At 35.7% G+C, this 72,089-nt stretch overlaps 6 protein-coding genes across 8 annotated transcripts; 2 read left to right on the plus strand and 4 right to left on the minus strand.

Moving 5' to 3' along the window:
* Positions 1-20,010: 20,010 nt before the first annotated feature.
* LOC113293361 (pentatricopeptide repeat-containing protein At5g08305-like) lies at positions 20,011-21,945 on the minus strand. The gene has a single exon (XM_026542017.1). The coding sequence runs from the start codon at positions 21,725-21,727 to the stop codon at positions 20,096-20,098; it is 1,632 nt and encodes a 543-aa protein (XP_026397802.1). The 5' UTR covers positions 21,728-21,945; the 3' UTR covers positions 20,011-20,095.
* A 1,456-nt stretch (positions 21,946-23,401) lies between these two features.
* LOC113295947 lies at positions 23,402-24,254 on the plus strand. The gene is made up of 2 exons (XM_026544278.1): positions 23,402-23,647; positions 23,730-24,254. Exons 1-2 carry the CDS (start codon positions 23,402-23,404, stop codon positions 24,252-24,254), a joined length of 771 nt encoding a protein of 256 aa, XP_026400063.1.
* Positions 24,255-26,339: 2,085 nt separating this feature from the next.
* On the plus strand, positions 26,340-27,812 carry LOC113295948 (uncharacterized mitochondrial protein AtMg00810-like). Its single transcript, XM_026544279.1, has 2 exons — positions 26,340-26,937; positions 27,532-27,812. The coding sequence occupies exons 1-2, from the start codon at positions 26,340-26,342 to the stop codon at positions 27,810-27,812; spliced, it is 879 nt and encodes a 292-aa protein (XP_026400064.1).
* An 884-nt stretch (positions 27,813-28,696) lies between these two features.
* On the minus strand, positions 28,697-30,883 carry LOC113299576 (probable serine/threonine-protein kinase WNK11). 3 transcript variants are annotated; one of them, XR_003335121.1, is made up of 4 exons: positions 30,737-30,883; positions 29,991-30,571; positions 29,467-29,876; positions 28,697-29,393 (listed from the first exon to the last, which is right to left on the minus strand). XR_003335121.1 is itself a non-coding variant. In XM_026548617.1 (4 exons), exons 2-3 carry the CDS (start codon positions 30,492-30,494, stop codon positions 29,517-29,519), a joined length of 864 nt encoding a protein of 287 aa, XP_026404402.1. In that variant the 5' UTR covers positions 30,495-30,571; positions 30,737-30,883; the 3' UTR covers positions 28,697-29,124; positions 29,486-29,516. The 3 variants fall into 3 exon arrangements, 2 of the variants coding, with proteins under 2 accessions (XP_026404402.1, XP_026404401.1); XM_026548617.1 differs by having other exon boundaries at positions 28,697-29,124; positions 29,486-29,876; XM_026548616.1 differs by having other exon boundaries at positions 29,300-29,876.
* A 15,190-nt stretch (positions 30,884-46,073) lies between these two features.
* LOC113299577 (plastid division protein CDP1, chloroplastic-like) lies at positions 46,074-52,142 on the minus strand. Its single transcript, XM_026548618.1, has 12 exons — positions 51,601-52,142; positions 50,656-50,769; positions 50,394-50,531; positions 50,028-50,132; positions 49,817-49,939; positions 49,215-49,583; positions 49,005-49,100; positions 48,803-48,922; positions 48,203-48,268; positions 47,372-48,118; positions 46,718-46,908; positions 46,074-46,462 (listed from the first exon to the last, which is right to left on the minus strand). Exons 1-12 carry the CDS (start codon positions 51,892-51,894, stop codon positions 46,378-46,380), a joined length of 2,448 nt encoding a protein of 815 aa, XP_026404403.1. The 5' UTR covers positions 51,895-52,142; the 3' UTR covers positions 46,074-46,377.
* Positions 52,143-53,080: 938 nt separating this feature from the next.
* On the minus strand, positions 53,081-54,958 carry LOC113295949 (zinc finger BED domain-containing protein RICESLEEPER 2-like). Its single transcript, XM_026544280.1, has 6 exons — positions 54,862-54,958; positions 54,417-54,588; positions 54,201-54,324; positions 53,746-54,111; positions 53,375-53,521; positions 53,081-53,131 (listed from the first exon to the last, which is right to left on the minus strand). The coding sequence occupies exons 1-6, from the start codon at positions 54,956-54,958 to the stop codon at positions 53,081-53,083; spliced, it is 957 nt and encodes a 318-aa protein (XP_026400065.1).
* Between the last annotated feature and the right edge of the window lie 17,131 nt (positions 54,959-72,089).

Below are 72,089 nucleotides of genomic sequence, written 5' to 3' on the forward strand. Positions count from 1 at the left end.
TATGGGCGCCTACACCGGCATGCATGATCGGCCAGGCCAAAAATGCGTCACATGCTTGGTTTCGACCAAGCTGAAGAGTGATGCTTGCGCACCTCTTCATGAACCCTAATTCCACTAACGGTCGCAGATGAGTGTCTCAAAGATCATCTCGTCCGTTCAAATTCACCTGCTTGGTTATACAACCCTGGTCATGAGTTAACTGGTCAATGAGGTGTCGTGGTGATTATCATCCGCCACTCTACAACACCATGTGGTCGGCCAAGTCAGGACTTGCTTGCGCAGCCTCCAAACCATCACATGAAGTAGGATGGACATGAAGCTATTTTAAGACGCTCAAACAGCGATACTTCATACATGCTGAGTATATTCGATGCATTACTTGATAGAATACACACGATACTTCACAAGTATCGACTTCCTAAATAACTTAGTTATTTAATCTAGCAACACATGCTGCTTTCTGTGGGTCCCACGATCCACACACTCGAGACATCAATCATGTCACAAACTGGGGGATACATACTGGGGTATTGGTCTGGTGGTTTACAGCGTGCAGCGCACAACGCACCATCACAAGAATGTGTCAGGAAGTCATGGACGGTTAGTGATGATGGGAGAAGTGGGCAAGACTGATCGTGTAAGACTAACACCCGCAACTCCACTACTCCATCACTACACTTTCTCCACTTCCCACGAGATACGTGAGTAAGGCTCAATGACTTGTATAAATAGGTTCTCCTCCCTATTTCAACAAGACAAGACAACATAAGCAAGTGTTGATACAACCGTATTCAAACACCGGAACTGATAGCTTACATTCTACAAGCTAGTTCATTTTTATGATACAAGTCATACATAGCCAACACCTTCACAAATCTCAACACATTATTCGCTTCCCTCCCTAAGATCAACCCCATATCCTTCACTTTGTGACCGAAGAAAATCTGGAACAGCCATTTCTTGGTTTAGGCCGGAGTTGTACAGATTGATTTCTCGAATCACAAGCACTCCCGTGCAGTGCATTTGTTTAGTGTTTAGATTCATTCCTCATCCACACACCCCAAATTGCCAAATTTGGCAGGAATAGTTTTCACCCATAAACACTAGGCTTTTCTTCGGGAATATAAGATCGGATTATCAATTGGTTCCTGTTCACCTTGATTTATCAAAGGACGGAACAAACTTCGTAGGTACTTCTGTGGGAGACAGATTTATTTATTCAAATAGACTTTTCTGTGTGAGACATATTTTTTTATCAAGTCTTCGACTTTGGGTCGTAGGAACTCTTTGTTGTGGGTGAGATCAGCTAAGGGAATCAAGTGCGTAGAGTCCTGCTGGGATTCAGAGGCGCAAGGAACGTGATTGTACCTTAATCAGTGTGAGATTGGTTAGGGATCAACTACATTCCAGTCTGAAGTTAACTTGTAGTAGGATAGAGTCTGTAGCGGCTTAATAATAAAGTGTGGTGTTCAAATCTGGACTAGGTCCCTGGGTTTTTCTGCATTTGCGGTTTCCTCGTTAACAAAACTTCTGGTGTCTGTGTTATTTCTTTTCCGCATTATATTTTCTATATAATTGAAATATATATGTAGTTCAATCAATTGGTAAATCCAACCTTTAGTTGTTGATTGAAATTGATTGACGCTTGGATATTGGTCTTTGGTACCATCCAAGTTATTTATCATATTGATCCGGCTCACAGATTTCTATATGTTCGATTGCAGATTGATTTGAGAAATTGAGATATAACTTTTGGATATATTTTCCTTGATTGAGTCTGACTGTCTAGTTGATTCTCTTGGAATTATATTGGAGTTACTCCATACAGGTTTCTTAAACGAAATATTGGGTGTGGTTGTTAGACCCCCTATTTTTCAATTGGCATCAGAGTAGGAAAACACGTTTAAAACCTTATAAATATGTGTTTGTAGCAATATGATTTTTATGGACGAGTCTATCTTTAATAACGTACCAATTCAAAAACTACCAGATGATTTTCAAGGCATGGATTCACCTGAGAGAACTGTCAAACCTAAGTCATTATCTAAACATTCTCTTGATGGAGAAACTGTTGATAACTGGGAAACACGCCTAGAAGAACAGTTGGATGAACTTTCTGGCGAATGTGACTCAGATATTGATAGAGATGTTAATGAGGAAGTCTCAGAGTATGTTAATCTTTTGAATTTGTTGGAAAATAAGAAGATGAAAACTTCACATGTCACACCTCTTCTGACTCCTCTCTGTCGAGAAATCAAAAAATTGAAAAGGATTTACGGAGGTCTTTATTTTTTGAATCGCTCTTGTGAATCGATCCTCAAAGATTCTGAGGAAAACCTGAGTAGAAAGTCACTTGAATGTGATAATGTCTATCAAAAATACTTCTTGTTGAAAGAGAAACTTGCAGAATCTGAAGCAAGGATTAACTCCCAGCAAACAAGTTTTGATGACAGAGAAAGCGCTTATCTCGCTCGAGAAAAACACCCTGAGGCTGATTTAACTGTTGCTCTTGATAAAATCAAGATGTTGGGAGATGACTTGGAAAAGTTCAATAGTAGTTCAATCAAATTAACCACAATGCTAGGAGCAAGTAAAAATCATCGTGATACTCGAGGATTGGGATATAAGGGAATAGATGCTCCAAGTATTAGAAAAGAGGTAAAAAATTTCAAGGCTAGTGATTATTCTCAACAAAAGGTTCCCACTGATGGCAAAAGTGAAATTCCTTCACCGACAGTTAAGGTTCGAAAGAGAAAAGTATATCAACCTCCAAAACCAACACACATGAATCCTGGTAAGAACGTTCCTTATATTTGTCATTATTGCGGAAACAAAGGTCACTTGAAAAGGAGATGTCATTTTCGTATAAGGAATGAAAAACTTCATGATATTCTTGTTTGGGTGTCAAAAGAAGTTATTAAACCTAGATGATATGTTAAGGATGATACCCTTGACATTAAGGGTTGTGAATGTCCAACCTTTAGGCAAAGGAAACAGTGCTGTAATAAATCTAGATTTGCCTATAAACGTCATACGAAGCCTTTTTCACAATCGTAATGGTTATCAAAAGAATAACTTCGTAAATACGATGATAATATTTGATGCTTCCAATTGGAGAAAACTAACTTGCAAAAGAATAGTCAATCCGATTTTCTTCCGAGAAATCCAGAAGAGAGTAATTGGAAGGTTCCGGTTGTTCCTAAACGTACTCAGCAGTGGGTACCAAAGAAATCCAATGATGCATTGAGTGTCAAAAGGAATGATCTCCCAGAAAATTCCATGACTATGGAGAAGGCATAATCCATGATGTTGGAAGTTACAAATTTCTTGGGAAAAATGAATTTGGATACGAAAGGTTCTAAAAGTGATCTCTTTCATGATAATTCAAAAGTAGAACACAAGAATCGGTGGAAGAAGAAACGAAATAAACCAAAAACTATAGATTGTGAGAAATCCATGGTTGCAGAAAAGTCGGTTTCTGACACTATGGTGAGCAAGACATTGTTCACCAAAACACAACTTGATTGTGTTGAAAGTGAATCCTCACCAAGAAATGCCCTGTTATGTATATGGTGAGGGAAGCACAAGAATTGGGGCGCACATATTATGTTGGGTATGATTTTGAATATTTGGTAACATTTTATAATTCGATTGGATTCTTCTAAAAAGGTAGTCTCTAATCTTGAGCAAGATTTATGTTTTTATTATTTTCTTAAAGTACTTATAATGATTCATGTACCTTATGTTTCGTTCATGTCTACCTACCTTGATTTGTATTTAAGGTTCTTAAATGTTCCGGTATGAAAATAGTTGTTCGGGATGTTTGGCCTTCTTGGTACACTTCAGGAATGCATACCAGTTTGCAAACTGAAGTTTTGTAAGAAAATCCAGGGAAATTCGTTTGCGTACCTGTTTGCAAACTGAAATTTTAGTTACTTCCGTTTGCATACCCTTTTGCGAACTGGCCTGACGCCGATATTCGGTAAACTTGTTTTGGCTGTAACTTCTTCGTCCGAACTCGGAATGACCTCATACCTTTTTCATTCTCTTCCTCTTTGAATTTTCTTCAAATTCAGGATGAGAAAATTCCTGAATTTGGATGAGTTAAGATTTGTATTTGTCTCGTCTCTTGTTTTTGAGTGTTTTCCTCTGTTTCGTTGCACTTGTTCCATTTCTCATGGACTTGGGCACTTGGATTCTTGGAGTACTTCTCTTCTAGTCTCATTTGCAGCTTTGTTAAGAATGTTGTTGGTGAATCACAAATAAGAAAGTTCAAGAATGGGCAGTAGTACGCGTTACTCTATTGAATGTCCACAATCCTTTTTTGTGAACTTCGGTGCATGGTCGTTAATGACTTTGTATTTTTTTCTTTGTAAAGAAAATATTTTTATACGCCTTTGGTATCCATTCTTGGTGTAAATCCGTGCGGAAAAGATTGATTCTACCTTCTAAGAGTAAAGATTGATTTTGGAGTATAATCTTTATTGGTTTTAGATATTGCAAAAATGTTATGGGATATGTGCGTTTACATCCGTGAACTATGATAGTCCCATATATGTCAAAAGTTAAGACTAATATGTCATTATGTAAATATTGATAAAAGATAGAATGAACTTTTTAATATTCCGCAGTATTGATCTTTCCCTGATCCACTTCTATGTGAAATTATTATACGGCTCCGTAAGTTTTCTTATGTTAAGCATTTCCGATTAAATTAATCATTGAGATTTCTTTTTGGTTAATTTAATTGAGTTTACTGGATACAAATTCATGTTTCATGTGGTTTGTTAATGTCCAAAGAAATCCTTATATCTTTATTGCCAAATCTTTGTAGGGAGTGCGGCTGTGGAATATTGTAGGAGTTATCTTGTATCTTTATAAACTCCTTGATGAACACACTAAGTTTCGACTATGTGAAATCATCGAAACAAAGTTGATATGTTCTCTTTTAGTCATGAAGTATCTCTTTGAGAATTTCATTATGATCCCGCTAGTTTTCGTACCTTTGCCAGTTTCTATTGACAAAAAGGGGGAGAATTATTTTGTAGTTCACACTACATATACATATGGTTTACGGATCATTATGTAAGGGGGAGTGGTTTTCATTGTGAGATGAAGTATTGACTAAGGGGGAGTGATACATATCACTGTAGTATTATTGTCAAAGTTTTGATACAAATGAACTTTGATGCTGTGTAATAATACTATGACACTGTATAACAATAATTGAGAACAACTGTTTTCTCAACTATGATACTGAGTTGAACACGTTCAGAATCACTAGAGTACTTGGAGTGATGAAGAATTCAAGGAATGTTGAAGAACCAAGGAAATCAAGCATTTGGATGAGAAGCTACAAAGTTTATTTATTTTGTAATTCATATGTATTGATAGTTTTGTCACTAAAATTGACAAAGGGTGAGATTGTTAGAGCACTGCTCGGTCGAACATGCAAGTGTTGCTATCTCAAGCTTGTTTGTCAAGATTAGTTGTCAAAACTATAAAAAGTCTTGATTTCTAGTCTACTTGTAGCTATGTCTCGGATTAGGATAGAATGTGTAGTTGAGCTTTAGACTTCACGGCGTTCATCGATTGAAAATGGAGAACTACTAAGGGGAGCTCGTGGAACTTCATCAATAAAAGGTATGTGGAGACTTGAACTGATCTATCACTCAAAAGTCTATATATTCTATCTCCTATTGAAACAAAGTCGTATAAGTATATAGACTTTACATTATACACATTTGATATTTCGAGCTGCGTTTAACTCGCTTATATCTTTCTCGAAATATGTGTTGGAAAGCTTTTTGCTTTAACCACGTTCATCATTATTCTTGATGAAAGTCAAAAGATGATCATGTGAAAATTATCTGGTAACATCTTACAGGATTTGTGTGAGACAGTCATTTGATGTAGGCTCGGAATATTTTGTATTGATCATTCGATTACATGAAAATTGTTTATAAGCAAATAGTTTGTGTGAGACAGCTATTGTCGTCTTCTAAGAATGTTTCAATGATTGAAATGGGAGTTAAGAACTGAAAACCCATGTTTGGATACATTACGATTTGTGTACTTAGTGTATGAACTGTTTTGACGGAATTCAGGACCGGAAGTTTACATCCCCGTTCGCAAACTTATTCAAATGTTTAAGTCAGGGTACTTAAGTTTGCATACCCGTTCTCAAACTGATTTAACTGTTGAAGTCCGGTAACAAAGTTTGCGTACCCGTTCGCAAACAGTTTCAACTGAGTTCGGTATGGAGCTAAAGCTTGCGTACCCGTTTGAAAATTTTCGGCTTGTGACCAATGTCCGGAACAAAATTTCGCGTACCCGTTTGCAAACTTAAGTGGTTCAAGTTCTTAAATCGGTTAAGTATGATTTCATACTCATGAAAAATTACATTTATAAATTAAGGAATGCAATCTTTGCAAACCTTGGGTAAAATGTTCATGAACTGATTCTTTTGAATCAATCCGATTATGCTTCAATTCGATCTTGTATACTTCTATGAGAATATAAACAATTGAACAACTCTATGAGTAAAACAATTAGATTCATTTTATTATCAATTGATCTAGAAGTGTTAAGATGAACAAGGTTAAATGAAAAGTGTTCATATGGCTAACTTCGGTTAACTTTTATTGAGCCAACTCAATATACACGTTTAGGTACGGTTACCCATATCTAAATGAAGGTATATTTCAGTTGTGTGTAACAAGCTAAAGACCATCTAACAGTGGAAATATATTAGCTTGAATCTTGAATCAGGTTTCATCTAATGATGAATATTGATTGCTTTGTTCCAAAGTTATCAAACCTTGATTTGAAGACCAGATAAGGGAGAACTCTACCAACTGGGAAACCTAATTCCCATACCTCGTGTGTGATACTAGTTGCGACTAGAGTTAATTCTCCTTTAACCTAGGTTTTTCCTAAAGCCATCATAGGTTAACGACTTAAATACCTCACTGGGATTCTGAAGCCAGACCCAACTATTTTCTCTGTAGTTGCATGTTATGATCTTACTTTGTTCTATCGTATTGAGTACTATCTTCTCTAAGATTTGAACGAGATTTATCTCTGATAGGTAAGATATAAAAAGTAGTCACAAAGCTCTTCGTCTCATTCTTTGTGATTCCACCATAACTTGTTCTACTACCATATAGTTAAGTTATTGTGAGGTGATTGGTATTTCTAGGCTGTTCTTCGGGAATATAAGACCCGGATTATCAATTGGTTCATGTTCACCTTGATTTATCAAAAGACGGAACAAAACTTCGTAGGTATTTCTGTGGGAGACAGATTTATCTATTCAAATAGACTTTTCTGTGTGAGACAGATTTGTTTATCAAGTCTTCTACTTTGGTTCGTAGCAACTCTTAGTTGTGGGTGAGATCATCTAAGGGAATCAAGTGTGTAAAGTCCTGCTGGGATTCAGAGGCGTAAGGAACGCGACTGTACCTTAATCAGTGTGAGATTGGTTAGGGATCAACTATATTCCAGTCTGAAGTTAACTTGTAGTAGGCTAGAATTTGTAGCGGCTCAATACAATGTGGTGTTAAAATCTGGACTAAGTCCCGGGGGTTTTCTACATCTGCGGTTTCCTCGTTAACAAAACTTCCGGTGTCTGTGTTATTTCTTTTCTGCATTATATTTTCTATATAATTGAAATATCACAGGTTGTGCGTAGTTCAATCAATTGGTAAATCCAACCTTTGGTTGTTGATTTAAATTGATTGACGTTTGGATATTGGTCTTTGTTAACGTCCAAGTTATTCTCATATTAATCAGGCTCACAGATTTCTATATGTTCGATTGCAGATCGATTTGAGAAATTGAGATATAACTCTTGGATATATTTTCTTTGATTTAGTATGAATGTCTAGTTGATTCTCTTGGAATTATATTGGAGTTAGTCCATACATATTTCCTAAACGAAATACTGGGTGTGGTTGTTAGACCCCCCCCCCCCCCTTTCATATGCTAATTGACTGCAAATCTAGAAATTGATTATTTCTGTAATCAATACTTAGATTGATCTAACCATACAAAGGAGTTTATTATATTAAACATAAGATCCTTTGTCAACAACTCACATATCTTATAGCAAGACTGATTAGAGCGGTTACCAAACAGATTCTTCATTTGCTGTTTGGAATACGATCCAAATGACTTGTTATTCACGTGCGTGACTCTAAAATTCTAAGGCGCAAGAATACTGAGGGAACTAACTATCTAAGGGTATTCTTCTTGGTCTCAACTATACGAAGTTGGTATTAGATTTTGTATAACGGCTTAATTCTGAGAGTATTCAAAACTGGACTAGATCCCTGGGTTTTTCTACAAGATTGTAGTTTTCCCCATTAACAAAATTCTTGTGTGTGATTTACTTTATTTCCGCATTATAATTGTGTTTATTTTATAATTTAAGTAAATACACTCGTATGTTAATTAGGCACTTGATATTGATCTTATAGTGTTTCGGTCTTGTACCGTAACTATTATCAATTGAACATCTTGTTGTTGTATTATCTCGATCTTGTATCCATAGACGATCACACCGGGTGTATTGTGATTCTCCACTTGGATTTGATTTCTCACATTGTTAGGACGGTGCGGACTAACCCTGTTCTTAGTGGACACCATGTTGAAATATTCCTTTAGTGATTGTTGGTTAAAGAGGTTTATACACGGTGGGTCTTGAATAGGTTGTGATCAAAGGAAAATATTGTGGTGTACTTGGGTAGAGTCGTCATTTTAAATGTAGGAATTTAACATATATTCATTTATGGATGATTTTTGGGACCTAAAAGAATGTTCTGTAACATTTTGATAACTACAAAGTGAAATACTTTTAATATAAGATTTTTGTTGTAATAGTTGATGAGACAAACTTTACTTATCCTTCCTTGCGGAAAAATCCTGGCTTCATCCCTATCTATATACCTATCCCAAGACTTGAATTTAGTCTACTAGAAATCAAGATATAGTTTTTATCAATTAACATTGACAACAATCTTGAGATAGCAAAACTTGTGAGTTCGACCGAGAAGTGCTCTAACAGATCCATATATTTTATTTTTTCACGGAGGGATACGTGAGCGATAATTCCATAAATCTCAACCACTATGGTCGAGTAAGTTACGACGGCTAGATGTTTTCGGTAGCCGAATTGTTTGACTACCCATAGTTTACTACGATCCTTTAGGTGGATATCAGAAAGATTATGATATACTCAGTACCTTGGTCATTTCAATTTGGGTTTAGTTTCAAACCCAAAGTTTGATTCTAGTGGTGATTGTTGCAAGAAGAGGAAGGATACGACTTCCGATGATAATGAAACCAGTGAATGAATAAGTTTGACGTTAAATCTTGGGTTCAACGCAGACAAGGGTTGGGTTTGAATCTGGTGCAATACATATTAAGGTGTTGAATTCAATATGGTGCAGGGAATGTAAATTATGGTTTAGTGTGAAGTGGTGGTGTTAGAACAGGCTGAATCGATTTGTTAATTATTACACTTACGACAAACATCAAATTTTGGATCCGATGCGGGGGTGCAGTCGCCAATGAATTTTTTTTTTTTTAGCTTGTTTAATACTATACAATATTTTTGCATTTTTTTTTGTGTTTTCAGGGTTTTCAGGTTTTTGTGATGTTAACAACTGGATGAAGGTGTTAGTTGCTCGTAAAAAGAGGGAGGTAAGTTCTCAATTCTGAAACAGGTTGTAAGTATCACTTTTAGTTTTTTTCTTTTTAGTATTTTCGTTTATATTTTCTCTTTCTTGTGAGTGGTCATGTTTTCATTCAGAAATAACATATACGGTGCACAAGATCACTCACATAATAGTGGTAATCAGTATGGATTTCAATCTCAATGTTATGACAATTACCAACCATACCAAGAGTATACTCAAAACCAATCTTTTGGTTACGATCAATATCCTACGGAACCTTACTGTTATTCTCATACATATCAACCTCCTTATGGTGGGTTTGTAAGTGAGTGATCACAAGGATGGTGGATAGTTATGCTTCTAATAACTCTTTCGGTCTTGCAGATGTGATGTACCAATTTATGGATAATTTGGATCGACAAAACCAATTGATAAAAGAGTCTCATCAAAAGATGGACGAGCGCAACAAAAAAGACCGAAGATACACTCCAAGAACTTCAAAGGGCTATGAATATCCTGAAGAATTACATTGGTTATATAGGAAATGACGAAGGAAGAAGTTTGGTCTCAAAGCCAAAACAATTCTGAATGTTCCCACGGTTAGTAATGGATATATAACCAACCTTCTGAAAGTCTATGTAACAGTAATACAATTATTCCAACTCCAACTCTGGATCATGATTATGATCATTCGCCTATTTAAAAGAAGAATATTTGGTATGACAAAATCTATTGTTATAAATGGTGTAACGTACTCAAACAAAGATATTAGGATTTTCACACATGAACTAGACTTTTATGGAGAGGATTCTGATTCTGATTCTGATAATGATGAGTATATGGATTGTACTATCTCGAAGGAGTACACATTAGAGGACGCTCTTACATATGAACCTAATTTTTAGCCTAATGACGACGAGAAATATGATATTCGATAATGGAACCAAATCAATTGAATTTGTGGAAGACCCAATTGAGCTTGATTATAATTATGTTGAGGCTTTAGTTGAAGCAGAAATTGAAGACGAATGGTTTTTAAAAAGTTTGAAAGTGGACCACGAAACACATGAGGTAAATAATTCATTGTATTCTCTAAGAATGACGAGGATCCCGTAATATAAGAGATCATGTGTCTAATCCTTTGGATATTTCTATATCTTTTGATTTGCTTCCCCTTATCGAAATAGTTCCCAAAGAGTTGTTAATTCAATCAAGGAACTACCTCACTTAGGGTTGGATATTTGTGGTTCTAAAAGTCTTAAGAATTATTTCGCTTCTAATTATCTACCACTAGATGTATTTTGATTCTAGTATTGTACAGGTTCACCGAGACGAACCCGAAGAAGTTCCCATATTTTATGTTTTCTATCCACTTTTGATTGTAGAATGGACTAAGTATGGGGGAAACTTCCATAAAATAATTATTTCATTATTTTATCTTTCATGTTAATCATTATGTGAAGTTGTTATTAGACCTGTAGATTATTATCTGGGTGGATCCCAGATTTTCAGATTCTTAGCATATGGATGATAACCAAAAGGTCAGGCCGGGGACGTTAAACTAAGTGCTGAATGGGAGGAAACTCATTGCTTTTGTATTTCTATCTTTTGTTTTTAGTTCTTATTTTGCATATATTATATTAGGATTTCCCACCTAAAATTCTACGTTGGATGAGTCTATTACATTGGGGACAATGTAAAGTTTAAGTGTGGAGGAGTATTTACATATTTTTCATATAAAGTTTTTAGTTCTTTTAGTTAGTTTCACTTTTTAGGTAGTATTTTTAAAATTTGTATATATATTTTTGTATAACCTCCAATTTTTAGAGATTTTAGAGTCACCTGTATACTCCTTGCTAAGTTTACATATGAGGTTCTTACCAAGATAACTGAACTTTAATCCACATTCGGTTTTTTTACTTGTTCGAGAGTAAATGTTGGATTAAACCATGCCGATAATGAATTAGGTGCAGACAAAGTTTAGTATTAGAGATGTTGATCAATCGTTAGTGGAGACTTCCCATATTACATCAAGTGAGGCATCGAACCTTCAATTATTTGTAATTGTCCTTCAGAGTGTGTATCATTTTCACTAATTCCAGGTAGAATGACGATCTACTCAACCTCGAACCATTTTTACAATACCTTTTGATCTTTTGAGTGTTAACTATATCAATCACGAGGGTGCATCAAAATTGCTAACTTGCTTCTCTCTTGTAATCTTGTTTGCAGTTAGCACTATTTAAAAAAAATTGAAGACGTTCAAGGTTTACAAGCAACAATAAAAGGAAGAGCACATTTCATATTCTAAGTGAAACAACAATACAAGGAGAAGAATTTTATATACAAGTTGAAGACAGTACAAGAGCAAAGAAAAACAAAAAGATGTGATTTTGTGAAGTTTATGAGACCGAGACAACAAAAGTTATGAAGAATCAAGTGGTAAAGTACTTCTGTCACGTCCATAGTAGTTTTATTGTTCATTTTATTTTTAGTTTGTATTTTATTTTTCTTGTGCTACAAAAGGGAAAAAAAAGATGAAAAGAAATAGCTTATCTCGTTTTAGTTTGTATTTATTTTTGTATTCATTTAATAAGGTTGTGGGGAAGAAGTAATCTATGAAGAAGTTTCAGGCAACAAGGAATTGGGGAAAGAGTTACAATTTTCAAGGTTCTACGAAGTTCGAGAGTTCATCATCAACAGTTGAAGACCGAAGACGAAGACGTTACGAGAGTGGTGCTACTTGTAGATCAGATGACAAGGTAAGTAAGCATTCTCATCCTCACATAGTGGTTGATTTCCTTTCGTAGAGATCACCAGAAAAAGAGGATTTCAAAATAAATACAAAAAGAAGTTTTCAAAATATATTTCGAAAGGTTTCTTCCCACTATTCAACTTGTGCGAGAGGTTTATCTTCATTCTTGCTTGCATACATGAGAACAATAAATTATGTATTTTTAGTGTTAATTTCATTTAGCTTTATTGGTGAGATAGAAATCAAGAAGAAATGCTTATTTGATTGCTCTCGAGGTTGAAATATTTTATATGATATTGGTTATTTCTCGCTCAACAATTAAGCATGAGAATTTGTTCTTTTGTACTTCTTATTATTATTAGTGTACAGGAAATTTATGTCATCATAGCCCTTCGATGCTTGAGACTTTAGAATAATTGGAAGTTGGAGCAGGGCTTGTGGGTATACCTCTTACAAGCCCTCACGAGACTATAAATCGTCCACTAGGGACACCTACGGGTTTAAAGGCATGTTACACATGCTAAGTGTAACCGTGTCCTCAATGAAAGCGGAGTTGTATTTTAGTTTATGTTAGTTTAGGTAAATAGTTGGCTCGAGGACCAGCAAAAACCAAGTGTGGGGAAATTTGATAAGTGCATATTTTACATATATTTGGTGTCAATTCCATGCAAGTAATTGCCATTTTATTGCAAATTATTATATATTGCGTTTTTCTTTTTTATTTATGTTTTAATTAGGTGAATCATCCAAAAGAAGTGAAAAGAGTTCTAGAAGTGCCAATAGGACAAAGCGCGACAAATAATGGAGGACCCAAGATCAAATTGTGCGAAAGAGTTGTAACAAAGTGGAGAAAAGAACAAGTTCAAAAATTCTCGGAGGATCTGGTATCCGAGAAATGGGTTATTTAATTGTTGGTGCCCAACAAATGTCCATCACATAGATTGGGCACCCAACATTTCAAATATTAATAGTACCTCGACTAACCGTTGATTGTTAAATTCCGACATTGACCTAATTATTTTTAGTTTCTATAATTTTTATTTTTAAGAAATTCGATTTTAAAAAGCTTAATTCATTCTCCACCAGATTGTCACCTGTTTTATCTCCTCTGTCACACTATCCTCACCCTCCTCCTCTCTCTCTCTTCTCAATATCATTCTCTGAAACCTCCCCGGATACTCGAAGGTGGTACCTGATTGGTACCAGAAGAAATATCAAAATATCATTCCACAATGCATACCTCAAATCTAATTATTTTGAGGCAAAGGGAAAAAACCCTACAAACCCAATTATTTAACAAACAATATGAATCAAATGGAAAAAAGAACCCATTAAGTAGGCCATTACCAAGTAATGATGGAGAAGCAGGAAAATGATCAAGTGGATATTTAGAAACCTAATTGTAACCGGAAAGGCGAAAACTGATCAAAAGGAAGTACGCCAACCGTACTTTCGATTCACAACACCAGGAATAAAAGATGAAGAATAACAATGTAATCGAGGTAAAGTTGTTGTATTTTAATGAATGAAAGGGTTTGACTGAATTATTTTCGTTGTGAGAAATTGGGGATTTAGGGTTCTGTAAATGGAGGGAGAAACCACCGGATTGAAATTGAATTTCTACACCTCATTTGTTTTGAAAACTATTCAATTAAATCATTATCTCGTACATATCAATTTGCATATGTGCAACCAAGGGAAGTTGGTGTCGGCAGTGGTATGTGGATCGGTGTAGGAAGATGGTGATTGGGCATGGGTGAATGAAATACCATTATAGAAGAGGAAGAAGATAAGGGTCAAGGTTACATTTGTAATGTCACATTTTCTTTTCTAATAAAAAATTATGAAAAATACAAATTTGTTAGGTCAAAGTCTAACTCGACGGTAAACAGTTGATTTAGGTCCCAACCCTCAATATTTAAAATGTTGGATACCAAATCTATGTGTTGGACATTTGTTGGGTACCAACCGTTAAATAGATCTCGAGAAATTCACATTTCTAAACCAAGGTAGTGAAGGTGTAAACTCAAATTCAGAATATCAGAAATTTATCAATGGGATAATGACCGAGAAAACCATGATTTCTCGTTCACCAATGTGAACAAGAAACAAAAATCCAGAAACTTTATTTTTTTGATCGATGGATAAGTATGCAAAATTCCAGAAATCTCAACCACTCTGGTGCCCGAGAAAGCTACAAGGGCTAGAACATTTGGACGGTTTTTTATGTTATTTTCGAGTTTGAACGAGTTTTGGAAATCTAATATGACCGAGATTTGGGCACAGATGCTTCTACAACTTGGAGATAATTTAAGGAACACTTTAAGTTATCTTTTTTTTAATCAAGTTTTGATATCTCATATTACACTTTTATTTTACATTTAATATTTTAGGGTTTACCCCCTTAAGGAAAACTGGAAAATCGTGTAATCATGAGTAGCTAAGTTTTATTAATTAGGATGAAATCTATGTTGTGGGTAGGACTGAACATGGTTTCGGTTTTCCGCTGGAACCGGACCAAACCAGACCAATTAGGAAGAAGCCAAACCGAACCATTTACTAATGGATTGGTTACGGTGTAGAAAGTGGAAAACCGATAGTGTTGGTTTTGGTTTGGTTTGACCTCTAAAACCGAACCAAAAACCATTGGAAAACTGATTAATTTTTGAACTTAGTTTCTATCGTTGATTTACAAGTATTAGATTCTACCCATTGATTTAGAGGATAAATAGAAATCCTAAATCTAATATTTCATTATGATACTCTCCCTCTTTCTCTTTCTCCTTCTCTCAGTCGCCTCCCTTCTCCACCCCCAACTACAGCCGTTGCTACTCGACTTTTTTCTTCCCGTCTTCCTTCTTTTTTATTTGTCAATAACTAAATTAAGATATATTATATATCTTCTTTTGATCTCTAGAATTAGAGTAAGCTTTAACTATTCTTCATATTTTTTATTTTTTTTTGTCTGTAAATTTGTGTAAACCAGTACTATCGGCAACTACGATTTTTTTATCTGTAAATTTGTGTTTTTTTTTTTTTGGTTTTACATAATTATTGGTTAACCAAAAACCACTGGGACAAACCGAAACCAACTGGAACCATTTGGAAACCGAACCAATGGTTAATGGATTGGTTTGGTTTAGATTTTTAGAAACCAATAGTATTGGTTTCGGTTTTGGTTTGGATAGAAACCGAACCAAAACCGACCATGAACAGTCCTAGTTGTGGGCATGAAGATTAATTATTATACAAGTTTATTTGAAGTTTTAATAATATTATCGGTAGTTTTCACTATATCTAGGTGTTAGAGCACTGCTCGGCCAAGCTTGTTTGTCAAGTTTGGTTTTCAAAACTATAAGTCTTGATTTCTAGTCTACTTATAGCTATGTCTCATATTATGATAGAATGTATAGTTGAGCTTTAGACTGCACGACGTTCATCGATTAAAGACAAAAAACTACTAAGGGGAGCTTGTGGAACTTCATCAACAAAAGGTATGTGGAGACTTGAACTCATCTATCACTCAGAAGTCTATTTCTATTCCATCTCCTATTGGGACAAAAGTCGTATAACTATATAGACTTTACTTTATACACATTTGATATTTCAAGCTGAGTTTAACTCGCTTACATATTTATCGAAATCTGTTGGTAATCTTTGGCTTTAACCAAGTTCATCTTTTATTTTTGACAAAAGTCAAAAGATGATCTTGTGAAAATCGCATGGTAACATCTTACATGATTTGTGTGAGACAGTCATTTGATGTAGACTCAGAATGCTTCGTATTGATCATTTGATCACTTGAAAATTGCTTTGAAGCTAATAGTTTGTGTGAGACAGCTATTCTCGTCTTATAAGAATGTTTCAATGATTGAAATGAGAGTTTAGAACAATTAACCTTTGATTGGATATAGCACAGTATGCGTACTTGTATGCTAACTGGTGCAAGTGTATTCAAGTCCGGGAATTTAGTATGTATACATGTATGCGTACTAATTCAACAGTTGAAGTCCGGGAACTATAGTACGCATACCCGTAAGCGTACTGATTCAACTGAGTTCAGTCGTGAATGACAGTATGCGTACCCGTTTGCACACTGGCGAAACAAAACCAAGTTCGGGAACTTAGGTATGCGGGTACCGTTTTGCATACCTGAGTGGGTTAAGTTATAAAATCAGTTACGTATGTTTACATACTCATGAACAAATACATTTATTTAATAAGGAGTGCAATCTTTGCAAACCGTGGCTATAATGTTCATGAATTGATTCGAGTGAATCAAAACCGACTTTGCTTCAATTGTGTCTTGTAAACTTCTATGAGAATATAAACAATTGATCAACTTTGTAACTAGTTTCATTTGAGTCATTTGAACTAGTTGTGATTAAGTTGAACAAGGTTGATATGAAAGTGTTCATACGGCTAACTTCAGTTCACTATTGTTGAGTCAACCATATGTACACGTTTAGGTACGGTTACCCATATCTAAATGAAGGCACATTTCATTTGTGTGTCACAAGATAAGACAATCTAACGGTTGAAAGACATTGGCTTGAATCTAATCAGGTTTTCATCTATCGGTGAATATTGAATGCTTTGTTACCAAGGTAGCATTGATTGCAAACCCTGATTTGAAGACTATATAAGGGAGAACTCTAGTAACTGGGAAACCTAATCCCCACACCTCCAGTGTGATACTAGTTGCGACTAGAGTCGATTCTCCTTTAACCTAGGTTTTTCCTAAAACCATTATAGGTTAACGACTTAAAGACTTCATTGGGATTCTGAAGCCAGACCCAACTATTTTCTCTGTAGTTGTGTGTTCCGATCTTACTTTGTTCTATCATATTGAGTACTATCTTCTTTAATATTTGCTCGAGATTTAATCTCCGATAGGTAAGATAAAAAGTAATCACAAAGCTCCTCGTCTCATTCTTTATGATTCCACGATATCTTGTTCCGCTACCATATGGTTAAGATTACTGTGAGGTGATTGATATTACTAGGTTGTTCTTCGGGAATATAAGTCATGTGTATCAATTGGTTCCTGTTCACCTTGATTTATCAAAAGACTGAAAAAAACTTGTAGGTATTTCTGTGGGAGAGAGATTTATGTATTCAATAGACTTTTCTGTGTGAGACAGATTTGTTTATCAAGTCTTCGGATTTGGGTCGTAGCAACTCTTAGTTGTGGATGAGATCAGCTAAGGGAATCAAGTGCGTAGAATCCTGCTGGGATTCAGAGGCGTAAGGAACGCGACTGTACCTTAATCAGTGTGAGATTGGTTAGGGCTCAACTACATTCCAATCCGAAGTTAACTTGTAGTAGGATAGAGTCTGTAGCGGCTTAATACAGTGTGGTGTTCAAATCTGGACTAGGTCACGGGGTTTTTCTGCATTTTCGGTTTCCTCGTTAACAAAATTTCTGGTGTTTCTGTTATTTTTTTTCCGCATTATATTTTATATATAATTGAAATATCACAGGTTGTGCATAGTTCAATCAATTGGTGAATCCATCCTTTGATTGTTGATTGAAATTGATTGACGCTTGGATATCAGTCTTTGGTACCATCCAAGTTATTTCTCATATTAATCCGGCTCACATATTTCTATCTTTTCGATTGCAGATTGATTTGAGAAATTGAGATATAACTCTTGGATATATTTTACTTGATTGAGTCTAACTGTCTAGTTGATTCTCTTGGAATTATATTGAAGCTAGTCCATACAGATTGCCTAAACGAAATATTGGGAGTGGTTGTTAGACCCCCACCTTTTCACTAGAATTTATGATTCATTTCTAAATTGTACAAGTGTGCAATTAAATCAATATTTTAATCATTATAATGCTAGTAGAAATTGGGTGATAAGTATAATATTCAAAACAACTCTCCATACAAGCAGAAATCGCGAGACCTTGCAGAGGACAACTATGAATCAATTATGAGAGAAGACAACACTACTAAGTAGGGCCTTGCGCTAAGAAGATCAACATAAATTCACAAACCCAAAAATGATTAGGTTACACTTTGAGTGCGCTACTACTTGGTCAGGTGGCTCATTTGGATATAATCTATTGTTCGAGCGCTTTGGCATTCAGTGATACAAGGAGCTTTGGAGATAACACTGAGCTAGCTGTTATCCTACGGTTGGTGATAAAAAAAAATTACGAAAGGTAAACGGGTATACTGTGCGAGTCAATGTTTGGTAATGGCGAACGATTCCTAGTCATCTTATTGTTTATTATTCTTTTTAGTTAATTCGACCAATCCCCCTGGTCGTTTCACTTATTCTATTTTTTCAATCTAAATAACATATCAATTACACAGCTCTCTAGAGCGATCCCACTATTACTATATTACTAGTCAATCAGTGGGAAATATCTTGAGTAAATTGCTGCACTTATGACATGCATCACACTGCGAGCAGCTTAACAAGCATTTGCCTGGGCCAGATAAATGCAACACACAAATATTGAAATTATGACGACCCTAAAATCCTTCAAACATCTTTATTAGGACGCAGTTCAAGAAAGATTTTCTAATGTTACCATGCAAGTTACCGAGGTAGTACACTTGCTTTAGTTGGCAAAAATTTAGCTATCTCCCAACTGGTCAGCTGGCTTGGCCAGATTTAGTACCTTATATAGTAATTTTTGTAATGTGAATTTTGTAGTCATGATGTCGCTAGGAAGAGCACTACGGGAAAAACTATGTAATCCCCTCAGGCTCTTCTGGCCTGTTTTCGTATTAGAAATAAAATAGGAAGAAAGCAAACAACTCTATTTACTAGCTTGAGTCGCTCGTCAGTAATAGTATTCTATTTTCACTAACACCCTTTATACATTCTGTCTACGTGTTTTAGTGTTTTCTTATCGGTCAGGCATAAGCGTGTATTGTCACAGGCTGCTAGGTTGCCCTCTTCTCTCTCTTTATTTTTGTAATGGAGGTGTCGTTATCGATTTCGACAACAGATTTATTTCTTTCAATACAACTGTGCTAGCTAGCACTAATTCAAAAACCGCTTTGGAGACTCTGCGCTTTAGTGCAAGTCTTACTCTGGAATCCAATCTATTCCAAGTTCGGAAAAAGTGAGGAATTAGAAGTCTAATGGCTTCCAAGTTGGCGTCATCCACACTTTTTCCAAGGCATGTTCCAATATTTCATGGAAGGTTACTTTGAAATCCGAAAAGGTGGCAACCCGGATCGCGTTAAGCACAATTCCGAATTGCGTTCAATCTTGTAGTTGGTTTTACTTTTAGATTTAATGGTTTCTTTTAGACCGTCGGTTTTGTGGGCCAACATAATCGCGTTTAATGTAATTCCTAATCGCATTTTGGAATCTATTTTACCTTCCACCATTTTGAAATCTATTTTACCTTCCACCATTGAATTTGAACTTCCATGATCAAATTCAAGTGCTTAGGTGTTATAGAATCCGGAAGATGGAATTTTTTCACCATAAAACTTGTTCTTACCAAACTAAAACTGCCAGGGAGAGAGTGCTCCGGAACAAGAGCTTTTGATGGATTTAATCTATTTTACAATTTTATTAACACAAAGATCTCAGGGAGAAAAGACAAAACAGCTCTATATTTTAAAGTATGAAATAATGCTGTGATTTTAAGTAGACAAATGTGAAACTTTACTCAATCATCATTTCATATATTATACAAACACTGTTCTCGAGTCTGTAAATCAGGCTGAAATCTCATTTCCTCTACAATTTCGTTCAACATTTCACATACGCTTGTCATTTGAGGATGAGTTTTATCATGGGCAATAAACTTATGAAGAACTCCACCAACTTCGACAGAGCTGCACCCAGGTGATTTCTTAACTCCTCTTTTCTCCATTGTTGCTCTCATTTCCCTAGCTTCTTTCCATCTTCCACCAACTGCGTAAACATTTGACAATCCAACATACCTTCCATCGTGATTGGGTTCTAATTGTACAAGCATTCTCCCCACGATTTCTCCAATATCTAATCTTCCATAATTACTACAGCCATTGAGTAATGCACCCAACATTGACGCACTTGGTTCGACTGGCAGTTCGTTTAAAAATTTGAATGCTTCATCTATATGACCTGCACGACTTAAAACATCCACCATACATGCATAATGCTCGAGCATTGGCATCATCCCATGTGCGGTTATGGATTTGAAAAATTGCGAAGCTTCTTCAACTAATCCTCCATGGGCACAAGCACTCAATAAATTCAAGTAAGTAATTTCATCCGGGATTACATGCTTTAGTGTTTGCATTCTTTTAAACAATTCTAGAGATTCTTCAACATAACCATGATTTGCAAGCCCCCCAATCATTGAATTCCATAACAGAACATCGGTTCGACAAGCAGGAACCTCATGAAACACAGCAAAAGCGTCCTCTATCGCCCCACATTTTGCATACATATCTATAATAGAAGTTTGTAACACAAGAGTTAAAGGCAACTTGTTTTCTTTCACGTAATTATGCATCATTTTCCCTTTCTCTAGCGCGCCGAGATGTGCACAAGCACACAAGACACTCACCATGGTAACCTCATTTGCCCTCAGTCCTTCAGATCTCATCCTCTCGAAAATTTCTAAGGCTTCGTTATGATTACCACTCTTCACATACCCATCTATCAACGAGCTCCAGGTAATAACATCTTTCTCCGGCATTGCTTCAAATATCTGACGAGCAGAAACCAAGTCACGGCACTTAGCATAACCATCAACCATTGAATTCCAAGAAACAGAATTTTTGTAAGGCATTTCGTCAAACAGCTTACGAGCTGAAACTATATCGCCTCGAGAAGAATACATATGAATCAAAGAATTCTGAATGAACTTATCTAATTCGAACCCAGTTTTACCAACTAAACTATGAACCGATAACCCAACTCGAATCGACGATAATCTAGAACAAGCTTTAGCTAGAAAAGGGAAAGTGAAATGATCTGCAGATATCCCAATTCTTGACATTTCATTGTATATAGAGATACAACGATTCGGGTTCTTACTCTTTGAGTAACCTCTTATAATTGTATTCCAACTAAATATACTAGGATTTATGAGTTGGCGAAAGACTTTGTATGAGTACTCGATATCGCCGAATTCAGATATTGCTGTAGCAGAAAGAATTTTAGAAGAGAATAACTCATCATCTGTGAGACCAAAAGAGATTATTAAAGCATGAATTTGCTTTAATTGTATCATTGATTTGCATTGATCAAATGCTGATATTAAAGAACTTCGTAGTTCATTCGGGTTACTTCTAGCAGAAACTGACGAAAGTTTTAACATTTACAAGTTGCGAATATAACAGTAGAGCAAATCTCTGTTTCCGAGTTCCTAACGCTCAGTTTTTACTGTAACGGTTTCGAGCTTGTGATATGAGACGAAGGAACAACTCTTTAGGAGACGTCGGAATTGATTTTACGAGGCCCGTTAATGTGGGTAGTGGGCACGGTATCCAACATATTACCCTGCCTGCGCATCTTACTCTAGCTTTGTCTAAGACTAAGGGACTTCTTTAGTACCATGCTTAGCCTCTCAGACCTGCTCTCACTAAATATCATCCAAACGTTGTGATGATTAAGAGACATTCAACAAATGAAATGTTGACGAAACATTGTGACTCTTCAAACTGATTTGAAACATTGTGATGATTCAAAGCTTGCTCTTCAAACTGATTGATGAATTGACACATGCATATCCATCCATCTATATATACCCTAGAAACATAACTTTTTCCGTTTCAATAAACTTGTTTTAGGCAGTAGTCTCACGCTTTGTTTAGCAGTAACTACTCTCACGTAAAGAATTTCGTTCGAACCCGTTTTGTTCGCAGTAGGCTCAGGCTCAGGCTCTGTCAGCGATATTTTAAAGTCAAGAAAATAAAAATGGATTCCGAAAATAAGTTACTAGAAACCATGCGCGACATCAAAAGGATATTTCAACTCTATCAAGATCAAAACTCAAGCAATTCTCCAACAGTAAGTAAAGAATCCTTATATATTTCTTAATCCTACTACTCTTCTGGTTTCAAGATATTTTCTTTTTCTTGCACTGGAAATCAAAGATTTTCACGCTATCAGTACCCTATTTCGTTCTAATTCTTCTTGAACCTTATTATTCTGATTTTATTCCTGTAACCCTTTTTTTTTGTGTGTTTCTGTTTGTATTCCAGTTAGATGAGGATAGACATATGTTTAAAAGGGTGATAAACAATCTCACGAAGCATGCTATTCAGACTCAAGTGAAGGTATACATTCAACATTTCATCCAACTTTTCTTATTTCTGATTTTATATTCAAAGATGTTATTCATGATAAAATATCTGAATTTCTAATCTAATTGCTTTAAACGGTTTGGAATTTTGCTGATTTTTTTCTTCTTCTGGTGATCAAACAGATATGAGGAGAATTTTTTTAAATCTCCTCCTAAAAAGTGTCCCAACTGCGGCAAAATGAAGAAAGCCGGAAGGCAGGTGGTTATTGCAATGGATGCAGTGCGAAGGTTCGCATATTTTGGGAAGCATCCTCATCAACCTTCATCAGTACAATTGGTTGATGGCTCAGTGAAGGATGTTGGAGGTTTAAAACTCAAACTGGCCGTTTTCTCATCTGAATAAGTCCATGGATTAGTCATTCCATTGAACGGGTCTGTAGGCTTAATCTACAAGTAGTGAGTTTGTTTTCTTAGTGGGCGTATTGGCTCCTAATTAGTAGGACACGTACTGAAGTTTCTGTTTTAGTTTTTTAGCTATAAATAGTCCTGTAAGTTGCTTTCAAGTTTATCGAAATATAGCAATCTTTTCTCCAGTTTATTTCATAGTCTTGTTCAATCTTTACTTTGTGTTCTGCAAATTAGGAATTAGTGTTTTAATTCCTGCATTTGGTAACTCAGAGCTTTGTGCTCGATCCTAGTTTCCGCTGTTTTTAGTCTTGCAGTTTAGGTGTTTGAAGAAAAGTTACAATGAAAGAATCAGTTCAGCCTCACGTTCCGCAGTTTAGTGGGAAGAATTATGATCGGTGGAGTATCCAGATGAAAGTTTTATTTGGTTTTCAGGAGCTTACCGAGGTGGTGGAGGCTGGATTCTTCGATGTAAATGATCCGGTAGTTGGTGCAGCTCTTCCTCAAGCCCAGAGGGATGAATTGAGAGAGAACAGAAGGAAGGACAAGAAAGCTTTGTACTTCATACACCAAGCCCTTGATGATGCAGTCTTTGAAAAGATTTCTGAAGCTAAAACATCTAAGCAAGCATGGGAGATATTTTTGTCGAGTTCAAAGTATTGTGAATCAGTTAAGGGATAATGGTGAAGTGTTAGCTGATTCTCGTGTTGTTGAGAAGATTATGCGATCGCTAACGGAACCTTTTGACTATGTTGTTGCTGCAATCGAAGAAGGCAAAGATATGTCTTCTATTACCATTGATGGGTTGGAAGGTTCTTTATGTGCTTATGAATTCAGGATGAAACAACGAAGGCCGAGTTCCTTGGAACATGCTTTACAAAGCAAAGTCGTCATCACTGAGAAGGGAAGCTCCAGCAATGCCAACTCCTCAAGTCCAGGCAAAGGCACATCTCCGCGCAAGAAAGATAAGTCCACTGTTCAATGTTATCGCTGTAAACTCAATGGACATTATCGATCTGAATGTAGAATGAAGTTGCCAAAGAAAAATGCTGAGCATGCTAACTATGTGGAGTTAGAAGAAGAGGAGCGTTTATTCTTCACTTGTAGCGGTGATGATGATGAAGAACATCGCAACAATTGGTACCTGACACAGGTTGCACAAACCATATGTGTGGTAACAAGGAGCTATTTCTGAACTTGGATGAATCGATTAGAGGGATGGTGAACTTTGGAAACAAATCTAAGGTTCCCATAATGGGCAAAGGTAAAGTGTTGCTTAAACTGCCCTCTTTTCATTTTATCTGTGAAGTATTCTATGTTCCTAGTTTAAACTGGAATTTGTTAAGCATGGGTCAACTCTCTGTTACTGGTTTCCGTTTCATTATTGAGAAAGGTGTTTGTACCATTGAAACACAAGAAGATGAGATAGTCGGAACCATCAAGATGACTGACAAGCGATTATTTCGTTTGTCGCTTGAATCATCTTCTATCTGTTCTTTAAGTGCTATTCCTATGGATGATAACTGGTTATGGCATTTTCGGTATGGTCACTTGAATTTTAACAGTTTGAAATTGTTGTCAAAGAAGAATATGGTTACAGGCCTGCCTTTGTTAGATGGTGTTGGTCGATTATGTGAAGGTTGTGTTCGAGGAAAGCAACACAGAGATTCTTTTCCAGATGGGAAGTCACAGAGAGCACACCAACAACTGCAGCTAGTACACACAGATATTTGTGGCCCGATGCAAACCATTTCACATGGAGGTAGTCGGTATTTTCTCACTTTCACTGATGATTACAGTAGAAAAACATGGGTTTATCTTTTGAAACAAAAATCTGAAGCTTTTGATAAGTTTAAGGAATTCAAAGCATATGTGGAGAACCAAAGTGGTCATCGTCTGAAAGTACTTCGAAGCGATAGAGGAGGAGAGTATGTATCTAATGCTTTTTCTGAATTTTGCAAGACCCATGGCATTAAGCATCAGTTGACAGCAAGCTACACCCCTCAACAGAATGGAGTTTCCGAATGAAAAAATAGAACAATTGTTGAAATGGCTCGTAGCATGATTACTAACAAAAATTTGCCTAAAGTTTTTTGGGCAGAAGCTGTTTACTGTGCTGTTTACATCTTGAACAGGTGCCCCACAAAGAGTGTTCTTAACATGACTCCGGAAGAAGCATGGAGCGGTTATAAGCCAGATGTTACCTCTCTTCGTGTCTTTGGCTGTGTAGCATATGCCCATGTTCCAGATGAGAAGAGACAGAAGTTGGATGACAATAGAGAAAAATGTATTTTCCTTGGATATAGTGATCGCACAAAAGGATACAAGTTGTTCAATCCAACAACAAATGTTGTTATTATCAGCAGAGATGTTACTTTCAGTGAAGATGAGTGTTGGGATTGGACAAATTCAGAGAAGACGAAGTTTAGACTTGATCTTGATAATGACCCTCTCTCTACCGAAGACGACGAAACTGATGCTACATCTGTTCCAGATAAAGAACCTGTTTCTACAACACCACGTCGGAATCCAGCTCGTAGTCGTGTTCAGCCAGCACGTTTTCAAGACTACGTCGTAACAGCTAACAATGCTATTTTAGAAGAAGATGTTGTTAACTTTGCTTTGTTTGCAGATTGTGATCCTCTCACTTTCGAGGAAGCATCACAAGATGATGGGTGGGTGCAAGCTATGGATGTTGAAATTCAAGCCATAGAGAAGAACAATACATGGCAGCTGACTTCCCTTCCTAAATGCAAGAAATCTATCGGCGTCAAATGGGTGTACAAGACCAAGTATAATAAAGACAGTCAGGTTGAAAAATTGAAGGCGCGACTGGTTGTTAAAGGGTACAAACAGAAACCAGGAGTTGATTATGACGAAGTCTTTGCACCTGTTGCTAGGATGGACACTATACGCATGGTGATTGCTATTGCTGCCCAAAATCAGTGGTCAATCTATCAAATGGATGACAAATCGGCATTTCTAAACGGAGTTCTGGAAAAAGAAGTGTTTGTAGATCAACCAACTGGTTATATCAAGGAAGGTCATGAAGATAAAGTTTTAAAATTAAACAAAGCTTTATACGGACTCAAGCAAGCACCACGGGCGTGGTACACCCGTATAGATTCATATTTCATAGAGCATGGTTTTCTTAAATGCCCTTATGAACATACATTATATGTCAAGTCAGATGTACATGGTCGTATGCTTGTTGTGTGTTTGTATGTGGATGATATTTACAGGAAATGTTTCTCGTATGCTTCAGGAGTTTAAGAAGGAGATGACTAAACATTTTGAGATGACTGATATGGGACTCATGTCTTACTTCCTCGGTCTTGAAGTCATGCAGACAACTGAAGGTATCTTCATTTCCCAAAAGAAGTTTGCTGGAGATATTTTGAGGCGATTCAAGATGGAATTTTGTAATCCCATCAAGACACCAGTTGAAGCAAGGTCACATTTGAGTAAAGCTGGAAATGGAGAGCTTGTCAATGCCTCTACTTATCGGAGTTTAGTTGGGAGTCTTCGTTATCTTACCAATACACGGCCTGATATAGTATTTGGAGTGGGTTTCATCAGCCGTTTTATGGAGACACCAAGTCAGGATCACTTACAAGCTGCCAAACGCATTTTGCGGTATGTCAAAGGTACTCAAAGTCATGGTTTATTTTATACTTCAGCTAAAACCTGCAATCTGGTGGGATATAGTGATAGTGATTGGGCAGGAGATGTGGAAGATAGGAAGAGCACCTCTGGTTTTGTGTTTCATATGGGTTCTAGTGTTGTGTCTTGGTCGTCGAAGAAGCAACAGGTTGTCGCTCTTTCAACTACAGAAGCTGAATACATGGCTGCAGCTTCAAGTGCTTCTCAAGCAGTCAGTCTGGTTGCGTCGATTACTTGCTGAGTTACACCAAGAACAGAATTTTCCAACAACGATTTACTGCGATAACAGGTCAGCTATTGCTCTCACAAGAAATCCTGGTTTTCATGGTAGAAGTAAACATATTGATATCAAGTTTCATTATATCCGAGATCTTGTAACGGAAGGTGAAATACTGTTAGACTTTTGTAAATCCGAAGTTCAGATAGCAGACATCTTCACGAAGCCTTTGGGTGTTGAAGTGTTTTACATTATGAAGGAGAAGTTGGGAGTTTGCAGTATTGAGGAAGTTTGAGTTTTAGGGGGCTGTTGGAGTTTTAAAACTCAAACTGGCCGTTTTCTCATCTGAATAAGTCCATGGATTAGTCATTCCATTGAACGGGTCTGTAGGCTTAATCTACAAGTAGTGAGTTTGTTTTCTTAGTGGGCGTATTGGCTCCTAATTAGTAGGACACGTACTGAAGTTTCTGTTTTAGTTTTTTAGCTATAAATAGTCCTGTAAGTTGCTTTCAAGTTCATCGAAATATAGCAATCTTTTCTCCAGTTTATTTCATAGTCTTGTTCAATCTTTACTTTGTGTTCTGCAAATTAGGAATTAGTGTTTTAATTCCTGCAAAGGATGGGCATTCCGGCATCCAACAGAAGACTGTAGCAATTATTCCGAAATTTCAATCAGGTCAGGAGACGGTGGATGCACTTGAGAGACAATCAAACTGGCAAGATATTCGATATGCGCAGGAAAGATCGAGTCCAAGAATTATGAAGAAAAATGAGACTCGGCAGAGAATATCTTCCCCAAAGAAGAAAAATGTTGGTCCATCCCGGCAGAGATACAGTAATTCTTATGAAGATTCATACTGGCGCCAACGTTGATGCAATTCGACGAGGATGTTGTGTCGACATTTTCCGATTCCTCGAGTTGCTCTGAAAGTAGAAGCCGGTCAAGGTCTATTTCACCTGCAAGGTCTGCAACTTCCTCAACTGGTTCGATTTCTCCCAGTAGATATCAAAGAACTTCGTCGTGGGAGTCAACGTATTCTGCTTCGTCATCTGGTTCCATTGTTCTAAATACAAGCTACAACGAGTATTATAGCGGCAACGAGAGGGAACCACGATCACGAGGCAGAAAGATGGATCACTCTCGCCGTTCTAGGTCCATATCAAGGAGTCGGTCGCCGCCGGAGGATTACTCATGTAGTTCAAGTAGGTCCACGTCGCGTAGTAGATCACCAGATGAGGTCTACTCACATAGGAGGAGGCGTGATTCTAACGTTCATCCATCAAATCATTCCACTGACAAGGTGGGATGGTTTAGACGAATCAAGAACAAGCTTGGGTTCCATCATCAGAATGACCACCACCATCATCCCGGCCGTCATAATACTGGTGTTTCATCACCCAAGGAGGATGAAACTGTCCACGCTCATCATCGCTCCATTGCGAATCCTGCAAGTAATGGTAAACTCCATCGCAAAAGCAATGACCAGATGGTAAGAAAGAACCAGAGAAGAACACAGGTTAGGAAGGAGCCCAAACAACATGGACATATCTCAGAAAGCTCTTTGGAGGTGTAGTTGGTCACTTCCGGGGCTCGAATAAATCTAAGCCGTCAACAGCTGGTAAAAGACGGTTAGAAAGAGCAGTAACATGTAAGAGAAATGTTGTTGTCAAGTATCCCAAGTCCAAGGGGTACAAAAATAATAGTAGGGGGAAAAAACTTGTGCAAGTACACAGGAAATAACGCAACAACACCTGTATTAAACCTGGGTTCTGTATTTGAATGTTCAATTTTAGTGTCTGTAAGTACATCATTTGTGGTTAGTATTTGGTACATTATGAGATGAATTACTTCGTATATCTGATCCTTAACTGATACTATTTCATGTCTCTGGTACTATCAACTCATCGAAGAACCATGCAACTGCTGGTTAGGATTGATCAAATAAAAACTTATCTGCATCAACTAAAAACTTATCCGCATCTTAAATGTCTATCTAGCTTGATGAGAAGTTCATCTTTATGCAGAACCTTTCATGACTTTGTTTCTGTTATGTGCGACTTCTTGCAGGTTCAAGTTTCAGCCTGGGTGTCTTTAGTGTGTATTTATGTACTGACATCATGTTTGCTTCTAGGCTTGCAAGTGGTCCTGGATCCGTTAAGCAAGTGGTCACTCGGAGCATTTTACCTGCAAAGGCAAGGATATAAATTTTTATAAATGCAGTCATGCATGCGACCAAACCTCATGTTTCTCACCCTTTTGTTGCCTAAAACTTGGAAAGTTGGAGTAGTATGTGGTTCTCTTGGGAACAAATTAAGGTTTGATTTGCCTAGTTTCTGCAAGCAGTGTACACCAAGTACACTCATTGGAAAAGAATTAAATCCCTTGACGACACAAGTTCAAGGTAAACCTGTACCCATTTATATAAACTGGAAAAGCAACCTACTATGTACAAACTTAATTTCTAATTCCTATCAGCTCTTGCATCAGGCTGCAGGCTGCACCACCACAGAAAAAGAAGAAGAAAAAAAAAAACAGGCTATCTAACCTTCTTTCCTTGCTCTAAATCAATGAACTAACTAAAAACTAACATCTACTTCTTCGTCATCATCAAGTCCATCAAAGAAAGGGTCACGCAGTAATTCTGAAGCAGAAGGTCTGGCTCTAGGTTTAGCGAGACATCTTTCGATGAATTCTTTCACCTCTGGGTGTTTCACTTTGTTCATAGCTTGAGGCCTTATTCCTGCAGTAAGCTTGAGGTAGGGTAATTCCAGTGTCACCAATTCTAACACACATAATCCATATGAGTAGATATCAACCATCTCTGTGTAATTCTCATCATATAATTCTGGTGCCATAAATTCTGGTGTTCCAAGTACTGAATGTGCTGAATGATTTTTTCCTACCATTGCCGCTAAACCCAAATCCCCTATCTTCACCTGATAGGATTCACAGATTTGCAAATTGTATTTTTAACCATGCCATAAAAAGAAATTACAACTGTAATTTCAAGGATTGTTAACAAAAGAAAAAGATGAGATTAAATTCTTTACCTGACCGACATTTCCATTAATGAAGATATTACTGCAATTGAGATCTCTGTGAATGATACAGGGTTCATGGGTATGGAGATATTCTAAACCTCTAAGAATCTGTCTACACCATTTCTTCAAAGCTTTGAGAGAAATATGGCGATGTTTCTTACGATATTCTCTCAGATTACCAGAAGTACAAATTTCTGTGATGAAATTCAACGTATTCTGTTTATCATCAGTCCAATGATTGTAAAAAGCAATTATATTATCATCTCTCAAAGACCGATGTAATCGAACTTCAGCAAAAAGCCGATCGATCATCATCTCATCACCACTGAAACTATTCAAGAAAACTTGATTCCAAGCAACTTCTATCCCTTCTTCTTGATCAAAAGCTCTGTACACCTTCTTTACTGCACCAGTACCTAATAGATCACAGTATCTCCCATATCTACCAGTTGGATCTAATTCAACGAACGGTTCTGAATCTTTATCATCATCGTTCGTTTGATCACACGCCATCTTCGAAAAATCAATCAAGATTTTTTTATTGAAGAAGATGATGAGATATTGTTTCTTATCTACAATTGCTAAAAAACCTAAACAAAAACTTTATAGTCAGACAACAAAACAATGAATCGAATACTAACAGAACAGAACAATGAATCGAAGGACTCGGAATTGAGAATCGCTGATAACAACTGAGTAAAAAACCAACATATATACTAGTACTTATTAAACAGGGATTGAAGAGGAACAATTACCGTGAAAGAGGAGGAAGTTGGAGATTGATGGGGATACGGATTAAGCTGCAACATCTTCCTTTTGCTTTTCGGTGATAACGAAGAAACTACAAAGAAGAGAGATATGTAAAGCGACGAAAAGAAATCTTCTGGAAGCAAACAAAAGAAACGTGGTCAAAACAAAAACAAATTGTTTATACTCAGTTGTTATCAGCTAATCCATCATCATATTTATCCATTATTACACTTTTTATTTACCCTAGACGTAGCTCCCTTGGGCTGACTCCACTTGCGAGAATTGGGCCCGACGAGTTTATGTAACTCAAATATGGCTGAATCAGATCTCGAATCAGACACCATAAAAAAAAAAAAAAAAAAAACAGAATCAAAATCCTATCCGGTCTGAGTTCCAAGTCAAATCTGAAAATATAAGTTTAGTAACCACTTAAGCTTTCCCTTCTTTATGACAATATACGGGGAGAGGACCAACATCAAAAACCTCCAAAGATACTTAGTACATTTATTTGACAATTCTCTGTCGACTTGTCATAGGTTTTGGGCATGTTAAGGACAATCGATTAAAGCAACCGGCAATCATCTGTATATGGGACATTTTATAAAGTACTCTTGTTTTGAAATGTACACTTCAAAAGTACCCCCGTCTTTTACAAATTTTCTAAAGTATCCCGTTTTATTTAAAAGGCAAATTCCATCCAGTTAAGTGCTAGGTGGCAGTTATCTTTCCAATTAAAAGTCCTATTTATCCTTGAACTACATCTCCTTGGTAGAGAGGATAAATGATTCGACGATCCTGAAAGAGGGTGTAACGATCCTGAACTAGGCTCGACGAACCTGAAAGTGGTGTAACGACCCTGAACCGGGCTCGACTAACCTGAAAAATATTGTAGAAGATTGATTCTCCACCAACCAAAAACCCCCAAGACACTTGGAAATGATGAACCCTTTCAGGGAGTGATGAAACGAACCTGAAAATGATGACACGATCCTGAACTGAACTCGACAAATTGGAAAAATGATGTAGAAGGTAAACATACTAACAAGTAAAGGATAAAGAAGTAAACTTTAAAGAAAGTAAACTAGTGTTAATTAACTAGGATGGAAAACTAAACATTTGGGGCACTTTAGAAAATTTGTAAAAAACGGGGGTAACAAAAAAACGAGGTCAATAAAATTGGGTTACTTTATAAATTCTCCCTTTGTGTATTCCTTTGTTGCGTCGTCTTTTTATTGGTGTATTATTGCAAGAAGAAATCTTAAAATGACTAATACAATTACATTTCAAGAATTAGGCTAAATAACATTTGAGGGCTTGGTTGTGTTACCTAAAATAATTCTGATAGCTTGAACTTTGTTTTTTTTCCTAATTTTCATAAAAGTACCTAACAATGTTGTATTTTTTTGTTTCAAACGTGAACTTAGTGTAAAAAGATAATAGTTGTTATCGTTAGAATTTTAGTCTCAATAGTCATTGCAATTTAAACATAAACATGATTATACAAAATACTTTAAGCTGAAACCAATATGAACCTTAGTGTTAGCATGTTCTACAACATAAACAGACTGTAAAAAGTAATTTGTAAACACTTTATTGAAATCATTCATTTGAATTATAACACAATATCAGGTTATAACTAAGTTTTCAGACTTAGACTTCAACTTATATTTCCTCTTGTTTAAGTGATATTAAAACCAGAGAAACAACACATATATATATGAGGCTAGAAATGAGTCCTAGTCATCATCCATTTGCATCCAACTTACCCACCATTAATTTGGTGATACCTCCTTGTCGAGTCATATGACACCTAAGATGGTTAACCTTAACATGGTATTAGCCTAAGATAATGTTAATAACTTAATTAAGCCTTAGTATTAGTATAATATGGCTTATCACTAATATGACTTAGAGCTAATAAATCAAAAAATAACTTAAACTAAACATGATCTGTTGCGTAACCATAAAAATTGTAACATTTCCCACCTAGTGAAACAACAAATCTTTTATTGTAAAGTGTATATTTTTGCTAAAAACTACTCTAGGGTTCGACCATAAAGATATATACACCATTTACAGGATACATATGCTATTTCTATAATTAGATACTAGATGAACTGTTTTTCTTTAACATTTTTTATCGTACGTTTAAACTTTAATCTGTAATCATGAGTTGTATTTTTTATTTTAATGGAAGCTTTAACTTCACGATGTCAACCGATCTTTACAACCATAAAACAATGAATCGCAATACTAATATCACAAAATAATGAATCGTATACTAACAAAACAAAGCAATGAATGGAACAACTCGGAATCGATAATCATTGATAACAACTGCTAAAACACTAACAAATATTGAAGAGAAAGAATTATTGTGAAAGAGGAGGAGGTGGGATATTGATGGAGATACGAATTAGTCTGTTGCATCATCTTCGTTTTGTTTTTCGGTGATAACGAATAAAAACATAAGAGAGAGATATGTAAAGAGGCAAAAGAGAAATCTTCTGGCGAAGCAAACAAAAGAAATGTGGTCAAAACAAAAACAAATTGTTTATAGTTTATACTTAAAAATGGGATTAGTCAATTAAGAATTGTCCAAGGCTTGATTAACTAGGGTGTTTCTGTTTCAACTTTGACAATATATTACTCAATGCTTGTATTTTTGCACGATTAATTCAAACACGCTTTTTGTTTACCCTATTAGACTTAGCCCCCCATAGGCTGACTCTACTTATGGCCCAACTCATTAACACTTATGACTCGTCTAAAATTTGACTGGGTCCAGTCAGAAATGGGCTCGACGAGCGACGCACATAATGTATAAGTTGAATCATACATCTACAAAATAGGAAAACAAACAAACAGAATTTGTCTCAGACCGGATTCCAAGTTAGATTTAGATGTCGAAGGTGTAAGCTGACTAACTATTTAAGCTTTCATTTCTTTATGACAACAGAGGGAGAGGACCAACCTCAAGAACTTCCCAACATATTTCGTACATCTATTTGACGACTCTTCAGTCGACTTGTTATAGGTTTGGGGAATGTCAAGGACGGTTGGTTAAATCCATTGTTAATCATTAGTCGTGTATTTTGTTGTTTTTTTACTGGTGAAATATTGCAAGAAGAAATCTTAAAATGAGTAACACATTTACATTAAAAGAATTAAACTAGATAATATTTGAGGGGTCGACTGAACTACCTAAAATGATTTTGAACGCTTGAAATTTGGTTTTTGCCTAATTTTGACAAAGTACCTAGCAACAATGTAGTATCTTGTTCGAACGTGAACTTATGGTGTAAAACGTCAAGAGTTATTGTTAATATTGCTAGAATTTCAATCTTAATAATCATCGCAATTTAAACATAAACATGATTATACAAATATGTAATAGTGAAACAGGTACAACCGTAGTACTAGGATGTTCTACAACATAAACAAAACTACAGAAAGTAATATGTACACACTTTACTGGAATCATTCACCTAAATAATAATAGCATACTATCATTCACACTTAAACTAGAAGAAGAATTCATATTAGAACAAAGATTGTAAACTTATACTTCAACTTCCAATTCTTCTTGTTTAAGCGATGGAAAAACTAGAAGAAAAAAAAACATATATTACCTCTGTTTCATAAAAAATAAGCAGGTTTCATGTACAAATTACACATGAAACCAGCATATTATTTTGAAACGGAGGGAGTATACAAGAGGCTATAAGTAGGTCTTAGTCATCAAGCATGTGTCATCCAACATATCCATTATTAGTTGGCTGACACCTTACTTGCTGAGTCATAGGACACCTAAGATGATTAACCTTAACAATTGCATAATATTAACTTAAGCTAATGTTAAACACTTGATTGAACCTATAGTTTTGTCTTAATATGACTTGGAGTAAACCAATCAAATATTAACTTAAACTAAATATGATTTGTCGTGTAAACCATAAAAATTATAACATCTCTCGCTTGGTGAAATAATAAATATTTACTGTAAATTGCATAATCTAGGCTAAAAAGTACGCTAGGTGATAAAGCGAGGGTCTAACAACCACACCCAATATTTCTCTTAGCAATATGTATGGACTAACTCCAATATACTTTCAAGAGAATCAACTAGACAGTCAGATTCAATCTTAAGAAAAGTATATCAAAGAGTTATATCTCTATTTCTCAATTCAATCTGCAATCAAACAAATAGGAATTTGCGACCCCGATTGAATATATGCAATAACTTGGACGATATCAAAAACCAATATCCAAGTGTCAATCAATTTAATCAACAACCAAAGGTTGGATTCACAATTGATTGAACTTATTCTTAACCTGTGAAATTTCAATTATATAGAAAATATAATGCGGAAAAGAAATAACACAGATACCAGAAGTTTTGTTAACGAGGAAACCGCAAATGCAGAAAAACCCCGGGACCTAGTCCAGATTTGAACACCACACTGTATTAAGCCGCTACAGACACTAGCCTATTACCAATGAACTTCGGAATGGAATGTAGTTGAGACCTAACCAATCTCACATTGATCAAGGTACATTTGCGCTCCTTACGTCTCTAAACCCCAGCAGGATTCTACGCACTTGATTCCCTTAGTTGATCTCACCCACAACTAAGAGTTGCTACGACCCAAAGTCGAAGACTTAATAAAAAAATCTGTCTCACACAGAAAAGTCTAATGAGATAGATAAATCTGTCTCCCACAGAAATACTTATGAGTTTTGTTTCGTCTTTTGATGAATCAAGGTGGACATGAACCAATTGATAAAACGGACTTATATTCTCGAAGAACAACCTAGTATTATCAATCACCTCACAATAATCTTAATCGTATGGAAGCGAAACAAGATATTGTGGAATCACAAACGATGAGACGAAGATGTTTGTGACTACTTTTTATCTTACCTATCGGAGATAAATCTCGAGAAAATCTTAGAGAAGATAGTACTCAACACGATAGTATAAAGTGAGATCAGAACATGTAACTACAAAGAAAATAGTTGGGTCTAGCTTCACAATCCCAATGAAGTCTTCAAGTCATTAACCTACAGGGTTTTGGAGAAAACCTAAGGTTAATGGAGAATCGACTCTAGACGGGAGGTGTGGGGATTAGGTTTCCCAGTTGCTAGAGTTCTCCCTTATATAGTTTTCAAATCAGGGTTTGCAATCAATGTTACCTTGGTAACAAAGCAATCAATATTCACTGTTAGATGAAAACCTGATTAGACTTAAGCTAATATCTTTCAACGTTAGATCGAACTTAGCTTGTTACACATGAATGAAATCTACCTTCATTTAGGTTTATGTAGCCGTACCTAAACGTGTACACCATGTTGTCTCAACTGTAGTTAACCAAGGTTAGTTATATGAACACTCTCATATCAACCTTATTCATCTTAACTACAACTAGTTCAAATGACTCAAATGAAACTAGTTCTAGAGTTGTTCACTTGTTTATATTCTCATAGAAGTATATAAGACACAATTGAAGGAAAACCGGTTTGATTTACTCGAATCAATTCATGAACATTATAGCCACGGTTTGCAAAAGATTGCATTCCTTATTACATTAATGTATTGGTTCATGACATAACCGATTTTAGAACATAACTCACTCAAGTATGCAAACAGGTACGCATACCTAAGTAGCCGGACTTGGACTGTGTTCGAAAATACGCAAACGGGTACACATACTGTCACACATCCAAACATCAGTTGAAACCAGTACGCCTACGGATACGCATACCAAAGTTTCCTGACTTCAACTGAGTTCGCCAGTACGCGTACGTGTACGCATACCAAGGCTCCCGGACTTCACCTGAACTCGCCAGTACGTGTACGGGTACGCATACTACACCGGTATTGGATCAACAAATATGCCAGTACGCATACTATGTTTATAATCCAATTATGATTAAGTGTTCTAAACTCCATTTCAATCATTGAAACATTCTTAGAAGATGACAATAGATGTCTCACACAAACTATTAGCTTCAAAGCAATTTTCAAGTGATCGAATGACCAATACGAAACATTCTGAGTCTATATTAAATGACCCACTCACACAAATCATATAAGATGTTACCAGGCGATTTTCACATGATCATCTTTTGACTTTCGTAAAGAATATAAGATGAACTTGGTTAAAGCGAAAGTTTACCAACACATATTTCGAGAATATATAAGCGAGTTAAACTCATATCGAAATATCAAATGTATATGAATCGAATACTATATAGCTATACGACTTTTGTCTCAAATAGGAGATAGAGTAGAAATAGACTTTCCGAGTGATAGATGAGTTTCAGTCTCCACATACCTTTTGTTGATGAAGTTACACAAGCTCTCCTTAGTAGTTCTTCTCTTCAATTGATGAACGTCGTGAAGTCTAAAGCTCAAACACAAAATTTATCCTACTCCGAGACATAGCTATAAGTAGATTAGAAATCAAGACTTATAATTTTGATCACTAAACTTGACAAACAAGCTTGAGATAGCAACGCTTGCGAGTTCTACCGAGAAGTGCTCTGACACTAGGGTTCGACCATAGAGACCTATACACACCACTAACAAGATGCATATGCCATCTCTATAATCGGAAACTAGACACACCATTTTCTTTAACTTTATTGTTGTACACTTACGCTTTAATCCATTATCATTAAGCTATATCTTATACTTTAAAATTGGGAGCTTTAACTTTACAATGTCAATCGATCTTTACAACCATATATATTGCAAATTAAGTTAACCTCTATGTTTGAAAATGCGGGGGTCTAACAACCACACCCAACAATTCGTTTGGTGATTTGAGGGGACTTACTCCAATACACTTTCTAGAGAATAAACTAGACAGTCATACTCAATCTAGAGAAAAGTATATCAAAGAGTTTAATATCTCTATCTCTTAATTCAATCCGCAATCAGCAAATAGAAATCTGCAAGCCCGATTGAATATAAGAGGAATAACTTGAACGGTACCAACGACCAATGTTCAAGGATCAATCAATTTCAATCAACAACCAAAGGTTGGATTTACCAAATGATCGATTCAACGCACAACCTGTGATATTTCAATTATATAACAAAATATAATGCGGCAAAGAAATAACACAGACACCAGAATTTTGTTAACGAGGAAAACCGGAAATGCAGAAAAATCCCGGGACTTAGTCCAGCTTGAACACCACACTGTATTAAGCCGCTACAAACACTACCCTACTACCAATGAACTGACTGGTCTGTAGTTGAACCCTAATCAATCTCACACTGATGCAAGGTACAATTGCGTTCCTTACGTCTCTGATCCCAGCAGGATACTACGCACTTGATTCCCTTAGCTGATCTCACCCACAACTAAGAGTTGCTACGACCCAAAGTCGAAGACTTGATAAACAAATTTGTCTCACACAAAAAAGTCTATTGAAATAGATAAATATGTCTCCCACAGAAATATTTATGAGTTTTTGTTCCGTCTTTTGATAAATCAAGGTGAACAGAAACCAATTGATAAACCGGACTTATATTTCCAATAACAACCTAGTATTATCAATCAGCTCACAATAATCTAAATCGTATGATGGAAAAACTAGATATTATGGAATCACAAACGATGAGACGAAGGTGTTTATGATTAATTTTTATCTTGCCTATCATAGAAATAAATCTCGAGCAAATCTTAGAGAAGATAGTACTCAAACGATAGAATCGGGCAAGATCAGAATACGCAACTGCAAAGAAAATAGTTGGGTCTAGCTTCACAATCCCAATGAAGTCTTTGAAGTTGTTAACCTACAGGGTCTCGGTAGAAACCTAAGGTTAAAGGAGAATTGACTCTAGTTGATGCAACTAGTAACACACAGGAGGTGTGGGAATTAGGTTTCCCAGTTGCTAGAGTTTTCCCTTATATAGTTTTCAAATCAGGGCTTGCAATCCAAGTTACCTTGGTAACAAAGCATTCAATAATCACCGTTAGATGAAAAACCTGATTCAACCAAGCTAATATCTTTCAATTGTTAGATCGAACTTAGCTTGTTACACACAAATGAAATGTACCCTCATTTAGGTTTATGTAACCATACCCAAACGTGTACACCATGTTGACTCAATAATAGTTAATAGAAGTTAGATCACTCTCATATCAACCTTATTCATCTTAACCATAACTAGTTCAAATGAAACTAATTAAAGAGCCATTCAATTGTTATATTCTCATAGAAGTATACAAGAACACAATTGAAGCAAAATTGGTTTGATTCACTCGAATCAATTCATGAACATTATAGTCACGGTTTGAAAAGATTACATTCTTTATTATATAAATGTTTAAGTTCATGTACACAACCGACTTTATAAAGTAACCCACTCAAGTACGCGAACGGGTATGCATAGTTAAGTAGCCGAACCGAGTTTGGTTACGCCAGTACGCGTATGGATGCGCATACTAATTCATACTTCCAAACTCCAGCAGAAATTCATGGACGTGAGACTTCCGCCAATATGAGTACGGGTACGCATACTTTCCCAGACATCCAACAACCGCCAGTACGCATACGGGTACGCATACTCCAGGTTCCCGATTTTGGACTTACACACAAATGTGAAAACACACTATGTTTATATCCAAACATGGTTACTTGATTCTAATCTCTATATTTCAATCATTGAAACTTTTTTAGAGGATGACAATAGATGTTTCCACATACTATTAGCATCAAAGAAATTTTCAAGATATTGAAACGAAACATTCCAAGTTTACATCAAATGATTGTATCACACAAACCATGTAAGATGTTTACTTGGAAATTTTCACATGGTCATATTCTGACTTTCGTCAAGAATTTAAGATGAACATGGTCGAAGCGAAAGCTTGCCAACACATATCTCGAGAAATATGTATGCGAGTTAAACTCAGCTCGAAATCTCAAATGTGTATAATTGAAAACTATATCGTAATACGACTTATGTATCAATATAGGAGATAGAGTAGAAATAGATGTTCCAGGTGATAGATGAGTTTCAGTCTCCACATACCTTTTGTTGATGAAGATCCACAAGATCCCCTTAGTAGTTCTTTGTCTTCAAATGATGAACACTGTGAAGTCTAATGCTCAAATACACAATCTATGTCCTAGTCTGAGACATCTATAAGTAGGCTAGAAATCAAGACTTATAGTTTTGATCACTAACATTGACAAACATGCTTGAGATAGCAACGCATGCGAGTTCGACCGATCAATGCTCTAACAATGTTCATCATTACTTTAAAATAATACTCAATAACTTTACGAACCTTTATATGTACTTTAAATCAATTCTTTGTGTCTCGAAAGAGACTCCTTAATGACATCAAAAGAGATCCTTATGTATCAAAATGAGGCTATATCTATGAAAAGATATTTTGTGTATTGATGTGAGATGTGTCTCCATCGAGTCCTTTATATCTCTGAAGAGATCTAAAGAGAGGAGCTTGTAGATTGATGGAGATACAAATTAGTCTTTTGCAATATCTTCCTTTTGCTTTTCGTTGATAACGAAGAAACAACTAAAAAAAGATAGATGTAAAGACACAAAAAGAAATCTTTTAGAATAAGCGAAGCAAACAAAAGAAACGTGGTTAAAACAAAAACAAATTGTTTATAGTTTTATACAGAGGAATGGATTTTAGTCAATTAACAACTGTTTGAGGCCTGATTAACTAGGGTTTTTGTGTTTCAACTTTGACAATTTACTATTCCATCCTTGTATTTATTTATTATTAATTACAAAGATGCTTTTTATTTGCCCTAGTTAGACCCTTGGGCTGACTCCACTTCTGGCCCCTCTACTATCTCTTATAGAATTGGACTTGGTCCAGTCAGAAGTAGACCCCGCGAGTAGGTTACATAATGTATAAGTTGAGCCAGACCTCGAATCAAAATTTTAAAAAATAAGAAAGCAAACAATCAGAACTTGACTCGAGCTGATTTCAAGTCAGATTCAGATGTCGAAGGCGTAAGCTTACTAACTATTTAAGCTTTCGTTTCTTTCTGACAACGGAGGGAGAGGACCAACCTCAAGAATTTCCCAAGATATTTGGTACATCTTTTGACGAATCTTTGGTCGATCTGTTATATGTTTAGGGAATGTCAATGACAATAAGTTAAAGCAATTGGTAATCATTTGTATAATCGTGTACTTTGTTGTCTTTTTTACTGGTAAAATACTGCAAGAAGAAATCTTAAAATGATTAATACATTTACATTAAAAGAATTAGACTAGATAACATTGAGGGCTCGGTTGAACTACCTAAAATGATTTTGAACGCTTGAACTACGGTTTTTTCCTAATTTTCACAAAAGTACATAGCAATGTCGTAGTTTCTTGTTTCAAACATGAACTTAGTGTACAACGGCAAGAATTGTTATTGTTAGAATTTTAACCTCAAATAGTCATTGTAATTTAAACATAAATATGATTATACAATTTTTTTATGCTGAAACAGATATAAACCCTAGTGTCAGCATGTTCAACAACATAAACAAAACTATAATTATAGGAAGTAATCTGTACAAGCTTTATTGGAATCATTTACATCAGGTTATAACTATGTTTTCAGACTTAGGCTTCAACTTCTATTTTATCTCGTTTAAGTGATAGGAAAACCAGAACACATATATACATGAGGCTAGAAGTGAGTCTTAGTTATCATCCATGTGCATCCAACTTACCCATCATTAATTGATACCTCATTGTTGAGTCATATGACCCTTAAGGTGGTTAACCTTAACATGATATTAACATAAGATAATGTTAATCACTTACGTAAACCTTAATCTTAGTTTAGTATGGTTTATCACTTGTATGACTTAGAGTAATTCAATCAAAGATTAACTTAAACTAAACATGATCTGGTGTTTAATCACAAAAATTTTAACATTTCCCACCTGGAGAAACAACAGACTTTTATTGGAAAATGCATATTTTGGCTAAAAAGTACTCTAAGGTTCGACCATAAATATCTGTACACCATTTACAGGATCCATGTGCTATTTCTATAGTTATAAAACTAGATGAATTATTTTTCTTTAACTTTACTGTCGTACATTTTCAATTTAATCCATTATCATGAGTTATATCTTACACTTTAATATAGAAAGCTTTAACTTTACGATGCCAACCGATCTTTACAACCATACATGTTTCAAATTGAGCTAACTATCATGTTCAACATGATTTGAAGAAAAAAAAATCAATAAATATATGATCCTTCGTGCCTCAAATGGAGATCCTTTTGTAATGACCCTCAAGCTCGTCAACTCGATTGGACCGATCAAGAGAAGACTGAACCGCTAATTAATTGATTTGATTAAAATATGAGCATTAATTGAAATCAAGTAAAAAATAATTTTTACATCAAAATAGTACCATTAGATAGGTCAGAAATAACTATTTTATCTGACATCATGTGGATTTGCTAAGAGCAAGTCGCAAATAATGTTCATATATGGATCAGACATAACTAACGTATCGCGTGTGGATGTACTAGGATTCAGTAAAGAGACTCATGAAGAGACATGATCAATGTATTTCATAAGGATGTACTAGGAATCAGTCATGAGGCCCAGGTAAGGCTTGAGTCATGCTCGTGAGGCCGATATGTGAGTCGCGCTCACTGGACACTTAAATCTCGCTCATGTTCATGGAATCATCCGTGGATGCGTCATGAGAATAATAATTGCATGACTGGTGTATCTTGCGCGGATGTTGTACTATGACTGTGTCTATAGGCTCTGAGGCTAAGGACCGAGTTTTGAGAGACCAGTATTTGAGTCTTGTTCATGAGCATGCGAGAGAGACTTGATGGTACGTGCCTGAGCAGAGGCTTTCTCCTGAGGGCGGCGAGCGGAGCCTTGCACATATGTGGCTGAGTACAGACTTGCTCATATGTGGTTGAACGCTATCTTGATCATATAAGGTTGAGCGAAATCTTGCTCATATGCGGCTAATTGGAGGCTCCCTCATAAGAGTAAAATTTCAGTCTACAAATGATCAGACGGTTTAGGCCTCTTTTACTCGAGCTTTGAACGTTGTACTACGGACATTGGGCTTCGAACGTTGGCCTTGGCGCATAAACTGAACTTCGGCTATATGTGCTAGGATGCGGTAGTATGAACTTTGACAGAGCCTTATCCATATGTTGAGGTCTTAGTCTTCGTGGTCATGACTTTGTTGTAATTTTTGGAGTGACCTTAAATGACTATTTTACCCTTTTTTCTAAATTTACCATCTACAAATGCATAGCATAAAATTATTCTCAAAAGATTGATTGGTGCCCAATCAATTAATATACAAAAATTATATATGGTTAAAATAAGGATTTTCTTTATGCAGATTATACGACACCAAAAAAATGATTAACACTCATATATTGTCATTACTTCACCTTTGAGAAATGTTATGTCATACAAAAGTTATATCCAGATTCCAGACTCAATATTGATTCAAAACAAATTACATTTTGTAAACTCTTATAAAGAAGACAAATATGTTATATGTGAAAAATCTTTACCAAACAGTCTTTGTTGTAATGCATCGGAACCTAATAATGAATCATAATTACTAACAGAAAACCACATGAGATAAAAGTTTTTTTTATAAGAATTAAAGTCCACATCTGATCTCAGATCCCTTTTGGATGATAATAATTGTCTGACTCCCATTGAATTTTGAAAAACACTTGTGATAAATGAAGTAAATTATACATCGTCATTTAGATATACTCTTTAACAACATATAAAAATATTATGCCACTAAAACCTTATCCAACTTTTCAGAAAAGCTAAACAATTTCAGTATTTCAATCTTACTTACCGTAGTTGTAAAATAAGTACTAACTAGAGGAAATCAAAATTGAATGTTAGAGTTTTAACCTCAATGATTATTGTAATTTAAACATAAACATGACTATATAAATACTTTACGTTGAAACATATATAAATCCTAATGTTATCATTTTTACAACTTAAACAAAACAGTAGAAAGTAATTTGTACATATTTTACTGGAATGATTCATCTGAATTATAGCATAACATTAGGTATACTTAAACTACACGAAGAAAACACATTATAACTAAGTTTTCAAACTTAGACTTCAACTTTTAGTTTCTCTTGCTTAAGTGATGGGATCTAAAAAAACATCATATATACAAGAGGCTAAGCGTGAGCCATAGTCATCAGTCATGTGTCATCTAACCTATCCATCATTAGTTGGGTGACACCTCACTTGCTGAGTTATATGATACCTAAGGATGTTAACCTAATACATTATTAACCTAAAGATAATGTTAATCACTTCATTGAACCTTAGTTTTACCTTAATATGGTTTATCAGTAATCTGATTTATAGTAAACCAATAAAAGATTAGCTTAAACTAACTATGATTCTTTGTGATTACTGTAAAAATTTCTAACAATTATCACTAAAAATACGTATGAGTAAAATTTATATGCTATATTTTTTTGGAAATCGAGATTATGACCAAGTCAAATCAAGTAGCGGAGAAACTATATAAAGCAAGGTGGGATTAGTCAAGTTGAACCGGTAATATTGCATCCCTGGTGCAATAACATGCAACCCCTTGATGCACTTGTTTGCAGGTGGAAAAGTGCATTCTCACTTTAAACAGACTTTACATCCAGCATGATCAGGGGTGGAGGCAATGCAGAGCAAGGGTGTACAGTTGCACACCCTTAGTCTTAAAATTCTCTACTGGTCCTAGGTGTTAGTTTTGCATGCCAAACCAGTGACCAATTGATTTTTGCACCTCGTAGAATAAAGCACTCGTTGTAATGTCTCAAATAAATCTTGTTTCTCGATCAACTAAGATTTCTGGTTGTAAACATTTGATGCCACTTAATATCTTTCTCGACATGGAATTTATCTACTTGAGTGTCGGTAGCTCGTCTCTTTATTCTCCAATTCACTTCTTTTCATGACCGCGGGCGTTATGAAGATGCATTTTTTGTCTTTGGTTGGACCTCTAAACTGAATTTAGAAGTTTCATATAATAGAATGATCATGTGTTTTGCGGATGACAAAATCAAAAGTATCTTGAGAATCATTTCATCTTTAGTAAGAACCTTCAGTATGTTCATTTTTTTGTTGCCTTAATCATGCATGGCTTAATACTAACCAATGTCCATTTTGTTTATATCAGAGTTCCAAGGTGTAGAGCCTATTTTAACTTCAGTTGATCCACCGTTCATTATCAACTAGTCTAAATTCAGGTAAACATTTAGTCTAAATTTTAATGCTAAAATAACAGACACATCAATTGCAATCAGCCATTTAGAAAATTTTAAAATTTTGTTACTGTAAAATTATTGTAAATCGAGTTTGAATGTTATTCGTAATAATTAGTTAGTTAGTTATTGACCGACACTAGTTACACTCACACAAAGTCTTTGATATTTGCTTCAGCATACTAAAAAAAACACATATCTTCATCCAAGACCTCTTGCTGGTTGAGGTTGTACCTTGGGTGTCGATAATTTGATTGCTATCAACCACTATTAGGTGACCATAAAACAATCCTTGATGTGCAATGTAATTTTAATTTTTGCTGGTTTCTTTATTTTGCCGTGTATCATTTTTTCTTGTACCATCTCTATTAAAATCTTGGCTCGTCTCTGAGCACGATGTTCCTTCTCACAGATAAATCCATTTATAAGTTTCTAATATTATGTCAGAAATGCTCGTCCAATTTTCAACTTCTTTTATTTACCTATTTGCAACACGAGGATTATCTTTGAAATTCGCAAACACCATATCTTGTACTAGTCGAGTCATTTTACACAGATCGCACGGAAAAACTATGCAAGAACAGCCCCCTCAATAGGGGCGAGGCCGGACCCTCTTAGGAATTGAAGGGGCCACTTTTGGGCCCGCCGTGGGAAAATGTGAGGGAACCGTTTTTGCATGGTATCCTCATGCGGTCAGTTATGGTGCTAGTCCTTGTGTTATAAACCAAAAATCACAGGAGAAGTAACTCCTTAAACTCAAGAGGCAATCCTTTTCATGTCCTAGAAGTGTACAATCAGTTTCATCCTCAAAACATTAAAGGGAAAAGAGAGAGAAAACAAAACCAATGAACAAAAGTATAAAACAGTTGTGGTTCCAATGTTAATCTTGATGCTAAACTAACACTGCAAAAGCACAACAGCCGTTGTGGTTCACCTCCTTGTATTTGATTAAAAACTGTTAAATGGGTTAAGGACTGATGATTCTGCTAAACTAGCTTGTTAATAAGTTCACAGAAAAGATGCAGATTGCATATCATACAATTAGAGCTCTAATGACGTGGATTTAGATATGTAATTCATCTATGGACGTGGATGGATTCGGAGGTAAAAGTTCAAAGTAAGAAAACACTCACACCTGCATGGGAAATGGCTAATACACCAATTATCCATTGCACGGACAAAAAGATCCAGAATGAACAAGAGCTAAAAGAATTTACTACCCTATGATATACAAGAATCAACAGTGGTTAACATTTGCCAAAACTCCTATGCTTTCCGGATGTATATCTTGCCCTCATTTCCACCCACATCTAAGGATCGCAGGACGAATGCAGCAAGCCAAATCATGCTGGAGTGTGGATACCCCATGAGCAGAACCTCCATGAACCATCATACTGTCTTTTCAGAACATATCTAATTCTATACGAGCTGCACAAAAGAAATGGTATCATCAAGAAAAGGGAATCTAAAATCCTAACCAGTATGACATCGGGGGAGACACTTGAAGTGGTCTTCTTGATCCACGCTAGACGTGGGTCAGAAAATTAACATTTCTGGTAATAAACACAACTTTGTGAAAAGCACTGGCACATATAAAATATTTTCTAACCCCATGAAACAGGAAGTATATTAAAATAAAGATAGAAACTGAAGCAAATTAGTCCAAATATATGACAATATTACCAATAGTAATTTGGGTTTTTGGGTTGAGACTCGTCAACAAGCTCTGCTGCTTCCTCCAACAGAGCCTCAATTTCAGCCATCTCCTCACCTTTGCCATCTGACAAGATTTCTGCCCGAACAACAGACAACTGTAGCAACACAAATCTCCAAAAACATGATTTGGCTTTTGCCGAGTCAGCCAAAGCTTGCCACTGTCATTAAGCAAGCAGCGAGGATGTTACTTATATTGAATAGAGAAGAAAGAAAGTTATTGGCTGATTACATACTTCTAGCAGTTTGTGGACATAAAAGAGCCGGAACACCTCAGAATTAGATATTTCTAGATCCTTTTTGGCAAAACTATAAGTTCATCAGATGCTTGACCTATTTGCAGATTTTTTTTTGTTTTGTTTTTGCTAAAACAAGGGCATATTTGCAAGCTGCCTGAAGATGAGTTTCCTAAATTTTAGAGTAGACTCTGAACCAGTGGCTAACTCATCAGCATATCAAATTATGGAATTCCAGAGAGTTCCCCTAGTTATCTGTTTCTTCTATAGAAATGGGACCTCAAGTTTTATATTTACTCAGTGCGTCTGTATTGACTATTGATTGTTCAACGAATAAATTAAATAACTAAATAACGGAAAAGGATATTTAGACACCTTTGGTGTTTACCTGCGCAAGCATTGATTCAGCAAGGATCTCAGAAAGGCTCTCAACTTCGTGGTCAGGTCCAAGAGCTTCCGCTTTGATGGCTTGCCACTGTTTTACAAGGGCCTCAGCTTCATCCACAGGCATTTGTCTTTTGTGCAGTTTGGTAAAACGTAACATATCAACAACAGGAGATGAACTTTGTGTTGTTATCCCCTCTCTGTGATGCTTTGGATTCTTAAACATTACTAGTAGCTTCCTGAACCTTTCACCTACGCCACTCCTATCAATACAAGCAGGACCAGCTTTGGAATCAAGAGAAGGATCTCTGGTCTCATAAAGGCTACTTACGTCCATCTTAGGGCTAGTAGAGATGCGCCTAGACAGCTTAAAGGTTGAGAACACAAAGAACCCTACTACTGTTCCAAAAGTGATTTTTCCAAGAATATCTAGCAGGAATGACCAGCCTCCCCACATATTTTTATGATGAGTTCCAAGGTTTCTCTTTAGTTGTATAGAAGGTGAACTAGTACCACTGAGATTACTGGTTTTCCCAGCCATTAATGGACTCTGAAGATCAGATGGAGCTAGTTGCTTAACTGCCACCCCAAGATGTCGAGAAGAATTCAGATGACGGTCACCAGAATCTGCCATGTCAGAAGAAAGGGCAAAGGACGACGGGCGGTGATTTAAGTTCTGAACAGTTTTTGGAGATCCTTTAATTTGCTTGTTTCCTTTAGAAATTCTTTTTTCACCAGAAAAAAAGTTGGCCTGCACATTTTGGATAGTTTATCTCAACCATTGTTCTGGTAAAAGCAATCTTAAGGTCATTCAAAACTGGAATTAAAGACTCACCAGGGATGCAGAACAATCACGTGTATCTGGAAACAAACCAAGCACGGAATCCTTCAGCCATAATTCCTGGTCAATTTCAGCAAATCGTCTGGCATAAGACAATATCAACCTTTATAGGGGCAAGCAAGAAATTAGTTTACAGCAGTCAACTGGTGTTGCTTAGCATTATATTTCTTTTGCGTTTCTTGATCAACAGCTTCTTACAAGTTTATGACAACAAGCAATGAGCACTCGCCCAAGTTAATATATGAGTCAGCACGACCCCACAACGAACACATGTGGCAACAGATGAATACATGCTGATCCGTGCCAACTCATCTCTTATAACAACGCTAATTGATGATACACGATAGCACATAATGCACAAAATTTTTTGCAAATAGATATGCGCGTGTATCAACTAACCCGTTCTGACATGTGACATAGGCAAGGAGGTATATCTACGAGCGGACAGACAGTATAAAAGTCGTGAAACAAATGCTCCTATACCAAATAATTCATTGATGGCATGCACCACTTTAAGCATGCTTCCTTATCTGGCATATATAAACGGTAGTACACCAATATGCATTTTTATTCTTAGAAATTAATGTTACATACCAATGACTGAGAACCATTTTTTCTTTCGCTTTCTGAAACAGCTGATACAATATTTCGTGAAGCGAGTCCTGAATTAACTTCAAGCTCTCTAAGCCTTTCAATAGCTGCATCTTCACCACCCTGTGAACCCCACTTTCAATTGTTGAACAATTTTAATATAGACGACTTTTGTGATACCAGGAAATGAGGGAGCAAAACATACCAGCCCAAGAAGGAATGAAATAAGAGCTTCCTCAAATTTCAAATCAATGCCCTCTGATGCTACCAGTGATTCACATATGGTTTTCGCTTTGGCGATCTACACAATAAACTCCAGATAGATGAGAACCAAAATATAGCCTAAAAACTAAAGTAAAATATAACAAGAGTTTATACATTCTCCTGGTCCAAAGTTCGGAAGAGAGGTACATACCAGATCTGTCTGCTTGCTTGAAAATCCAACAGCAACATGAGCAATCATGCCCATGTAGAAACAATTGAAATCGATTACACCCCTTTGATTCTGTGATTCAAGCGATTTTTTGTTTCTGCGCACAACAGCTAGTTCTTCCCATGGAAGAAGATCAATAGTTTCAGTGGCCAAGAGCTTAATCAGAGCCTGGCTCAAGAAGCATGACCAGTCTTGCACTCTGCAAGAACTTTCCACATCAAGGCCCTGCCTAAGTAATTCACGCAAAGCTGAAATTGCTCCCCTTCTTCGTTCAGCATTTTCAGGTGTGTGAGGCATCCCTAACAGCTCCAATGTGCATGCAGGTGCAAGTTCCTCCAGAGATTCTTCTATCTGAAACTCACCTCCAACCAAATTATTTAAGCAATCAACATAGAGAAAATCCAGGAACCCACAACGTAAAGTAAATAAACCATCTGTGTACTACAAAGATTTAAGGCACCTACAGCATAGTCTGCCAAGGCCCACGCAAGTTCCCTGACTTAGGTCCTCACAGAAACAAATAAAGAAACTCATAAAAATTGAAAGACCAGAAAACATTGTTAGAGAAACTCTAAAATAGATACCTGGGACAGCAACGGCATTTTCCCCAAAGTAATTTTGCTTCTAAGTAGATACTGAGCCCGAGCAAGAGCTTCAAATCCTTGGGATACTTTGTTCTTCTCAAATCCACTCTTTGCAATTGCACACTTCAAAGAAATACCTATATAAGAAAAGATTGAATAACAACACTGCTAACGACTAGGATGAGTTTTCCACCTTTGTTGATAATCTTACCTCAGCTAGAGCCATAGAAAGAAGCAAATCGTGAATATAAGGCTTAGAGTCGGGATGTTGTAGAGCTGCACGGCCAATTTCTAGCACAAGTTTTTCTTCTCCAACCTGCAGTAGCAATTGTGTATCTGCTTAAACTCAGCCAGTGTAGAAAAAAAATTATGTCCGAACAGTTAAGTTTAATATATAAATTTTAAATGTCATGAGAAACAACGGAGTAACAAGAGGAATGTTTAAACTAACTTAAAAGGTAAGTCAAGTCGCTCTTGATGCATGTCAATTCATACTTTTGAGAAGAAATAGCATTAGCCAGCTGATCTGCCTAACTTTATACTTGTCTAAGATGAGGTTGGAGACCAATTAATATACCTCTTGAAGAAGGCAAAGCGCACCCGGCAACCATGACCAAGGGATACGAAGAGGAGACCTCGGTGGCACCTTGTCCCTCACACTACCAGCATATTCAGGTTCGAAAAGAAGCTTATCCCTCAAATCCATTAAAAGATCCTTAATAACCAAAATAAGAAATGAGAAATGAAAATGAAAATCAGCAAAATAGATACATCTATACATCTCCATTGCGCAACAATAATATTTGGAAATGATGATATTGCATTAGTTTCCTAACTACCTGCCGAGATACAACAGCATCCAACGTGTACCCTTCTTCCACATCGGCACTTTTTAGATTCATCACCGACTTAACAATCTCATCCTTCTCTGCTCGATCAGTAACACCAATAAGCTGCAATTTGAACTTGATAAATCAATACCTTAACAGCATAAAGTTAAATATGATAACAACTTTAGTTGCCAATGCACAGCCTGACTTTTTACTCGTTCATGCACAACTCAATACCTATTCTAGTTATAACCGGATAAAGCTCACTGTTCAACTCAGCTTTTACAAAAGAGGGTTTACCTATAATCGTAGAAGAGGATTCTCTACAATCCCCTTAACAACTAAAGTTACTAAATCAACAACAAACTAGTCAAACTCTGGTGGCTCGAATTACGTCAATGTGATGGGAATCAAACTATTCCTCAATAGGTTTCCTGTTCATGGTAAAAGAAACAAACTCTTCCCTATACTAAATCCACATCCTGAAATGAGAAGGAAAATTACACAACAAATCATAGGTGTGGGGGTGAAGATTAAACCACTACTTTCATGTGCATCAGTCAACTGTCAAAAGACACAAAAACCACAAAAGCGTTAGCAAGTCCTTATATCGAATTCTCCCTACAACTCAGTCTGAATGCCTTCCTGACAGACCCCATGGGATTTACCAAAACACCCCAAACTCAAGAATACACTACCAGAAAATACCCATTTAAAACCCTAATTTAAGCAATTTTCATCTATATCAAGCTAAAAATTAAGCATATCAAAACTCGTATGCAAGACTGATCCAGCTAATTTCCACTGCAAACGAACCCAAAACAACAAAATAAACACAATACAATGATTTCTAACAGCATCATTTTTTCTAGAGTATAAATTCTCAAAGGCACTAGAAACATTCAAAAATTACAGAAACAAAGAAGTAGATAGATAAATTCAACAACAACATACCTGATAGCAAGTAACAGGAATCTCAACAACACCAGTTCGAATCTGACCATTATTTTCAACAACATTATTATTCTGCAATTCATTTACATTTAATCTTCCTCCTCTACTGCAATAAACAAAGAATTCTCTCCTTCTAATAATCTTCCTTTTACAACTACTACTACCAAACCCTAACGGAACCTTATAAGTGACATTTCTCCTTCTAGTGCTAGAAAAAGTAATCACATCACCTACATTTCTACGTTCATCTAGATAAGAACAACTACAACAAGCAGGAGATGTAAGCATCGCCATTATCTGCAGATCAAAAACCCTAACCCTAGGTTTTGACCATTTTTCATACTTTAGGAACGATCGTTGCCATGATTTAGAGCGAAAATTTGGTCACCCAAAACTAGCCAGTGAACCGTTATTCTTTGCTGTGCTCCTTGGAAGATTTACTTTACGGGGTAGTGATATGAGTAAGTAGCATATTGGATTTTACAGGTAAATTGGCCGACGGGATTGGAGTTGCTTTTTTCTTGATGTGGCCATGTCAGCAGTGTGTTCTACAGTGCCAATAAAGTACTGGGAAAAATCAACTACTCCATCTGAAATAGAGCCGGCAAACGGGCGGGACGGGGCTGGCTTGTAACCAACCCGCGAGTTACGGGTTAATATAAGCATAAGCTTGCGGGTTGAAATTCTTAACGGATGGTCATTTCTACAACCCGCGCCCGTCCCGGATAAAGCTTGCGGGTTCACGTGAGCTCACGGGTTAGCTGGTTTTTGTTGAGTCAACTCGCCAGAAATCGATTTCTGGACTATTTCCGGCCACATTCAGGCCATCTAAAGCTCCTTCCCAACCTAAGTACTTAATTTAACATTCATCATTTCATCTAATTCATTTGATATTTCGATTCAAAAACTCAAAATTGCAAAACTAAACTACTTTTGCATTTAAAGGATTAAAGGAACACAAATACTAGTCATTAGTAGTTTAATACTTTAGTTACAGTACTTCATCAGTTCATGATGATATTTTCAACAAAGAAAAAAATCCTCCGAGACTGTAGCAATATCATTGTTTGTAATTTGTATCACCAAGTGCGACAATAAAGATATTAACAACCACTTCCTGCACAAAATATATATTGTGTGGTTAATCAAAAAAAGTGTTAACTGTCCAAAAAAACATCTCCAATCTCTTTTCTATCATTCTATGCAATATTTGGAGACACTGGTAAGTGATAAATAACTGTCTGTCCAAAAAACATTCTCATATTCCATGTCTATCTTTGAGTTGCTCCAACTATTCAATATGAATCTGTAATTTCAAGAAAAAATAAACCAAAAAAAGAAAAGATTTGAGTCAAAAACATGGAATTTGCATAATTACCCCGCTTTATATTGAAGAAGTACGCATACTAATTAGACGCATAAGAACTTACTTCCTCCACATCCTCCACTGCCCCATCCTCCACTGCATCAGGTTCAAATCCTAATACATCTTCTTCAATAATCCCATTGTTCTCATCCATATCTTCTTTTCCTACATGGATAAAAACAACCAATGTTATATATAAGATTTAGACATTCAACTAAAAAAAATATTACTGATTTGCTTACCAATTCCATATTCCCAATCACGAGTTGTTATCAACGCCTCAGCATTTTCAGGTAATAAGGAACTGCGAACTCGATCAATTACCCTTCCTCCAATGCTAAATGCAGATTCTGAAGCGACAGTTGAAATAGGAATTGACAAAATATCCCATGCCATTCTTGAAAGTACCGGAAATCGTTGTTCATGGTTCTTCCAATAGTTTAGGATGTCGAGTGGTGAATTTAGACAACCCCTGTACGACTCGCCAAGATATTCATCTAACTCTGACAAGTCAGTAAGTACATCACCACCACGTTCCTGTGTTGCAACATATTCCTGCATGAAACAACCTAGAAGTGAGTGAACTATGAATATATGAGTCTTAAAAGTCTTAGAAACAAGCTAACACCATCACATACTACATCCACAATTCACAGTAATTCAAAAGACAAACAGTATTCTACTACAAGGTTTTTAAGATGAAAAGCAATAATTCAAAAGACTAAAATCTTCGCAATATAACTGGGCACCACTAAGAGTTAAGTAAGCTTTAAAATTACCTGAAAAAAATCACCCCCTTCTTCGGCAGCAGAATTCCCACCATTTTGAATACCCAAATTCTGAGTTGCACAACTATTGGAAGCTCTTGAACTTGACAAGGTGTAATACTCATTAAAAAGTGTTGTCATATTACTACGCACTTTATTAACTTCACGTTCTAATTCTCTCACCTCAGGATACAACTTGGAGTAAGTAAATTTCACAAAATTCATTTTCGATCTAGGATCTAACACAACTGCCATAGCCAATATAGGACTCAACTCCTTCCAATAACTATCAAATTTTGCTTGCATCTCTTTTACCATGTTCCTAATGAATTCAGTATCATTTCTACTTTCTTTCTTTAGTAACACCTGAACTTGATTCTTTCAAAATACAGATTCGAAGTAGGATACTTACTACCAGAAAATATCTTTGTGAGATCATGAAACACCTTGAGAAACTTTGTGACTACTTCAATTTGTTCACATTCTTCATCAGTTGGACAGTCTTCATAGTCTGAATCTACCAACTTCAAATAAGAGAAAACTGGCTTACACAGGATACAACTATCTAACATAAGATAAGTTGAATTCCACCTATATAAAACAAACATTCAGTGAGTATATAATAAACATTAATACAATTATCTAACTTCATAAGTTATAACAGAATAGAAGTGGAATCCCACCTTGTCTTTACGTCTTGACGAATACCCCTTTTTATTCCAGACATTCCTAAAGTATCAACAATGTCCAAGAACTTTTGTTTTCTTACTTGGGACTTTTTAAGGGACTTCACTGGCGCTCTTATCTTAAGCACGGCTGGATCAATCTTCTTAAGTCCTTCTTTTACAATAAGAGCTAAGATATGAGCACAACAACGCACATGAAAGAATTTTCCATCGTTCAACAATATCTTCTTTGCAACAAGTCTACTCTTCATAATTCCAGCACAAGCTCCGTTATTTGCAGCATTATCCAAGGTGATGTTGGATACCTTGTCTTCAATTCCCCAATCTTCTATCATAGCAAATAACTTAGCAGAAAGGTGTTCACCTGTTTTGAGGTAGTAGAAAGGAGAAAAGTTAACATGAATTTATATTGAAGATAAAGAAATAAAAGTAAGTGCTTTACCTGTATGAGGTGGTGGAAGAGGACAGAAATTCCGAAGCTTCTTTTGCAACACCCAATCTTGATCAAGATAGTGCACAGTTAACCAAAACCCAGTCATGAACTCGGAATGTTGGATACTCAACAAAGAAACATCAAGCAAGGAAGTTCACATAATAAACCCCCACTTTGTTCTTTCAAGGTAGGAGGTAGCACACTAGCACTAGTCAGTAGTCACTACTCACTACTCACTAGGTCTTGCCAAACATAGCATACAAAATTACAAATATACAATCATTGGAGAATGGAGAATTGAGATGAATGAAAATGTAAAGAAAGAACCAACTGTAATTGTGTCTGTAACATTGTGTCCATGCTCTAATTAAAATAAAATATGCACAATCACATATTCACATACATAAGCAAATCCCTAATTAAAACCACATAGTTTGAGCCTTTGAGGCTTTGAGCTAATAAAAACATCCATCCAAGATTCCTAATAAAACATAAGCAAATCCCTAATAAAACCACGAATGAAAGTAAAGTATGAAACGCTATTCAAGATTCTAAAACCATAGAAAATATTAAATTAAAACCAATCTTTAATCAAGATGTTATACCTGAAGATCTTTGAGAAATTACTGCACCTGGAGGCTGGAGGTCTTCCACACAATATTCAAAAGAAAGGAACTTCAATTGAAACCTTAACAGAGAAATTGAAGAAAGGAGTTACTGGACAATCTATCAAGAAATTAACCTCTAACAATTCAAATAGAATCAAAGTGATGGAGAAATTTAAATTACCTGAAGATTAATTTGCACCTGAAGGACTTTTACATTCAAAAAAAAAAACAAAAATTAAATTCAAACCCTAACATCCAAAAAATTGAAAACAAAACAAAAAGAAATTAACTTTCGAAAACCATAACATTACTTGATGAGAATTGAAATCAAAAATAGGGTTTTGAAGAAAGGGGATTTTGAAGATACAAAGAGAAATAGGGTATGAGAAAAGGGGTTTATAGATAAAGAATAGAATAGGGTTTTGAAAACATGGATTTACAGATATAAAAGAGAAATAAGGTTTTCCTTTACGGATTGGATTTTCCAGTTCCCCTCTTTCACTTTCAGTCTTTCTCCCACACCCACAGTCCCGCTTGCTTACACAGAGAATACTCAAGAGTCAAATGACTCAAATCCTTCAAGATCGAAGTAGTAGCAGACGGAGAAGACGAAAGAACTTTGTCTGTGAACTGACAACTGAGGCTGCCGCTGGGAAGTGCGGACGGAGAAGACGAACTAAGTAGGGTTTTTTTGTTTTTATACCATGGCTGCATGGCAGATTGGCAGGAGAGGAGACACGTATAGACATTAGTGACACCCGGCAAAAATGAAGTGCGGGTTAACGGGTTAACCCGTGATTGTACGGGCCGGGTCGGGTTAACCCGTTTTTTGACGGGTCACCATTTCTCCAACTCGAACCCGGCTTGTTTAGAAACCAGCCGGTCCGGGTTCGGGTTTTCGCGGTCCGGGCACGGGTTAACCCGCGGGTTTCAACTTGTTTGCCAGCTCTATCCAAGATTATTGATGAGGTAGGAAGTTAGCAAGAACCACTGTGAGCGTAGATACCCAGTGCTTGGAGTCTACTAACAGCTTGAGCCCAGTTAGTTTGGAGTCTCTCACTCGTGTTGTCTATTCCCGTTGTTTCAAAAAAAAAAAAAAGGTCATTATAAGGGCGTCACACTCCAATAGAGGGGCTTCACTTGGATTCTTAATGTCCAAAAAAGTGGTTATGGGATATCCTAACACATATACAAAAATGTCTAGATTACCCTTTAACTAGAAGTGATTTTACGTCCAGGTTTGGATTAGTTACAACTGTAGAAGCTCATTTTACGTCCAGGTTTCTTTTAATTCCAATCGTAGAATCCGATTTTACATCCAGTTTTCTTTTAATTCCAACCGTAGAAGTGATTTTACGTCCAGGTTTGGATTATTTCTAACCGTAAAAGTGATTTTACGTCCAGGTTTGGATTAATTCCAACCGTAGAATTTTGTTTGCCCAGGTTTGAATTAGTTCTAACCGTAGAAGCTCATTTTACGTCCAGGTTCCTTTTAATTCCAACCGTAGAAGTGATTTTACGTCCAGGTTTGGAATATTTCCAACCGTAGAAGTGATTTTACGTCTAGATTTGGATTATTTTCAACCGTAGAAGTTTATTTTACGGCCAGTTTTTCTTCCCACAAAAACTTTGTCCCAGAATTCACCAACTATACAACAAAATTCATTAATTTAATTTTTATCTAATTAAATTAAATTAAAATTAACTAAATAAGGGTTGTTTAGTCATTACAAAATTATTTGAAATAAGGGATTTTTGATATTACTTATGGGTGACACGTTTTTGTCCTATTAGGTGACGCCCCTCTAATGGAATGTGACTCCCCAATAATAGCCTTCAAAAAAATGGCTAGTTTTATGTACAATTACACATGAAACTTATTGGTTGACTCGAGGTGTATGACGCACCGTAAAATTATTTAACAGGGATAGTCAAACAAGATTTATATGGATTTTCGAAGATTTGTAATTTGAGTGATTTTCAGAGATTCTCTGAAAATCTAGAGACTTCTATTGATTCTCTGAGATTATTTTAGAGAGTCTTTGTGACTTATAGAGACAAAAAAATGAGATTTGCAAAGAGTCTATGTTATTTGTAGAGACAAAAGATGTATAATATCCCATAAAAAACTAAAAGTTCTAATAAAAGATTTGCATGAGAATTTTTGTAATTTTTTTTTTTTTGATGCAAAAGATGAAAGATATTTCATTACTTAAGAGAGAGTTACAGCATTATCCGAATCCTTCAGTATTGCTTGAGCAATAAAGTTTGGATAATTGACATTCCAAGTCTCGGTGACTCTAAATATCCTAGAGTGCCTAGCTAAAAGATCTGCTGGCTTATTACATTTGCGATTAATAAATCTGCAACTCCATAATGGATTGTTGCGTAATTTGTTCTTAATTATTAAAATAGTAGATTGATTTTCCCAAGCTGCCTTGTGAGGATCATGAAGGACTGCTTCCACTACTACTTGCGCATCCAACTCAAAGCAAACATGTTGTAGCCTTAACTCTTCAGCCCATTCCATGGCTAGCAACAACCCCTCACTTTCAGCTTGTTCCGTATTCTCTAGTCTGTTTGCATAGGAGCACTTTGCTTGCTCGAAATTACCTGCAAAATTATGCAGAATTATACCAATTCCTGAGTGATGTAAATTGTTAGTTTTTTTGTATGCAGCATCACATCAAATAGAGTAATAAGGATTAGAAGGTGGTATCCAATGACTAAGAGTATTAGTTGGTATTGTTGTTGAAGCAGTCTGTGTCTGCTTTCTCTTCATCTCTTTTCCTGTGAGTTCATTTAGATGATGAATACTTCTTATTACCGTGACTGGGTTTGGCTTGACATTCTCAAAAACATATTTGCAGCGTGCTTTACCCAAATATGAGAATTTTTGAAATTGTTGTGTATATATGGAACAAAAAATAATCTATGTGTAGTAACTAATCTTGGTTATCAGAATCAGAATCCTGAATATCAATTGTCTCTTTGATCTTTAAAATAAAAATAAAAATAAAACTAAAACGATTTGCATAATCTTTTCACATCTAATTACTATCTTCCAAATCATTTGTTGCATGGTGGAATATACTCATCATTCACGACATTTTCTTGTAGACGGAGGCTCCATTTGGATCCATGGCATTTGAAATAAAGGAGGATTACCTCTTAAGAGGTTGAATAAGATTCACGATGATAACTAGGTTGGATAATCCGATGACAACTAGGTTGGATAAGCATGCAACAGTGACACTTGTTCGTTGGATATCCATGACGAAAAAAAATACTGATAGTTGGGTCGAATGTTAGTCCTTCGTAATTCGGTTAATAAGGAAGCATTGTTATCTTGACTCTCATGTTTACCAAGTTTTTTTAAAATTTTCAAGTCTCCCAAAATATCACCTCTTGAGGAGAGATTTCAACCATGCCTATTTTCATAAAAAAGTCTCCCCAAATCTCAAAAAACAACAAATCAATGACTTTCAATTCTTATTCGAATAACGGGGGTGTTAAAATGACTCTTACAAATTCTTAATCCAATAACATGGAGTTTTAGAGAATTTCAATGACTTAAAAAAAGTCTCTAATGAATAACAAGAGACATTGGGAGACTCTTTAGAAATTCTTATGGACTAACAATAGATTTAGGAACTCTCCAGAAGTCCTCTGAAATCTCGTTCGTCTAAATGGGGTACTATAAAATTGTATATATAAACAAAAAAATAAAATTATATAATTCAACTACCGTCTCCAAAACCTGGTGTGTTTTTGTCTTTTTCCTCACTGACCATCACCACCTGAGCCTCAACTGCTCAGATGTGTTCTTTTGTCTCCTTTTACTCTAGTAATCTCTTAGGTTTAATTTTTCGTTGCTAATCTTCCAAGTTCTTATAATAGTTTTTGATTTTAGTTTATGGATTTTTTGTTTTCAAATCAGATCTTTTCTCTTTGTTTGCTTCTCGGTGTGATGTAAGTGGTTTGTGATTCGATTATTCACAGAGTCACTTTTTGTACTCCAACAACAAAAGCAGTTGCGACAACTAATGCAACGACACCGACAACAACAAAAACAACCACTGTGACAACAACTTCAACAACTGATTCTACATCAACAACAACAACAGAACTTACAACTCTTATATTCCGAAGTCGATTCCAACCAATTCAGACAGATTCCCGGCAATGATTCGCGCCGATTTAGAAGACCTTGGTTACCATTTTTACTCTTTTTACTTTGTTATAACTTCTGAGAAATGGTTGGATCACTTTATGATCCTAGCACTGTTATTCAGTTTGGATTTGGTTAGAACAATCTCAACAAAACCATTTAAACTTATTGTTTGAATATTTTAATTTGGGTGTCATTTCTCAATCAAATCTCATGAGACAGAGGGGGTATTTCTATATTTGGTGCATGTCATTCAAATTATGATGTTGCTATGTACGGTCATTTATGTAACAGATTCCGAGCATGTCTCGGTTGAATCCCGATAAGGTTTTAACTTAAATTTTATCTATAATTTTCTTTCTTTTTTTAAAAAAGGTACATGTTCTGATCCTAACACACAGTACAATTTTAAATTCCGCCTTTTCTAAAATAAACAATTTTCTTTATGGAAGAAATAATATTATCCTTTAAATGATCAACACATGTACTCGGGTGCCTTTTTACCCAAGTACTTTATCGTCACATGTACACGTGCTACTTAATATGTTCTTTTATTAAACTTTTGTTTATTCATTATGGGAATTCACTTGTCATTCCTTTACTACGCGTTTAACTTTTGCTATTGGGAAACCCGTCTATTTAGTTAATGAGCAAGCCATGACACACGATATCAGAATAATATTGCGATTTTACCATGAGATGGTCAGGAAGCTGTTAGAGCATCGGCCAGCCGAACTCAAAAGTTTTGTTATCTCAAGCTTGTTGTCAATGTTGGATGTACAAAACTATATCTTGATTTCAAGTCTATTAAAGTCAGGTCCCTTACTAGGATTAGAGTATGGTAGTTGAGTATCAAACCCTCGAAGATTAAAAACTGAAGAACAAACAAAAATATTTGCGAGAACTTCATCAACAAAGAGGTATGTGAAAACTGACTTACCCTATTTTGTTAGAGCATATCTCGGTCAACCTCGCATGCGTTGCTATCTCAAGCATGTTTGTCAATGTTAGTGATCAAAACTATAAGTCTTTATTTCTAGCCTACATAGCTAAGTCTGGGACTAGGATAGAAAAGTGTAGTTGAGCTCAAGGACTTCATGGCGATTCATCATACAACGACGAAGATCTATACAAGGAACCGTGGAACTTCATCAACAAAAAGGTATGTGAAGACTTGAACTTATCTATCACTCAAAATTCTATCTCTTCTATCTCCTACTTCTTATGAGACAAAAGTCGTATGCTATATAGACTAGATCATACACATTTGACATTTCGAGTTGAGCATTCATTGCTTATCTTTTTTCTCGAAATCATGTGTTGGTAAAGCGTTTCGCTTTGATCAAGTTTATCTTCACTTAGTGACGAAAGTCATGAAAAGTTTCAATCACTTTAAGAATTGCTCTGACGTGAATCGGTCTGTGAATAACGGCTACATAGCGTCCTCTGAGAATGTATCAATGATTGAAATGAGAGTTTAGATTACATAACCATGTATTCTTTGAACCGAAGTTTTCGAACTTTGTTGATCAAGAGAAATCGAGAGGATTGTGGAATTGGCTTGCCAAGTCCGCGAACTTTCGGAAGTTCTCAACCGAGAATTTCTGCTGGATTTTCCAAAAATCGTTTGTGTGCGCGAACCCAGACCGAGAACTGGCGGAAGTTCTCTTTCCGAGAATCTCTGTTGAGTTTGGAAAACTCAACCGATTAACTTAAGTCCGCGAACTTGTTTGTGAACTTAAGAGGTTATGATTTAAAGATGTGCTCTGAACATGAAACATTAAATTACTAAGGAATGCTTTATGCAACTGTGGCTATAATGTTCATGAGCTGATTCAATCGAATCGAATCATCTTTGTTTCAATTGTGTCTTGTGTAGTTACATAAGATCTCATAGCAATTGAAAAAATATTTAACTAGTTCATTTGAGTCAATTGAACTATTTATGGTGAAGAAGAACAAGGTTAATATGAAATGCTCATATGGTTAACCTTTTTGGGTTACTATGTTGAACCAACATACACGTACACGTTTGGGCATGGTTTTCACGAACCCAGTAAACGTCTACCCAAGTGTGTGTGACAAGATAAGTTTTCGATCTAATGGTTGAGAAATATTAGCTTGAATCTAAATCAGGTTTTCATCTAACGGTGAATAAGGATTTCTTTGTAACTAAGGAAAAACCCTGATTTGAAGGCTATATAAAGGAGACATTTAGCATTGTGCAAAACTAATCCCCGCACGTCTGTGTGCTACTAGTACGCCCGCTATATTCGATCTCCACTAACCTTTGATTTTCTTCTCTAAAATCAGGTTAACGACTTAAAGACTTCATTGGGATTGTGAAGCCAGACCGATACTACTTTATCGTAGTTGTGTGATCTGATCTTGCATCTTCTATCGTACGAGTACAATCGATTGATTGGCTTGAGATCGTGAGAGTTCTCCGATAGGCAAGATAAAGAAGTCACAAACATCTTTGTCTCACTGTTTGTGATTCCTCGACAATCCGCTTGTGTAGTCAGGAAGGATTGTAGAGAGGTGATTGATTAATCTAGGTTGTTCTTCTGGAATATAAGACCGGATTATCAATTGGTTCCTGTTCACCTTAATTTTATATCAAAAGACGGAACAAAACCTAGGGTTTATCTGTGGGAGACAGATTTATCCTTTTATAGACTTTTCTGTGTGAGACAGATATGTTTATTATCAAGTCTGTGATTTTGGGTTACATCAACTCTTGGTTGTGGGTGAGATCAACTAAGGGATTCAAGTGTGTAGTATCCTGCTGGGATCATAGGCGTAGGAGTACAATTGTACCTTGGATCGGTGGGAGACTGATTGGGGTTCAACTATAGTCCAGTCCGAAGTTAGCTTGGAGTAGGCTAGTGTCTGTAGCGGCTTAATACAGTGTGTATTCAATCTGGACTAGGTCCCGGGGTTTTTCTGCATTTGCGGTCTCCTCGTTAAAAAAATTTCCGATGTCTGTGTTATTTCATTTTCCGTATTATATTGTTTATCTTTATAATTGAAATAATACAGATTGTGCGTTAAAGGTTAATCGATTGGAGATCCGACCTTGTGGTTGTCGATTTCATTGATTAACACTTGGACATTGGTCTTTGGTACCGTCCAAGTTATTCCTTGTATTTGATAAAGACTCGCTATTTTTTTTAGCTCGAGTAAAAATCAAATCAAGAGAGAGATATTAACTCCTTGAAATACTTTTATCTAGATTGAGTCTGACTGTCTAGTTGATTCTCTAACAAAGTATTTCGAAGTTAGTCCATACAGATTGCTAAGCGAAATATTGGGTGGTGTTGTTAGACCCCCACTTTTTCATATTTATTCTCAACGGTTACCATTCTATCTTATGAGACTATGTCGTAAGATTTTGTAGTAGATTTAATATTGTAAAGAAGAAATTTTAAGTTAAAGCTTGTCTTGGTTAAACTATTAAAATATGATTCAAGCAATGGATGTTCGTAGATCCTTAGCAATCTAAGTTAGAACAATTTATTATTCACAAACTATTTTTTTTTTCAATTTTCCCAAGCAACAATGCATAATGTCTAAGGCTATTGGGAATGTTTCAAATTAATTATTTGAGAAAGGACCTGCTTGGCGATAGGTATGTATGTTTTACCAAAGTCAAATTGAATTTGTGAATTGTATATGTTTGCAAACGCGGTTTGCGAACCCTTTACATCTGAGTTCCGGAATATAAGTAGCGCAAACCCCTACCATCTGAATTTTGTGAACTGACAAGCTTTGCAAACTCTTGTGGTCTGACTCTCACGAACTGTGAAGGTTTGCAAGTATTGTTCCCTGACTTCGCGAACTGTCATAGGTTTGCATACCTGTCTAATTCCAGTATCAGCAGAAGTACACGAAATATTCTATATTATTATGGTCGCTTTTGCTACATTATAATACAAATTTATTTACAAAATAACTTTGTACTTGAGGATCATTGGTTAGTCTATAGTGTTATTGAAGATAGTTAATGCTTGTAATTTCAATGACTACTTAATCGCTATGAACCATCATTGTGCAGGGATCCAAAACCCTGTACCATAGTGCATATTCTTCTGTTTAATTTCAAGGGAGACTTCTCACATGCTTACATGAATTCCTAATAAGAATTTCATCTAAACTGCGAAAGTGTGTGCTTGGATCTCGAGTTATCATAGCTTGAATTCAAAGCTAATTAGAGCATTGAAAATCAATAAATAGATAGACTATTGCAACTGGATTTCTCAATCCCTAACACTCTTTTGTCCTAGTTGTTAAGCTAGATTCATCCTCTAAAGCCTAGATTTCCTCTAGGAAGCATAACTAAGTTACAACTTTGAACACTTCACTAGGGATTCGTGAAGCCCGGTCAGACTATCTTTTAGCTGATAGTTTTTGAAGTCGGATATTGTTCTTATTGATGAGGTTTCCGTAATCTTAGATTAGGAACGAGATAGATAAAAATCACAAAGTTCTATTTGTCTCATACTTTATGATTCCTTAAGATAAATATTTAAACTCTTCTTTGATCTGTTTGGATTGTTATCGAGAGATGGATAATAATCCAGGTTTCTCATTTAACTGAGTGTAAGTGTTTCATATTCGTGAGGTTTGCTGGAATTTGTCTACTGCAGACAGATTTCCAAACCTAGGCTGAAACATATCAAAATGGAAATCAAATAGGCTTGTTTGATAGAGGAATATTGGTATGAAAATTCTTCACTGAGGTTGAAGCAGCTTTTTGGATGTAAGGACGTCATCTAAGGAAATCAAGTACGTATAACCTCTGAGGTTCAAGATACGTAAGGAACACTATGATAGCTGAATTTCTTGGAGGATAATTCGGTATCAACTACATTCCACCCCGAAGTATGATAGGAGGTTAGTGTTTGTAACGGTTTAATACAGTGTGGCGTTCTAAAACGGACGAGGTCTCAGGATTTCTCTGCAGGTACAGTTTTCCTCGTCGACAAAATTTCTGGCGTCTTGTGTTTTTCCTTTCCCGCATTATATTGTTTATCTTTATAATAAGAATAGCGTGAGTAGTACATGGATCAACCTAGATACTTTAAGTCCTTATTATTTGAGATAATAAAGAAGACTTGTTCTTTTTGAGGCGATATATCTAAGTGGAATTTAGATCTCAAGGTTATCGAATCATTAGGTCAATTCATTATAATTTAGATTCTATGATCACGAGGTAGATTTTTGATTCATCTTAATAATATAATTTGGATTACGATGCATATCTTGGATCATTAGACCAATTTTGATCACGAGGGTTGATATTGAATCATGAGGTTCGTCATAATTTAGATTCACAAATATGTTGATTAGAGTTCTTTTCGGAAACATTAGTTCCTCATTTTTTCCTATAAATTATTTTTCCTGAGAGGATCCTTTTTCAGTTTCTGATTCGATTTTGTTCCAAACTAACTTAAATTTTATTTGAAAAAATAGATTCATGTTTCACAGAATAATAATGAATCTCTGTAACATTTCTTAATTGTCTAAAACTTTTTAGCATAACAAATTTATTAGATTGGGCAACTAACATTCATAATAAATCTCTGAATTTTGGCATAACAACTTGATTGGATTGATTATTTATGCAAATCTGTCAAACCGAAGTATTCTAAAAGATTGTTCTCAAATTACAGATTTTAAACAATAAAGTGTTGAACAAACACATGCATACCATAAAAAGACTTTGAAGAATGATAAATTCAATGGTATTTAAGATTCAAGAAATCAATAAGCATTACAAATATTTAGAATTTTATTTTTTTATTCCATATGTAATTAATAGTTATGTCGCTAAAATTGGCCAAAAGGCAGATTGTTGCCAACACAACTCGATAGAACTCATAAATGTTTTCATGTCAACCTTGTTGTTACCGCTATATGACCAAAAATTTCTCTGATTTATTGTCTATTAAAACCAATCCTAAACTAGGATTAAATTTAGGTAGTTGACTATCATAAATCATTGAACATTCTGGAAGATTGAAGACCGAAGATCACAAAGACACCGGTAAGAAATTCATCAACAAAGGTATATGAAGACTAACTATCCTATTTACTTATTATTCCTACCATTTTATCTTCTGAGACAACGTCGTATGGCCTTAGTATATGATGAGATACTAGTTCGTGAACTATATAAAACTTAGATTTTTTGCACTACGATATTGCACTATAGTTTGCCAAACTGAAAATGTTGGTTCGCGGACTATGCAACTTTGATAGTTTTCTGTTGCCATCCAAATTATATTAGAGTTTGCGAACTAAAAATATTAGTTTGCAGACTATGAAATCTTAGGGAGTTTCCAACAGTGTGGGGTTTTCAGCAGACACCGATATGGTCATTCACCAGTAGCTTCCCAGGAGGTTACCCATTCCTGGGTTACTCCCTCCCAAGCATATATACTTAACCGCAGATCTTTTTGCCATATCAGGATTCAATTGTGTTGAAAAAACATCGGTGTTAGGAAAGGACAAACCATTATATATATTCCAATTCGCGAACTTTACCTGCCGAATCGAGGTATTACACAGTCCACTCAACATTATAAGCATATTGACCATACTTGTTTATTCGATACATCGTACATGTCACGTGGGAGATATTATTTAGGGATTTGGTCTGACGGTCTATGACAGATGCGTTCTGCCATCTCATGCTCATAAAAGAAAGAAACTGAGTCATGATAGACATGAAGGAAAATAAGGGATAAGTGGAATGTAGTAATTGGTCTTCCCAACAATGCATAAAGGATTTTGCCACGTTTTCAATATATTCTCTAGTCTTCTTATGTCTTCTCGATTCATTTATTTTCAATTCGTTTTTTCGCTTCTTAGGGGAGACCGTATGCTAATACTACATTAAAAATAGGTTAATCAACCTATCCAACTTTTCATCTCACAATTGTCTAATTAAATCCTATAAAGATAAGAGAATTATCATTGTAGTATTTTTACGACAAAGTCTAAGAACTTGATATTCACAGTTCTGAGATACCATTTATCATCACATTATCATCGTGATATATCACTTTTTCTCTGCTTCCCTCCCTTAGACCAATCCTATCTCCTCTATTTGGGATCAGAGGGACGCTCAAACGATCATTTTTTGGTTTAGGAGAATTTCGTATGATTTTGATCTTTCAAACACACATAAATACTCATACTCTCACTTTATTTTTTCACATCTAAAATAATAGGGTCTTGCATGAACCAAGTGATGTAAGGAGCACGACTACAACCGAATATCTTTGCGAGTAGATTCGGTTTCAACTGTATTCCATTTTGAAATCTGATATTAGTATGCTAGTGTATGTAGAGGCTTAATATAGTGGGATGTTCAAGCTGGACAGAAAGTCTCGAGCTTTTACTGCTAGATTGTATGTTTCCTCATTAACAAAATTTCCGGTGTCTTTGTCATTTATTTTTTTCATTGTATTGTTTTCTTTATGATTGAAATGCCATAAGTAGTATGGTAATCAACCTGGATAGTTTTTAGCTTGATAGTAAAGATCATACAAGACTTTGCTCTTGTTGAATTATGATCTTGAAATATAGAACATATATGACTTTGTCTTGATTGAACTTGGATCTTGAAGGTTCAAGTACATACTAAGTGACCTTCTGTATTTGTATCTTAATTAGACCATCAAAGGAATTCCTTGTCTTACAATCTTGGAAACAGATTTTGTATCCGAATGTATAGATTGTCCATACAAGTTCAAGAACGAAAAAGTTGGTGATCTACTAGGTACCCTCTCCTTTTCAGTTTTTTTGTTTTTTTGACATACTGATTGATAGGGAGGATGATAATCATAAAAAAGAAATCAAATCTTCAAATACTAACTTTTGATGACGGATTCGTTTTCAGTTCCTCAGGCCTCTACAACCTATGTCTAACCTAATCTAAAGTGTGACTTTAAAAATAGATTCAAGCGTAAGTTTTGGCATTTAAACTTGACGACAAACTTAAGATACCTACGCATGTGGATTCGGCCTAACAATGCTCTAATATCAAATTTACTTTTGCCCCGACGGAAAAATTTTGTTCACAATATAGATTTTAAGTCACTGTACAAATTATAAGGAATAAGGCATATTTCGAATCAATGAGCACATTTTGGGTCACAATTTTTTATGTCACAGGGTAAATTCAGGTCATGGTGGTAAATTTTGAGTGACAAAACAAATCTTGAATTATCATGAGACACCCAATGGTCTATTATTAATGAATATTAATTTAGGTAGGCTTGGTTTTAGAAAAAGTTATTATTTACACCACATATTTTTGCTACGTAGAAAAACAAGAACCCGCAATTGGGAGATACTCCCCAAACTGGAGGATACTAATGATTATATGGGGTTAGGTATATAATGGGTATTTTTTTAGTATCCCCCTTGATCTTTTTTTCTTCTTCCTCTCTTAACTCTTTTTTCATTTTCTTAGTAACGAAACTCCGTTATTCATTCATAAACTAACAACCAAATGAAATGTAAGTACTGTATTAGTTATAAATTTACAGTTGATATGAAAATGTCGATCTTATTAATGATTTATCGCTTTGTAACCACTACAGAAGATTCCATAAAATGGGATACTTTATTACATTTCTCACTTGCTTTATTATTATTTGTTGGATTAATTGAATTTGGTTAATTATTATCTGTGTGTGAGCTTGATCTAGAATGAGGTTGATTATCATGGATATACAGATGTGTTTAGGAAATCTCTAGGGAAGAAGATTTGTTTAAGGAGTTGATAATTACGAGGTTATTGTTTATGTTGGAGGAAAACTTAGAAATTTGATTGGGATCTAGAGTCAAATATAACTGGATTTTGAGTATTATGTGTTGAATTTAGGTTATTTGCACGCAAATGTTTAAACTATGTTACCTACATTTATGAAGGATATTGGTGATATGAGGAGTTTGAAGTCATAATTTTGTTAATTTGTTGGTATTATTACGAGGTTTGAAGTTGGATTGAATTATGTTACCATCTTAAGTTTGACTGTTACAGGCGGTATTGGTATGTTGATTAAGACAATACCGACCATTATAATCGGTATTGGTATGTTGATGAAGCCAATTCCTATTCTTGTTCAACCAATACCGATTCTTACTCAACCGGTGCCGACTGTTAGTTTTTGTATTTTGTGAAATTCTTCCATGTTTCAAGCCATAGTCGGCATTATCGTGTGACAATATGCAATGCCGTTTATATTTTAGATAAGGGGTACTTCAATTACTTCATAATAGTTTATTTTTCCTGAGTATCCCCCAATTTATGAGAGTATCCCCCAATTGTGAGTTCAAAAACAAATGCTACTCACAACATCATTTTTGCTGGGTTTTTTATTTTTCTGGTATACACCCATTTGATAATGTGTTTTCTAAACTACACCCATTTTTAATAATATTTCTAAACTACACCCGTTACAATGATTCCGTATGTTTTTTTGAATAAAATGGCTAGTCGCCGTTATCTTAACAGCTGTCGTACAACTATCAGGACATGAAAAAGTTTGAAAACCCCCTATTTATCAACAGAAGCAATAAGTAAGCAGAAGAATGATATTCAATCAGACTGCCTTCATAAATTGAACCATGTAATTGCAACATTGAGAGCAATATGTATGTTGTGTGGTTCCTTAATAAGTAAAAACTACAAAAAAATGATTCCACATATTCAATTGTTCTAGAGCTTTTGCCAAGAAAGAGCAAAAATTATCCGAGCACATATGAGTTTAGGTTAAATGCCTCTCTAACCTAGATTTATACTCTACACGGATTCAATTTCGGTTCCCTCACTGACGGTGGACACTGCACAAAAAATTGGAAAAAAATATTGTTCAAGATAAATCAAACTGCAAACTGCAAATAAAACAAAGGCATTAACAGGTTAAAATGAGATGTTATTCATACGACAAAATCAGAGGCAGCTAAGAAGAACCACACACCATGATTTGAGAAATTAAGGTAGCAACTGAGCTTTGAAGGGACTTCGTATCTCACTAAGAGAGATGTAGGCTTCATATGTTAAAAAATTTATACATAGAAGAGCACTTCTGATAATTTCTATAGTTGTTCCAACGACTTAAAACCAATAAGTGAGTCGATAAACTAAACCTCATTTAACTCTTTGTCTAATCGTCACTTCTTGAAATTATCAGATTCTTCTTCTATTTCAAGAAATCGTCGATTTTCCAACAAAAACCTAATCCCTAATTCTCTAATTTTCCCTTGAGACGAGACAAGAGCAGCAGAAATATAACGACGAAAGGAAAAAAAAAGGTATAATCTTCTTCTGTCCCATTTTGTTTCTCACTTAGGGTAAAGCTGTAATTTTATAGTTTCAATAAATCTCCATCGTTGATCAGTTTTTCCCACATGTATGGCTATATCGTAAGAAACTTGGAAATAACGTTTCACTGGATGGTGGATGTATTTTATAGATATCCAAAAGAACGAGTGTAGTTTTGTAAACTGGTTTTCAAATGGGTGTATATTGGAAAATTTTCCTTTTTGTTGGGAAAAAACATTCTGAAATATCAACGAAAGAAACAAAAGTAAAAAGTTTATCATAGATCAACCAATTTTTTTTTTAGTTTTTTGAAGATATAAAAGAGAATACTATTCTTTCGTTAGAATTATGATACCCTCGAATACGAATATATAGCACGGTACATCTGATTTAAAGAATTATTCGCCCACAATGGCAAACTAAACCTTCCTAGTTTGGGGACTAGGGAATTTATTTGGGGCATATGGATTTCTTCAGCCACCCAATATAGAAGGTCAAGGGGTGTCTAAAGTGTAGTAAAATGCTACATTACCCTTATATAAACTTAATAATTCTAACTATCTAAAACAAATACTTGAACCTAAATCATTTATATTAATCTTCAATAAAAATACTAAAACACAATCCATCAAAATTAAATGCTAAAATCTAATCACAAACAACAATTCAATTCTCCATTTTATAGTTTTCGGACAATATTTTGGTTGCAAAAAAATTCGAGTGATTGAGGTAAATCACTTTATTTCGTTCCTTTTAAGAGGGATTCATCAATGATTTAACTATGAATCTCTGAAATTTCTGAAACCAAACCATAATCGGTTGATATAAACATTAACGTAAACTGATTGTTGTTGATGTTCCCCAGAATCGGTAGATATGGTACACCTGCATAAATCGATTTTGGGTTGATATGATGAACACCAACCACAATCGGTTTTCGCTAATACACATAAACCGATTATGGAACCATGTTTGAGTTCGTACCGGTATCAAGAATCTGTAAATGTGTAACAATCAAGAAAACCGATTGTGAATAATAGGTTTTTATATCTAAGTATGTCAATCGATTAAGGATTCCATGTTATTAGAGAAAATTTCCCAAAAACAACAATCGGTTCACGTTGAGTAACATGTAAATCGTTTTATGTTCGCATTTTCCTGTACAATTTTTGTCTCCACAATCAGATTACATATATATGTACATAAAATGATTGTAGTTGAGATTATTAGTCCCACATTATGTGGGTTATATAAGATCCCGCGGTTTATAATCCTTAGGGACACTCCACTCATTGCCAACTGATTCGAGTTGGATGCCCATATTCTAACATTATACTAGAGCAGACTATTTGTGTCGATTCATTTGACCGCACCTTCATTCCGTGTCACCCAATTTATTGTCCACATATTAGACCCAACGAGACTCCACGTGAGGGAGCGTGTTAAGATTATTAGTCCCACATTGTGTGGTTTATCTAATACCCCGGTATTTATAATCCTTATGGCCGCTCCACTCATTTCCAATTGGTTTTGAGTTGGATGCCCATATTCTAACATGTGGTGATGAACAACGACCGATTGTCGTTCATGATCGATTTATGTGGTGCTATCGAATAAACCAATTCTGCGTTAAAATTTTGATTATTTTTTTTTATATATTGGTGATCATAAAATTCACCCACTTCTTCATCACTACTAGAGTCTTCATCGTCGTTATAAAATTTCATTTTTGCAAACAAAATCACAAATCCTGGTTTTTCTTTTTTTTCCTCTATTTCTTCTTATTTTCCAAACCTTGAAAGAGGAAATGAATTTCTACTCTAATCCTAATACTATAATCAAACTCAAACACTAATAAATTTTACTAGCACTAACTTACTTAATCACCAATGAATAAGGGCGTATTAGCCATTTACAAAATGGGTAGATTATGGGTTTCTAGAGATTATTCCTTAATGACCTTTTTAGTACTTTGGTAACAGTCCCTAAAATAGAACACCGCTTCCACGGTGGGGAGGGCCGACCGAAGAGTACCCTGCAGTCGTTTTACAATGTTGTTGCGATTCTCTTGTTTTTCTCTTTTTTCACAAAAGGTGAGCAATGTGTATTTCTTGTG

The sequence above is a fragment of the Papaver somniferum genome, chromosome 7, assembly GCF_003573695.1.
Source record: "Papaver somniferum cultivar HN1 chromosome 7, ASM357369v1, whole genome shotgun sequence".
Classification (NCBI taxonomy): Eukaryota; Viridiplantae; Streptophyta; class Magnoliopsida; order Ranunculales; family Papaveraceae; genus Papaver; species Papaver somniferum.

Coding starts and splice junctions, on each gene's coding strand:
- LOC113293361 (XM_026542017.1), bottom strand. CDS start 21,727: ATGTTAAAACTTTCGTCAGTTTCTGCTAGAAGTAACCCGAATGAACTA.
- LOC113295947 (XM_026544278.1), top strand. CDS start 23,402: ATGAAAGAATCAGTTCAGCCTCACGTTCCGCAGTTTAGTGGGAAGAAT. Junction 23,648..23,729: donor ACCAAGCCCTTGATGATGCA/GTCTTTGAAAAG, acceptor ATTGTGAATCAG/TTAAGGGATAATGGTGAAGT.
- LOC113295948 (XM_026544279.1), top strand. CDS start 26,340: ATGACTAAACATTTTGAGATGACTGATATGGGACTCATGTCTTACTTC. Junction 26,938..27,531: donor AAGTGCTTCTCAAGCAGTCA/GTCTGGTTGCGT, acceptor TCTGCAAATTAG/GAATTAGTGTTTTAATTCCT.
- LOC113299576 (XM_026548617.1), bottom strand. CDS start 30,494: ATGGCGTGTGATCAAACGAACGATGATGATAAAGATTCAGAACCGTTC. Junction 29,877..29,990: donor TTAATGGAAATGTCGGTCAG/GTAAAGAATTTA, acceptor GAATCCTATCAG/GTGAAGATAGGGGATTTGGG.
- LOC113299577 (XM_026548618.1), bottom strand. CDS start 51,894: ATGGCGATGCTTACATCTCCTGCTTGTTGTAGTTGTTCTTATCTAGAT. Junction 49,940..50,027: donor TTTCTATGGCTCTAGCTGAG/GTAAGATTATCA, acceptor ATTTCTTTGAAG/TGTGCAATTGCAAAGAGTGG. Junction 46,463..46,717: donor AAAAACCCAAATTACTATTG/GTAATATTGTCA, acceptor TCTTTTGTGCAG/CTCGTATAGAATTAGATATG.
- LOC113295949 (XM_026544280.1), bottom strand. CDS start 54,958: ATGACTGGGTTTTGGTTAACTGTGCACTATCTTGATCAAGATTGGGTG. Junction 54,589..54,861: donor TCTTCCACCACCTCATACAG/GTAAAGCACTTA, acceptor CTCATATCTTAG/CTCTTATTGTAAAAGAAGGA. Junction 54,112..54,200: donor AAGAATGTGAACAAATTGAA/GTAGTCACAAAG, acceptor GTATTTTGAAAG/AATCAAGTTCAGGTGTTACT.